Source organism: Sciurus vulgaris (assembly GCF_902686455.1).
Source record: "Sciurus vulgaris genome assembly, chromosome: 1".
In the NCBI taxonomy this organism is placed as follows: Eukaryota; Metazoa; Chordata; class Mammalia; order Rodentia; family Sciuridae; genus Sciurus; species Sciurus vulgaris.
In genome coordinates, this window is record NC_136461.1 from 105,623,226 (window position 1) to 105,695,314 (window position 72,089).

General features: G+C 38.4%; 2 protein-coding genes across 4 annotated transcripts in view; both read left to right on the forward strand.

Moving 5' to 3' along the window:
* The first annotated feature begins 3,530 nt into the window (after window positions 1-3,530).
* Window positions 3,531-41,258, forward strand: LOC306667847 (transcription termination factor 2-like). Of its 3 annotated transcripts, none has more exons than XM_079150632.1 (23): window positions 3,531-3,678; window positions 3,769-4,018; window positions 6,093-6,179; window positions 14,196-14,262; window positions 15,120-16,037; window positions 16,350-16,464; window positions 16,787-16,966; window positions 19,448-19,575; window positions 20,992-21,073; window positions 22,828-22,947; window positions 24,081-24,231; window positions 26,161-26,266; window positions 27,908-28,089; window positions 28,807-28,960; window positions 29,272-29,363; window positions 30,086-30,168; window positions 30,545-30,678; window positions 31,421-31,591; window positions 33,952-34,010; window positions 35,178-35,328; window positions 36,328-36,410; window positions 37,768-37,842; window positions 40,278-41,258. In XM_079150632.1, exons 2-23 carry the CDS (start codon window positions 3,978-3,980, stop codon window positions 40,420-40,422), a joined length of 3,324 nt encoding a protein of 1,107 aa, XP_079006758.1. In that variant the 5' UTR covers window positions 3,531-3,678; window positions 3,769-3,977; the 3' UTR covers window positions 40,423-41,258. The 3 variants fall into 3 exon arrangements, with proteins under 3 accessions (XP_079006758.1, XP_079006756.1, XP_079006757.1); XM_079150630.1 differs by having other exon boundaries at window positions 3,769-3,871; XM_079150631.1 differs by having other exon boundaries at window positions 3,769-3,871; window positions 22,831-22,947.
* Window positions 41,259-48,656: 7,398 nt separating this feature from the next.
* Window positions 48,657-72,089, forward strand: part of LOC306664989 (transcription termination factor 2-like) — a gene marked incomplete at its 5' end in the record, with an annotated part of 38,902 nt that continues 15,469 nt past the window's right edge. The window contains 13 exon segments of the mRNA XM_079146140.1: window positions 48,657-48,753; window positions 49,617-49,705; window positions 52,546-52,631; window positions 60,594-60,622; window positions 60,625-60,659; window positions 61,517-62,434; window positions 62,744-62,858; window positions 63,181-63,324; window positions 63,327-63,359; window positions 65,829-65,956; window positions 67,365-67,446; window positions 69,200-69,319; window positions 70,451-70,601. Coding sequence (XP_079002266.1) covers window positions 48,657-48,753; window positions 49,617-49,705; window positions 52,546-52,631; window positions 60,594-60,622; window positions 60,625-60,659; window positions 61,517-62,434; window positions 62,744-62,858; window positions 63,181-63,324; window positions 63,327-63,359; window positions 65,829-65,956; window positions 67,365-67,446; window positions 69,200-69,319; window positions 70,451-70,601 — 2,027 coding nt within the window.

The following is a 72,089-nucleotide window of genomic DNA, read 5'->3' on the forward strand; positions in this document are numbered from 1 at the left end:
CCTCACCCTACTCCAAAGCAACAATCAAAAATCTCACATGTTCAGAAAACAAGATGTTGGGATGGGGGTGTAGTTCAGTGGTACAGCATTTGCCTAGCAGGTGCAAGGTCCTGGGTTTAATCCCTAGCACCACCAATCCAAATGATTCTTAAAATTGTCTTAAAATTGATTGGGAAAATACATTTAAACCATTCAATTTTCAAAATAATGAACAAAAATTGCATAGCAACTGAAATTTTTATGAATCATTTGAAACATGGAATTGCTGATTATTTTAAAATAGATAGTGACAGGGATGTCAAGAGGGGACTGTTACAGATGATCCTCTCGCCACCATATCTCATGGATGTCTGATAAGTTTAATAGATGTCAGTCAGCATAATGCTTACCTGAGAAAATGCAATTCCCTAAGAATTAAACTGAGAGTTTGCATTAGCCTGACAGTTCATTCCATAGCTCAGAGAACCAGCCTGCTTAACAATCAACACCATCTAAAATTAAAGGCTTTTTACTATTTTATTTCTTCACCCATTAGAATATTTCCTTAGGATGTTAACATATTTAGATTATTAATTTTAGCTTTGAATTTCTATGCACACATTTTGGAATTGCTTACACATGCTTAAAAACTATTTTATTGAGGTATAGATTTTAATAATCAAATTCACCTGTGTGGGTTGGCATGATGGCACATACCTCCAATTCCACCTACTTGGGATGTTGAGGCAGGAGGGTCACAACTTCAAGACTAATCTGGACAACTTAGCAAGACCCTGTCTCAAAATAAAAAATAAAAAGGAGTGGGTGTACAACTTAAGATTCAATCTCCAGTGTCCCAGAAAAACAAAACAAAATCTATTTGAAGTATACAGTTCTATGAGTTTTAGTGTAGCCATTATCATACCAGTTGTAGAACAATTTCAACATATACTTTGTATTTGACCAGACCCAAAATGAAAGAATTTGTTAAATTATTAACCCATGCATTTAAACTAACTAGACCAAGACCTAGCCTAAGCATTTACTTTGAAAAAAATCAAGTTTTCAGGAAAAACAAACTCAAATTCTCAACTCTACTCAAAATAGAGGCCCACAAAGCACATTCTCCAAAGTTTCTCCAGTTTTCTGCAGATTAATTATGAATATAAAAATAAAATATACAAAATGCAATCTGTAAAATAAAAAAATTAATAAAAAAATAAAATAAATTCACAAATTAAAAAGAAGCCTTAATGCAAGTATGCTCATGTATATTTAAACATGTATATTGTATAAATCATGCTTTTTATACCACTAGGTATAAAAATTAACTAAAATCTCCAATTATGATCATCTTTCATTCAATGTCCAAGTTACTTTTATCACTCTTTTAAATATGACTAGGTGAGATAAGCTGTCAGGGACTAAAGATTTTGAACTATCACATCTCCAATTTATGGAAGAAATATTCCCCCTTTCTATAATTTGTTGTGTACTCTTGCGGGCTTGGACCTGAGATATCTGCTTGTAGATGAAGAACTTCTTCATTTTTGTTTTCTTTTGGTATCAGGGATTGAACCACTGAGCTTCATCCCCAGTCCTTTTTATTTTTTTGAGACAGGCCTAAGTTGCCGAGTCTAGCTTTGAACTTGTGAGTCTTCTGCCTCGGACTCCCTAGGCATTAGGATTACAGGTGTGTGCCATAGCAACTTGGTAGGAGTTTCTTTTTAAAAGTGATAGTTGAAGTCTTGATTTTGTCTTAGTTGTTTCAAAATAATATTATTCAAGAAAATTAATTACCATGCTCCTCCTCCTACAAATCCAGTATTTATGGTCTACATGTTCCCATATATCATCTATTAAGCATGTACATAAAAATCTCTCAATTACAAGAATTATAATCTGGGGATAATGATAATGCCTCTACTTGTTTGTTTTTTTTGCATCTGTCTTATCTCAGAGTTGGTGTTTCAGAGAGGAACTAACTCCACTTTGGAAATCCCAGACATTTCTTTCTCTAGTCCTCCAGAGTTTACTGCTAACTCCATTCATCTTGACATTTAAATACTATTTTATATTGCTATTTAAATTTTCAATATGTGCTAGTTCTGTCTCCTTGTCTTTAGAATATTTGTTTTAAACTTTGCGTGAGTATGAATACATGAATTTTGTATTTCCCAAGTACTACTCCACATTGGGCACACTAAAAGATATTTAATAAGTACTGCTTAATTAATAAATGATACCACAGGCTTGTCTTCCTGCTTCTAGACTCCCCATAACATTTCCATTTGTCATATAGCCCAGATTTCCTAGACATTACAGATTTTCCATCCTCCTGTCCCCATAACAGTTGCATGTGCCACTCCATATGTCTGAGACATATGGTCTTCGAATGCTGTAATATGAAGCCATCTCGATTGCAACAATTCTGTCATATCTATTCCTCCATTTTTATTGACTAATAGAATTGATTACAATTTCAAATACAGTCCCTTTTCTTTCCTCCAACTTTGCTTTTTTAAAAATACAAAAGCACACTAACAGAAAAAGTGTGATAATATAAAACATTCCAAGTAAACTCTTCGCTAAATTTAAAAACTGCGCTAGTTCTATTCCACTTTGCCACTTAAACAGTGCTTTCACACTATGAGGGCCTAAGGAACGTCTAGTATACTCAGAAAGCAGCTGTGTGGGTCTTGGGCTGTACTCAGTAGTAGAATGCTTGCCTAGCACGACAAGGCCCTGGATTTAATTTGATTCCCATACCGGGGGAAAAGAAAAAGAAAAAAGAAAAGCCAGCTGCGTGGCTCAAAGGACGCTAGCCCTGTAATTCAGACCTGTGTATCTGTCCATAGATCGCCCACTCAATGACTCTGAACTTGGGTGAACTTTGGGGGATCTTCCATTAGATGCTGCACATCTCACCAGGTTGTTGAGTGAAGAGACCTTTATGTGCAAGCACTTTTTTGATGTCTAAAGCGCTAAGGAAATTTAAAGGATTGTTGTGGGTCCCTGAGAAGTCTTTCCGTTTGAGCTACTACAGACTTCACAATTCACCGCGGCCGCCGTAAAGGACTGTCCCCATCACCCTGCTCCCGCCGCTCTCGGCCGCATATTCAGTGGCTCGGCCTACAGTGACTGCTCCCTACAGTTCAAGCGGTAGAATACAAGGCCAGAGCGCCCACGAGGGCCCGACTCAAAGACGCCTGCGAAGCTCTGGCCTTCAGTAGCTGGACTTGTGCTCCCTCTAGAGCCGCCTCTTGGTCTAAGTGCTACACCAGAGTCGCCTGCGCCTCGGTCTCGCTTTTCTCTTTTCTAGGATCTGCATTTCTCAGTCTCCTTTCCCTGGAAGGCCCTCCAGTCTCAGCCACGCCCCAGTCGGCAAAGGCCGGGTTCTCCACGCCCCCTCGTTCCGTATTTGATTTCGGCGCGCGCCCAGCCTGAGGGCGGCTGTGATTGGCTGGAGGTGAGCGCATTTGTTATATGATTGGTAGGTAACCGCCAGTGTGTGCGCCAAGGCCCCGGCCGTGAATTGTGTGTGAGGGGGTCGCGGCTACAAGAGGTGAAAGATGATTGGTTCCGAACGGCGGGGGGTGGGGGGGGGGCGGAGTAAAAGGCGGAAGCAGTGGTTGGGGACCCGGCTTTGTGGGCGCGGGGGAAGGAGCACTATGGAAGTAGTTAAGTGTCCTGAGCATGGTAAGAGCCCAGAGGCGTAGGTCCACCGCCCCGGGTCCCGGCCCTTGAGCTAGCGTGGCGTAATTGTTGCTGACCTTCTTGTCTCCTCAGGGACCTTCTGCTTTTTGAAAACCGGCGTTCGCGATGGCCCGAATAAAGGAAAGAGCTTCTATGTGTGCCGAGCAGACACGTGCGGCTTCGTGCGGGCCACTGAGTAGGTCTCGAGCTGGGCAGGATTCCCAGTGTCCGCCCGAGCCTCCCGAGGGGAGCTGCCGGTCCCTGGCTGTCCGGCTCTGCGGGCCCCCTCAGAGTAGTTGTTAATGCCAAGTCATGAGGGCGTTTTGGGACGAGGCTCTGCCGGGTGTGCTTGGGTAATCCGAGGCTGGTTACTTTCTTCCTCTGGGTCTTGGGTTTCCCCACTTGTAAAACGAAAGATCCCACTCTATTTGGATCCTTCCAGTCTCTCCAGCCTCGTGCAGTGTTTGGTTTCTGGTCACCTGTCTGGCCATAACCACTCTGTTCTGCGTAGACACTCATACTTCCTTTCAAGAAGTCAGGGCAAACAAAATAATTTGTTCCTGTTATGCCCTAGTTTTAGGCCGTACTGGTTTTTAAATATTTGAAGTTAAAACACTTGTCATGAGATGTACAGTCCTTTTAAAGTAGGACTCTGCATCTGAATAGTGGTAGCGATAATCCAAAGAAATATGTTTCTTTAGGGATTAGTGCTGAAAGAAACATCAGTACTCAGGTTTACAGACTTGAAAAAAACGTTGAGCATCTTCTCGAAAGTGAGAAAAGTTAATACTAATCTTGAGAGTTGTTTTATAACACCAGGTGCGTACGTTTTCTTAAGTGAACTTAAAATTATCACATCATCAAACATTTCTTCCTGCCCTCTATTGAGTTTAACTTGGTAAAGTTATTTTCTTACCATGTAAAGCATATAATGAATAATAGTAGTAGAAAATATTAGTAGTAGAAAATAAGTATCCTTTTAACATGTTTAACTTCTCATGTTTCCCTTCCATGAATTACATGATTTGTATCTTTGTTTTGTTTTGAAACTAAGTCAGACTTTGTATACATTTTCAGATTTTTACAGAAAATATTTTTTTAAGCCCCCTAAAAAAGTTTGTTGTTGTTGTTGTTGTTGTCTTAAAGAAATTACTGGAAGCCAGTTTAATACAAAATGATTTTAGTATTTGAGTAAAGCAGAGTCAAATATTAAGATAGAAGGAATCAATAAAATATACTCAGTCTGTCTTAGATCAACAACATGTCATTATATCAATTTACTGGATTTTTGTTTGTCTGTTTGTTTTGGTGTTTTGGGATTGAACCCAGGGCACTGAGGTACATCCTCACTCCTTTTTATTTTGAGACAGGATCTCACTAAGTTGATGAGGCTGACCTTGGATTTGTGATTGTTCTGCCTCATCCTTCCAAGTTGTGGGATTACAGGCATGCAGTACTACACCTGGCTATTTACTATTTATTTCTAGTTTCTAAATATACTGAGCCTCTTATATTCAGTATCCAGCATGGATTTTGAGAGATAAAAGCATGTTCAGGTTCACAGGATTTAGTGTTGATGATGACATAAGACTCAGTTTTACATTAAGAGAAATATGTTCTTATATAGCATGCCATTTATACAAATGTACTGCTTTACAAATTAGTACGGTACTAGTTCACTTGAGGACAAATATTTGATAAATGTGACATATTTGGAATATGTCCAATAACCACAGTATAGGCCAAAAAATTTCACTAGTCATGGGAGAGAGTACTTTAGACCGTCACACAAACCTGTTTACTCTTTAATTTTATACATATTTAATTTTTTCCCTAGTAAGTTGGAAGGAGTGAGTAGTTTGTTTATGCCAGACAAGAAGTAAATTAGTTGCATATTGTTAGAGGTAGGCATGTAAATAATGCTATATGACAGCTAATAGGTTATTAAAGGATAAAGATTAATGGAAGAACCTAAGGAAAATTCATGTAGGGCCTCACAACTAAGTTTAGACTTCAGTCATTCTTGGTGGGTGTTGCCGTGTAGAGATCATATAACTCAGGGCAATTGTAAACATTTGAGTCTTCAAGAAAAAGATAGGACTGGGATATAGCTCAGTGGCAAAGCATCTGCCTTGCATTCTCACAGTCCTGGGTTCAACCCCCAGTTCCCAAAAAAAGAGAAAAATATTAATTGTCATGCTTTATTTGAGGAAGTGGAAAGAATTGGAAGCTATGGAATTGACCCTTTGCTCAGAAAAAAAGCACATAGATAAGAGCAATGTGTGGATTTACAAACCCATTAGAGGCTCTGTACGGATTCTTGGTTAAACCAATAGTTTTAGTTTTTTAATTTACTTTAGGATGTTGCTGTAGTTCTTGTCTCTTAAAATGTTCTTTTTTTTTTTTTTCCTATCTAGCATTCCTGTTTCTCATTGTTTATTGCACGAGGACTTTGTGGTAGAGCTTCAGGGTTTGTTTGTACCACAGGGCAAGAAAAAATACAGGTAAGTATCCAAAAGGAACAGCTTTTTATTCCCCTTCATCCCAAAGAGTTGCAACTGAGATAGTTTTGGATTGTTCTTTAAAAGTCACTGTTGAAAAATAAACAGCATTTTCATATGTATCGAGTGTCTTCTGGGCTGTTACTCTGTAACAGTTGAGCGACTTGTTAATCTGAGAAGCCTGACTTGTGATTATTTTCTGGATGGACAGCTCTACCTCGAAGGGAGCTAATAGCATCAGCCCACCAAAAGCCACTAAATCATCAACATTTAGTTCTGGTAATAGAATGAGGTAGTATGTAAAAAGGTCTAACAAATATTAACTCAATAATTTCCTTTATATAGGAATTGGGAAAGGCAGGGAAGTCTGTATAGATTTATTTATTGAAGTGATGGGGGATTGAATCCAAGGCCTTGCACATACTAAGCACACACTCTACTTCTGAGTACACCCCCAATCCCAGCTGAGCAGATGTTTAAGGGGGACTTCAGGACATAAGGTTGACCAGGAAAGCAGAGTCTAAGATGTGATGGTCTTTGTATAATATTTGATAATTCAGAATTTGTATTTTTTTAGATTTCTGACTCTCTCACCCCAACGTAGACAATAAAGTACCAACTTCACAAGTTTTACATACAGGAGTACTTCGTGCACTACGGTTTCCTTAATTGATTTACATGTGTAGTAAGATAGGTCTTGAGTTCAACTAGTTGAGTTTTGAGAAATGTGTGCACCCACCCATAAAACTAAGCTCCAACTCAAGATAGCATCCCAGTAACTACCATTTTCTCCATTCTAGTTATTTCTACCCCTTTCCACTCAGCAATCAGTTTTGGTTTTCATCATCTGAAATTTGTTTTGCATGTTTCTGAACTTCACATCAATTAAGTTATACTTTATGTGCCCTTGCACCTGAGCACATGAATAAATTTATTCATATTGTGTGACAGTAGTTCATTTTTTTTTTTTTTTCTTTTTCTTTTCTTGGTACCAGAGATTGAACTCGAGGGTGCTTAGCTACCAAGCCACATCCCCAGCCCCTTTTTATACTTTATTAGAGACATAGTCTCACTGAGTTGCTTAGGGCCTTGCTAAGTTGCTGAGTCTGGGTTTGAATTTGAGATTCTCCTGCCTTAGCCTCCCGAGTCACTGGGATTACAGTTATGTGCCACTGTGCCCAACAATAGTTCATTTTTATTACTAAATTGAATTCCATTTATGAATGTGCCATCTTTGTTTTTTGCACTTACTCACTTTCAGAAAATCTTCAGTGAAATATGTTTAAATATTTGCCTATTTTTAATTAAAATTTTCATTGAGTGATTTTAAATTCACTTGTAGTTTGTAAGAAATAATGCAGAGATCCCCTGTAGCCTTTACCCAGTTTCCACCAGTAGTTAACATTTATAAAACAACCAGGATATTGACACTGATAAAATGTACTGATCTTTTTTGTAAAGATAAGTTTTTACTTACACTACTTTGTAGGTGTTCAGTTTTATATAATTTTGTAGTTTCACATATCCATCACCTCAGTCCCAATGCTGAATAGTTCCTTCACCACAGAATTTCTTCTGTTCTGCTTATGTAACCATACCCTCCTTTTTCTCTCTCCCTAACCCCCAGGAACCATAAATCTGTTCTCCATTTCTAAAATTTTGTCTTTTCAAATTTGCTGTATAAATAGAATCATATAGCATAACTTTTGGGATTTTTGCCTATTTTAAAACTGTTGTTATTTGTCTTTTCATGATTGAGTAGGAGTAGTAATTCTTTATTCTTTATACAAGTTTTTTGACATTATGAATTTTTTCTCTCAGTCTTTGGTTTTTCTTAACTTTTTTTTTTTTTTTGAAGAACACAAGTTTTAATTTTTATGAAGTCTAGTTTATCATCACTTTATGATTTGTGCTTTTTATTTTCTTTCTAAAAATCTTTGCCTATGCCAAAATCACAAATATCTCCAATAGATAGATTTTCAAAGATGGGGATTTTTTTTTTTTTTTTTTAGATCTATAATCTGTCTCAAATTAATTTTGTATACTCTGGGTAGAAATTCATTTACTTTTTTATATGTTATCCAGTTATTTTAGTGCCACATTTTGAAGATTTTCCTTTCTCTATTGAAATCATTAGCATCTTTATAGAAAATCAGTTGACCCACAATTATGGTCTATTTCTGGGGTTGCTAGTTTGTCCTGTTGATCTGTTTACATATTCTTACACAATCAGATAAAAAATAGTGTGAATCTTCCACCTTTATTCTTTTTCAAGATTGTGTGGGCTATTCTAGGATCTATGTATTTCCATATAAAATGTAAGATCACCATTTTAAATTTTCACAGAAAATCCTGTTGGGATTGCATTGAATCTATATAGATCAATTTTTGAAGAAGAGACAGAAATATGAATTTTTCAATTCATGAACATGATACATTTGTTTATAACCTTAAAACTTTCTCTTAGCATTGTTAAATCATTTTCATTATAGTTTTTTATGCCCTTTTGTTAAACTTATTCCTCATTTATTATGTTTTTCAATGCTGTTATACGTGAAATTTTAAAAGATTTTTATCTTTACATCATTATAGTGGGTCTGGTATGCCTTTATTACATGAAATCTGGATGTACTCCTGATATTTAAAATCATTTACATACCACTAGGGATCTACTACAATACAGAAACACCGTTGTAGGTGGCAGAAGGCAACTGAAGGATTTCCAATTTGCATTAAAAGGACCATGGTAATTAATAAGTGAATATATGGAAGCAAAGAGCTGAAATAATAGTTACTATTGAATACCTACTACATGGTGTGTTATCTCTTTATCTTTCATATTCATCTGAGCAATAGGTTTCAATAGTTCTATTTGATAAGCAGATGAGGAAATACCACTAGAGAGGTATAGAAAGCAATTGAGGCCCCATGGTTATGAAGTGACTTTGCTGGGACTCAAACCTTGCTGATTCCGAACATACCTACTTTCTCTAAGTGAAAGAAAGATATGGGCCTGAACTGAGGCAATGGCAGTGAAGTTAGGCAGTGAAATTGAGTGCAGTTAGGCAGGAGAAAATTTGTATAGAGAATTAGAGTTGATAAGATGCACTTTCTGGTAGGACATTTCCATTTGTTTCTTCCTTTGCGTTCTCATCTGGAATAGTCATCAAGGCAGCCCTGACTTCCCTGGGGTTTGAATATTCAGAGAGATAAAGTGTGGTGTGCTCAGTCTGGTGTTTGGCACTTTATTAGTGCTCAGTAAATAGTTGTTAAGATGTGGTTTCTGGGAGATGATTTTATACTAAGTGGGACAAGGAGGGAAAGGTAACATCAGTACAGGATTTGGATGTGTTGCTAATAGGTATAGCTGTGGACTAATTGTGTCTGAAGTGTATGTGAAATCAGCTAGAAAAGTAAATGTGCAGCTCTGAACAGAGCTAGGTTGAAGATAGAATCTTGAGTATTTGCCATTAACACTCCTTGTATCAGGTAGATAAGGCTGAGAGGTAATCGTTGTGTTGCAATAGAAGGAAAAAGAATACACTAAATATTTTCTTTTTGCTCAAGTCCAGAATAAAAGGATTTTAAAAGATTATTTTGGACCAGGTGCTGTGGTGCACACCTATAATCCCAGCAACTCCAGAGGCTGAGACAGGAGGATTATGAGTTCAAAGCCAGCCTCAGCAATTTAGCGAGGTCCTAAGCAACTTAGTGAGAGCCTGTCTCAAAATAAAAAATAAAAAGGGAAAAGGGCTGGAGATGTAGCGCAGTGACAAAGTGCCCAGTACCTCCCATCTCCCCAAAAAAGATTATGTTGGGATAAATAAAATATGGTTCTCAATATACAACAAATTGAAGACAAAACAAAAAAAACACCAAGCACCCTGATAGGTAGTACAGGCTAAGAACACAATGGAATATTACTCAGCCATAAAGAATGACAAAATTATGGCATTTGCAGGCAAATGGATGAAATTGGAGAATATCATGCTAAGTGAGATAAGCCAATCTCAAAAAGACAAGGGACGAATGATATCGCTAATAAGTGGAGGATGACACATAATGGGGGGGAGGGAAGGGTTAGTGTTAGGGTTAGAGTTAGGGTTAGGGAGGGGGGCAAGTATGGAGGAAGAAAGTACTATATAGAGGGTAAAGAGGGGTGGGAGGGGTGGGGGGAAGGGGAAAAAATAACAGAATGAATCAAACAACATTACTATATGTGGATTTATGATTACACAAATGGTATGCCTTTGCGCCATGTACAAACAGAGAGGCAACATGTATCCCATTTGTTTACAATAAAGTAAAAAAAATAAAATAAAAAAAAATAAAAAAAAAAAAGAATTTAAGCAGAAATAAATAAAAACATAAATGATGGTTTCCTTAGCAAACAAAAAGGGCATTAAGCCAGGACTTTTGAGAAGGATCTTGAGAAGAGCTTCCTTTCCTTCTTACAAACTGAGTTTTCTGTTCAAGAACTTGAGTGTTTTATAACCTTGGGTTAATATCATTATGTAGATTATGCTGGGGTTAACAAAGCCAGGAGACAAGTGCAACAAAGGAACGGAGTAGGGGGTAAGCCAAGGCTAAGATGCCTGTTTTCTGTACCCTGTGGCATAGCTGCATTTGTGTGTAGTTCTTTGATTTAAACGCCAGATGGCATCACTCACCACCATTTGACTAGATCTTCAGACATGGCAATCTGTGTAGAGATAATAAGGAAAAATAGAATAGACTCAGAAAACCACAGGGAAGAACTTTTGCCTTGACATATGGCACACCCTGTTGGACCTTGTCATCAAGCTCCCAAGTTCAGGTTCTCTCTCTTTTCTCTATCTACTGTTATTTTCAAAGACATGGGATCAAAAGAGATGGAAATATTCCTTTGTCTACAAACAGGTAAAACACATTTTAATACTTTAAATAGCTGGTTGTAGTGGATATTCAGAATATTTTACTTTTAATAATGCCTGCATGTCTGCAAAACTCCTTGTGTTATTGGTGATTGGGTAAAATTGAGCTGCAGACTATCTAGCCCTGATATAATAGGTAGAGTGATGATAGAAAAGCAATTGTGCATGAGCCAGATCCCTGCAAAGGCCCTCAGCGCCACCAGCCATCAAGAACCCCACCCATAAAGTCAGGACCTACTGGGTGGTGTAGAGTATCATGCACATGTGAAGTAGTCTTGTTTGTATGGAATATCAGCCCTTTGTGATATGTTTATGGCAATTACTTTTTCTCGTTGCCATTACATATTATTTTCCTTATAGTATTTTTGCCATATGGAACTTTAAAACATTTATGTAGTTAAAATTACTAAATTCTTTATCTCTCATCTTTACAGTTTTATGTCATCTTAGAAAAGCCTTTTTCACTTTAGGGGGTTACAAAAACATTCATCTCTGTTTCCTTCTTCAAATACTTAAGAGGTCCGTTTTTTGCATTTTTGTTCTATCTTGAATTTTAGTGTAAAAGAATGAGATAAAAATCCAGCTTTGTGTTTTTCTAGTGATGAAGCATGTAAAGATGTGGACTCTACCCCTAAGGGTCCTTTGACACAGTTGGGATAAGCATTAGACATAGCAAGATGGAAAGCAGTCCACCTGCCTATTAGAGCACTAAATTGAATGTGTTCAGATGTGACTCTAAGACCAATAACCTGTTCAGAAGTTCACTGAGAACATGGAAGAATTGAGATTTGAGCTAGATTGTGAGTCACCTTTAAAATTTTCATAGAGAAAAGGACAAAGAAGTGTTGTAGGCAGAACAACATAAGCAGAAATGTGTATAAGAAATAACCAAAATGATTGGCAAGAGTGAACTTATGATTTACCTTTACATTTATTAATGCTTTTAATCTTCAAACTGACCAGAAGGCATAGGTACTGTTATTTTTTCTACTTCACAGAAGAGGAAACTGCCATAGGGAACAATCCAGTACAGTGTCTGATGGTGCAGAGCTAATTGTGTGGTAGCACTGGAAGAGGTTTGTGGAGCTTGAGAGACTCTGCCTTGCTGAAGTGAATATGTTTGGCAGTGCTGTGCTGGGTTGGACAGTTACCTTTAATCAGAAAGGAGGGTTTATCTTCGGGTGAGGAATACGATTGAAGAGGTCTAGTTTCCTCTAGCTGGTTTTTTCATCATTATTGCTAATAACCTCTGTCCTGAAAAATAATTAATACACTGCAGAAATTAAGCTGTTCCTTAATTAGAATCAATATTTGCTTTCTCTGTGAGAATATATTTCCACTTTTCTACTGTCGTCTTCGTGGATTTACAATTTGCAATACTGGAGATTGAACCCAGGGTGCTCTGTTACTGAGCTACATCCCCAGCCCTTTTTAATCTTTTCTTTTTCTTTGTTTTTGTTTTTGTTTTTTGTTTCTTTTTTTGTTTGTTTGTTTTTTTGAGATAAGGCCTCACTAAATTGCCCAGTCTGGCCTCAAACTTGCAATCCTTCTGCTTCAGCTTTGTGAGTAGCTGAGATAACAGGCATTCCCTGATAATGGCAGTTTTTTTAATCCTAAAAATAGAGAAACCTGTCTAGATTAATTAATCTGGATTAATTAAATTAATTAAAAAGTTTTACTTTGCTAGATTACTTAATTAAGAATGTAAGTAAAGCACTTTAGGAATGTGCCCAGCACATAGGTGCTCAATATGTATTTTCTTCTTTCTCTGAAAGTTTACATTATTGAGCTTTAAAGTAGATCCTATTGATGAAATCCTTTCAGTAAGATTTCATTGTCCATGAGGAGGGGTTCAATTAACAATGATATAATATCACGAAGTGGAAAACTTCAGTTGTAAAAAAAATAGATAGATGAATAGATAGATTCATATAGATAGATGAATGAGGAAACTCTTCATATATACATTCTTACAGAAGAATTTGTAAGGTATATCAAGTAAAAAAACAAAAAGAAAAATATTTAGTACAGATTGATTATACCTTTTTGAAATGATTGGGACCAGAGGTATTTTCAGGCTTCAAATTTTTTCATATGTTTGAATATTTGCATATACATATGAGCTATTTATTTAAATTTAATGATTTTTAATAATTGTAATAATTTGTGTTCAATGAATCAAAATGCAGTCTGTAAAAATAAAAATAAAGGTGAAAAAATAATTTTTACTTCACTATGGATTTGAATATCTCTGGTAAGGTGAATAGAAAGATAAGAATGATTACATATTGGACGGGAGGTGATTGGGGAAGATAAAGTATGGAAGAAGCAAGCTTTTCCCTGCCTTTTATGCTTTTGTTTGAGTATATTACCTATTTAAACAAATATGTACTTTTAAACCTCTTAACTGATTCATAGTTTTTAGGAATCATTTTTGGTAATGAAAAAAAATCAGTTGGTTCTACTTTATTTATCATTATAAATCATTAATAATAATATCATTATTAATCATTATATACAAAGGACAAAGCATAGTTGGGAATAATGAGAAAATACATTGTAATTTGTTGAAGGAATCAGATCCTATAGTTTTTTCCCAGTGTCAAGACTACGCACATTCTATTCCCTGATGATTTAGTTTTACATGTTCTTCTGTTTGTATTTTCTGTGAGTTGGTGATTGGATCTGTAAGTTTGATCTCATTTGGGTTTGTTTTTAGTTTGTTGGGCTTTTTGTTTTATTTTTGTTTTTGTTTTTGTAGCGTATATTTTTAGGTAGTATTGTGGTCTCCCAGCACACACAGTGTCTGGTTATCTTTTTCTGATTTTGGCAGCTATTGTTGATCAGTGTCTCCCTTTCAGTCATTGTTTATAGAGTAAAAAGAATAAAACTGTCTGCTTTCTCTGGTTACCAGGTCATCTTTGCTTTCCTAGCCCTTAAAAATATCCTATGCTTTTTTATGTGTATATAAGAATGATTGGTTTCAATTGATCTCCCAAAACCAGGATCAAATAGTTGCTAGATGTTTTTTTGGATTAAAAATAAACTCATCTCTTATTTTAAGAATTTTTGTAGTTGTAATTACTTATGTTTTATACTTCATTAGATTATTCTTCCGATGCACTAGAAGCAAGGCAGAGGGAAAACACTGGTGTGGAAGTATTCCATGGCAGGTAGGGATTATTTGTATGTTTTCAAAACTCATATGTTAAGACTGTTTAATACATGGTGTTGACTGAAAAGACCCTGAAGTCTTACTAACTGGTTGCTTATCGTCAAACTGTCTCTGAAAGACTTTAAGCAAGGTAGACCCAGAGGGACTCTTAATTCAAAGGACCATTTGTTATACTCAAAATTTAATTATTTGCCTCCTCTTTCACTTAAATATTTTCAAGGGTTTTTAAATACAATTAGTATTCTCCTATTTAGAAAAGAGATTAGAGTTTCTTGGCTAACTTCCCTGTTTTCTTACAAATCGGTACCTACTTGATATTGGGATAGGCTAAGTATAATTTCATAAACTTCTAGAATGTTAAAACTAGGAGAGGTCCTACAGATATCTAGGGGAACTAGGTTTAGAGAGGCAGTGAAACTTGTTTAGCAGAGATATGGCTTGAACATATGATTCTGGATTCTTCCAAGTAAACCTTCAGAAAGCCAAAATCAAAGTTAGCATAGCAGGACAGTGTTTAGGTTGGGGAAAAGTTCATCTTGAGAGAATAGGTTTTACTGAAAAGTATAACTTGTGACTATTGTGATTGTAAAAAACACTTTGCTTTAGTCCCTACTTCCCCTCAGGGCCTGGAAAAGCATGATTATGGACAGAGAAGGAACCATGAGTTGAAAGTTAAGAAACTATTCTTTGTGAGTTTGGCATCTATTATTATTTAGATGCAGAAGTGTTTAGAAATATTGAACTGCTTTTATTGCTTTTACTGTTACTATTTCCATTTCCTCTGACAAAGACATTCTAAATAAGATGGTTATATTAATATTTTATATTATGATTAATTATTTTCATTGTCCTTAGGATCCTAATTCTAAAGAACATCCTATAACCAATAATTCTCGGTATGCATCTGAGCCATTTCCTCATCCTTCCAGCCTGCCAAGAAACCCATTCAAAGTGCTTGACAAGAATCAAAAACCAGCTCTCTGGAAACAGTTTGTCAAAGGGGAAGGGGAGGAAAATATGGCTGGTAAGAAGTCAAGGGAAAAGGGAGATCAGCCCTTGGATCAAAAGCCCGAATCTAACTGCTGGATGGAGAAAGAGCTCTCCTCTGGTCTAGTGATAAAGAAAAAGCAATCTGAAGTTCAAGAGAAGCAGCAAGAGCAGAGAACAGAGGAAACTAAAGGAATTACATCCAGACAGCACCTAGGGAATGAACTGAGAGGACCATCTGCATCTCCTCAGAAGTCAGATGGTGAGAGTAAAGATGTCCAAAACAAATCAGAATCTTCAAGAGAAAAGGAAACCCAACTTTTGCCTCATAAGTTTCATGGTCAGAACCCAGTAAGTCAGCCCCAGAAAGGGGAGGCCCTCAGCAAGGGGCACATCAAGAACTTGGAGGCTAAAGAAGCAAAGGCAAAGGATGGCTCGGGCATGCAGACCTTCCAGAAAAGGCTGCCCAAGGGACACTTCCAGGCGCCCTCTGAGACCCAGGGACCTGCTCCTAAAGGACAAGCAGCACCAGGGCTTTCCCTGGGAGAGGGGCGCCATGCTGCCTTCAGCAGTGGTGAAAGTGAGGAAGATGATGTTTCCTGTACACCAGGAAGCCCCCTACTCTTTGACTTGACTATGAATTCACAGAAAACAGAGAACCTTCAACTCCCTGTTCAAAGTATGCAAAGAAAATTATCTGCTGCTTCAAATGTTTCCAAGAAGGAAGAATCCTCTGACTCAGCTGCTCAGCGAGTGTACCTTACAACACAACTGAAACAAAAGAAGGTAACTCTTGACTTGTGCTTCATTTCTATGGTCAGAACATCGCTTGCTGTGGGTACCTAGGGGACCCTTACAGAAGAGTTCAGTATGTTGGTTGGGAAGGTTTTATAAGTGGATGTTAAGTTTTAGCCTTTTCCTATCCTTATATTTTCAGGGCTAGTAAGCGAGCTGAACTTAAAAAAAAAAAAAAAAAAAAAAATCATGATTTTTACATGCATACTTAAATGACCATCCTTTCAGCATTCTGGCAGGCTAGACTTTTTTACATCTGAAGTTACCCCTCTCACAACTTTATCAATCCATTTGTTTTTTCAGAGCACATTGGCAGTGGTGAATATCCAGGCTCTTCCAGACAAAGGTGAAAAGTTACTCAAGCAAATCCAGGGGTTGGAGGAAGCACTCAGTGCTCTTGCTCTCTCCCCAGAGCAAGGTAAAGCAGGTTATGCCCCAGAACCCAGGGTTTTTGTGAACCTTATGGGAGACTTTTGTTAAAGAATGTATTGATTCATTTACCTTCCCATCTTATTTGCTTCTAGACTTTCTTTTAAATTGTTCCTATCCTTTATAAAAACTTTCCTCTACTTCCTGTGGACTAGCCTCTTATTGCTTCAGCACTGTTAAAATACTGCATTCTCTGGGAAGCCTTCCCTGGCTTATTGGAATGGCAGTGATCCCACCCTCTCCTCCATACATACAGCCCCTTCACTTGCTTTTCTGAACTTTAATTGAGTCTTCCTTTGTATCTTGAGCAGGAACTAATGAGATGAGTAACACTCAAGTACAACAGAGTACCCTCACCAAAAATACTTCTGCCCCTCCTCACTTGGTGTCTTCTGAGCCTTTTCTGGGTCATGATCTCCAGCCTCTGGGTCATGTAAGGCTACAGGCAGACTGCCAAGTCACTGCTGGAGGACTCAGCCAGTGCTCTGGAGGTAAGATCCCAGGACCTGGCCCTGCTGTGAAGTGCTACCCCTATGAGTTAAATGCCACCTAGCAGATGTCTTTGTGTCTGCGAGGAGGGAGAAACCATTCTTTCATTTTTTTTTTTAATTGGTTCTTCTTAGTTATACATGACAATAAAACCCATTTTTATAAAATTATATAAGCCTGGAATATATCTTATTCAAATCAAATTAGGACCCTGTTCTTGTGGGTGGGCACATGGTGGGATTCACGTGGGTATTTTCATATGTGTACATAGGAAAATTATGTTATATTCATTTTACTGTATTTCTTATTCCTATTCCCCCTTCCTTTTGTTCCCCTTTGTCTAATCTACTGAATTTCTCTCCTTCCCCTCCCCCTTTTATTGTGATTTCACTTCCACATAACAGTGAAAACATTTGACCTTCAGGTTTGGGGAAATCACTCTTGAATTGAAAATTACACATATATTAAAGATCATGGTGTTACTTAGATCTTGGTGAGGCCAGGGAGCATCTACCTTGTACCACTGTGTGCTCGTCAGTCAGCCCAGTGGCTGGGAAATAGGAGTCACCTAGGCATTGCTTGTGAATGAATACTCTGGCTAACATCATCATGAGGCAGGAAGAGCAACGGATTGCATTTTTATTCTTTCCTCTGTAGGGGTGCGATTTGGGTTATGTGTGTGAAGGGAGAGCAGAGAAGTGATGTGAGTGAAGACCAGTGACTGACCCACCTGCTTAGCTAAGTGTTTTCCTGAACAACTTTGAATTTAGAAGTAGCAGCAGAATGAAGATCTCAGGTGAAGTCTTAACGATGTCATCTGATGAACTAGCTGGCCAATCAGGAGGCAGGAGCTTAGGTTGGCTGGTTCACAGGAGTGAGGAGATCTAAACTCAGTTTTCTCCCAACCAAGAATTGCCAGAGATGTTAAAAGTTGAAAAGCAGTATAAACAAGGGGGTGAGAAATAGATGTAGGGCATTTGAAGCTAAGTTCACTCTAAAAGGGAGAAGAAAAACATACTTGTTCTAGCATTACAGCCACCTTGACTCATGAGGAGGCCTCTTGAGAGCATTTCATGTTACAGCATCATTCTGTAATATAATGGTGACCAAATCACCTAGGGAAACATTCAATTATGTCAGGTTTGTTTGTTTTCTTTTTTCTTTCTTTCTTTTTTTTTTTTTTTTTTTTTTTTTTTTTTTGCAGTGCTGTTGTTGAACCCAAGACCTTGCTTGTGCTGAGCATGCACTCTAGCACTGAGCTACACTCCTAGTCCAAATTATGTTAGATAAATAAGGTAAAAAGTATGTGAAATGTCCTGGAAAAAATTCCATTAAGGTATTTTTTTAAAGATTTTAACATTTAAGTAATTTTCATTTGTCTAGAAACCTCTTATTTAGAATGCTTCATTCCTAATTGCAAACAGCTGAGACACCTGTAGTTATTAACTAATTTCTATAGCAGTTCTCTGTGCAGAAGGAGTGGGCTAACAGTAATGCAGTACCCTATACAGTCAGCTCATGACCTGCACTTTAGGAGTCGTCTCTCCCTGATTAGTCAAATGCCAATGGCCAACTCCAGCCTGACCTTTTCTGTCACTTTTTCTTCTTTGCATCCAGGGATTTTTTTCTTCCTAAAATATTGGGTGGTGTTACCTTTTTCTCTACCACCTTTTCTAGGGTGAATGTGGAGATATAACTTTTATATCTCAGGAGATCATGACCAAATTTTGTAATATTCTGTGTCAACTTTCAAAACCCTAAAAATAAGTTCTGGATTCTGTATGCCAGTGTTGTATGTTGCAGGATTTTCTTTTTTTTTTTTTTTTTTTTTTTTTTTTTGGGGGGTGCTGGGGATCGAACCCATGGCCTGTACTTCCAAGGCAAGCACTCTACCAACTGAGCTATCTCCTCAGCCCCTGTTGCAGGATTTTCGAGGTCAAGAGTCCTGTCTGTTTTGATCTCTGTTGAGTACTCAGCATATATTGATTTGTAACAAATATTTTATGTAGAAAGAACACCTTCTAATCTATCTTGCCTTAATTAAACATTTTATGCCCCTTGTAATTTGCTAATTCTAATGTAGTTTTATACTTTAATTTTAGTTAATGAAATTATTATCTAGAAAAAAAATCACGTATTGGGCTAGGGGTATAGCTCAGAGGTAGAGCACTTCCCTAGTATGTGTGAGACCCTGGCAAAGATCCCTAGCACCACACACACGTACAAAATAATAATAATAAAAACTATGAGTTACCTTATTTTATTATTACACTTTTTATTATTTTGTACTATTATGGTTATTGTTTATTTGGTTTAACAAAACAAATACAATGGAGATAGAGAAGCCTGAGAGACTGTGTGAATTGAAGGCAAGAATTAAGTCAATACAGATCTATCACCTGCAAATATTTACTTGTGACTTTGTAGCTCTAACCAGAACACAGTACTTGTGACATCTTTAGTTAACACCTTTTTGCATGCAGGCCCTAGGAACCAAGATCGCCTTCATCCAGTATGGAAAATAACAAGTGAAGCCATTGATGAGTTGCATCGATCACTGGAGTCACGTCCTGGTGAAACAGCAGTAGCAGAAGATCCACCTGGCTTGAAGGTGAGCCAGTGAAGACTCATGGTACAGAGTATTTCTTAACAGCCCCCCAGGCCCCCTGAAGAGAGAGACCATTGTGAAACTGCCCAATAAAGTCCTCTCCTCATGTACCTTTTCTACAAATAGAGGCTTTAGTGACTTTCCCTGCAATATTTTCTCCTTTCATGTATGAATAGTGTAAAGAACAGAAACAAAACCCTCTTTTTATTTTTACTTTTTAGTATAGAAATTGAACCCAGGGGTACTCTACCACTAAACTGCACAGAGAACTGTTAAACTACATCCTCAGCCCTTTTTATTTTTTATTTTGAGACAAGGTCTTACTAAATTCCTCAGACTCCTAAGTCTCTGGGTATACAAGTGTGCATCATAGTGCCTGTTGCAAAACCCTCCTTTTTTAAGTCACAAAGTAATAAACTTTTATAGTACCAAAAGATCCACTTTTTGAATTTTGGTAGGTGCCAGAAGGATGCAAAAGAATTGCTATTTGCAGTGAACCAGTAGGGGTTTAAGTGCACGGGCAACATATATAAAACAATTAGAAAGTGACTGTAAGGCAGTGATAGTGTGCCTTTTAATGTACTGTATGTAATATACAAAGTACAAAAGGAATTAAAGGAAATGTCATTCTAGGGCAGTAATTATCTGTTGCCTGCCTATTTGCCTTAAAGAAGCTGTAAGTCTTCAGATAGCAGAGTGAACAAAAACAAAACACTGCAATTAGACAATTAGAGGGAATGGTGGGTAGAGGGTAAATATAGACATTGATATCAATAAATGATCAGAAATCATTAGTTCGTGAGCTGGGAGGAGCAGGTGATGTTCTGAGAAGGGAGACTCCTTGCTGTGGCATTTGGTGATGGAATTTGATTTGAGTAACTCAAAATACATGATGGAATTAATGTAGAATTTTGAGCAGAATTGTTTAAGGAAGATTAATTTTCTCACAACTTAAAAGGTAGACTGGTGCAGGAAGAAGTGTCCAGTTAAAGGGCTGTTTGAATTTATGACTAGCAATGCAAATTGGCATGTTGGTTAAAGAGGAGAGTCAGATTTACGAGATAATCAGAAAAGTCGACAGAATGGTTAGTGAAAATAGGATGAGCACTCAGAGGTCTTGACTGCAAGCAGTAAAAACTGACTTTGACTAATTAAGCAGACACATCAGGACTCTCACTGGGTGCCACAAGGATGCAAAAGAATTGCTATTTGTCATGAACCAGTAAAAGAATAGAAATGCTGAATGTAAGCCACAGCCTAAACTTGGAAGGACTGATGAACAGCTTATAAGATGATAACTAGTATATTAGAGGGATTACTTGTAAAAAATAAAAGTGAGGGTGGAGTCTGTGCAGCCAGGATCTGATACAGCTTTTCATTAAGAATTTGTACTTCATATTTGATTGTTACCTATGTCAGGTCCCTCTGCTACTACACCAGAAGCAGGCGTTAGCCTGGTTACTATGGCGGGAAAGTCAAAAGCCACAGGGTGGAATTCTGGGTAAGTTTGCTTTTATGGTAAGAGCCAACAGTTATTGAATGTTTAGGCATCATACTAAATGTGTTATTTCATTTGATCCCTTCCACAACTCCATGAGGCAGGTGCTGTGATTCCCCTTTTATAGATGAAGAAACTAAAATCTAGAAATATTAAGCAACTTGCTCAGAAGTACACAGCTCTAGGAAGAGGTGATTAGAAGCAGTTGTGGCTAATTCTAATTGATTAGGCAGAGGAGTGTTTTCTGTGGGACTCTCTGGGAGTTGTGGCTTGCCAGGCTGGAGGCCAAATTTCCAGGAGCAGTGGCCACAGCCATGTCACCAACTGATCTTAACTTTTGTTTACCCAGCACTGGAAGAAATTATTGCTGCCTAATGTCATCAGATGCTTCTGACAAGAGCTCAGTGATTTTTTAGTAGGTCTCATAGCATATAGGCATACTCACAGCTCTGCTTTATTATAGTAAAGGATGCACATCAAAATTAACAAAAGGAAGAGGCACGTGGGGCATAATCCAGGGGAGATCAGGCACAAGCTTCTGCAGTCTTCTCCTGGTGAAGTCACATGGGTCACACTTAATTTCTCAACAGTTGTGACAACATATGTAAAATATTTCTAGCCTGAGAAACCTGCTAGGGATTCAGTGCTCAGTGTTTTGGTCACATAGGTAGTTACAGTCTATGGTTTACGAAAATTCCATACTCCCAGAAAGAAAGCAGGTGTTTGGCAAGAGCCATATTGTCTGTACAAATGGTTAAGCAGTTTGCTCCACTCTTACCAGTTCTGAAATGGTGAGAAGCCTTCCTAAATCTGAGTTCCCAGACAGCAGCCAAGGACCCACTTTGCAAGTAGGCCTCTCAGAAGTTAGTAGACAAACTTGTTATGTTGACTCTTCTTCTGCACAGTGGTAGACCCAGAATTCAAATCGTAGCCCATTCTCTGACATTCAATTTCTGCTCTATAAGGATGGTTATTTTAAGTGAATATAATAGCCTGATGACTGAGTCTCAGTGTCTTAATCTAATAAGACAAGGAAATAGTACAGAATAGAATATGATGAGTAAATTAGATAAGCTCAGTGACTAGGGACTGGCACAATGATAGTACCCAAGAAGTGTTAAATTATGAACTTGGATGAATAAATTAAGACCATGGAGAACTGTTTGAAATTAACTTTTCTTTTCTTTTTTTTTTGAAATGAGGTCTCATTTTGTGACCCAGGCTGGTGTTGAACTCTTGGGCTCAAGTGATCATCCTGCCTTGTCTCCTGAGTGTTGTGACTATAGGTGCACACCACTGTGCCCAGCTAAAGTTAACTCTTGAAGTCCAGAAGTATGATAGCACCAGAAAAGTAAATGGTGGGAAATGTCTGCTAGGTTTTTCGTTTTGTTTTCTCGTTTTTTGCTTTTAAGGTGACAGATAAAAAGACTAGACAATGACATCAAGCAGGAATAGTTATCAGTTGATACACTGTTAGGTAACAGTGTACTGTGGAGACTAGAATAAGATCTATATTTTAAGATTTAATTGTTAAAAGAGTTGTACTAAATATCTGGCTTAGTTCTCTAAGTAGCAAGAGGTAGGGTTCATTTTAACAAAGAAGATAAAGAACCCACTGGGGTTTCTAAAGAATAGGGACTAAAATGGCATTGGCCTCAGAGAGAACAGGGGTCAGTGTCTATGGTGGTTTCTACTGAAGTTGTGTCCATTCTTTACCCTAAGTAATTCACTATCTTGATTGTGTTTTTATTTTCCAGCAGACGATATGGGCTTAGGAAAAACCCTGACAATGATCGCACTCATACTAACTCAAAAAAATCAGGAGAAAAGCCAAAAAAGGGATGAAGACATAGCTCTGACATGGCTTTCTAAAGATGGTAGGTAAAAGTGCCTGATGTCACTCCCTATGTCATACGAACCAGCTGGGAGGGGAAACTTTCAAGCTATAGAAGGACACTTTTGGTCATATTGAATTGATCTACTGGGAAGCCAGTATCACATTGCTTTCCTGTGGTATCATTTCTGATGCTGAATATGCTAATTATAACTGATCATTTTTTCCTTTTAATCTAAGCTTCTTTTGATCTGTGATTAGAAAAAAATTACTGAGAAGGTTACCGCTCTAGAAGTCTTAGTTTGAGCCTAGTACTTATTATTTTACTAAACTCCAGGGTAGATCCAAATTAATGTATTAGGGTTTTTAAGGGAGATGTGTCAAAAATCCACATTTTAGCTTCCGTAGTGGAAGCCATTTTCCATGTTTCTGAAACTTCCAGATGATAGACAATTTCTATTTTATCTTAGCCAAGTTTTTAAAATGTAGTAACTTCACTCATATTTTTAGAATCCTTTATGTTATGTATAGATAACCACATGTAAGTTACCATGTACACAAGTATAGTTGTCCTGAGTTGGTTAGATAGACAGAAGTCTGTGGTCCTCTGCCCTCAGGGCCTCTGATGAGCACTACAGCTGGATCCTCGCTCCTAGTGGAGTGACAGCATGTGTAGAGTAACAGACACACAGAGATGAGGGTGAAGGTACACTACTCCATCACTTCATGATTCTAAACTGATGTTCGCTCACCTTGAAAGAGGGCGTTATACTTACGTATGTGTGTTTTAATTGACCAATAGTAATTTGTACTTAGATTTTAACATAGAGGTACATTTTATGCTTTTCAGAAAAAATAATAACACTGCCATGTAACAAATCAACTCAGAAGGAAATGATTCAGTTCTAGTCCTGGCCACTCTGAAAAGGCATTGCTCTTTAAGCCTCTTTTCTGTCTGACACTTTTGTAGGGGAAAATAAATAATTAAGTGTTTTGACTTAAAAGATCATCTCTTCCATTTCCTGTTCTGCTATCGGCTCTGTGTAGAAATAAGATCAACAGTTAAAAATATTGATTAAATGAGAAAAGCGAGTCAAGAGAAAGATAATGCCCTAAAGAAGTTAAAGGCTATTTAATGAATGTAACTAAGTATTGATTTCTTTCCCCCACCTCAAGACTCCTCTGACTTTACTTCCCATGGAACACTAATTGTCTGTCCTGCTTCCCTCATCCATCATTGGAAAAATGAGGTCGAGAAACGTGTGAACAGCAACAAACTAAGAGTCTATCTCTATCATGGGCCACACAGGAGTCTGAACGCAAAAGCGTAAGTGCAGAAGTGCTGCAGGCTTAGGGCCTCCAGCATCTTGGCTAAGGGGCCTGTTGATGTTCTTGCTCGCCCTGATTCTTCACTTAGGACTGACATATGTGTGAAGACCAAAGACAGATTCACTCTCATCACCACACAGTCTTTGTGTCTCAAGAGAAACATCTTGAGATAGTGGTGTTCTCTTGTGTCATGTCACTGTCCCTGTTCCCACAAAAGCTGCTGTGTAAGAGGCCTGAGATGCCTGAGTTGTCAGCCAGGTGGCAACCGCTTTCTCTGGTAAATGAGGATATGTCACAGTATCTCTTGATTGCTAAAGAACTCACGTTCTGTTCATTCTTTTCCTGATGGTGTGAATGGAACCATCCCAGTATTGTAGAGTAACTTGATAAAATTCTAATGTTTAGTTGCTACAGGCTGTGTGTGTGTGTGTGTTTTCTAATGGCTATATTTTTCATATAGAAACCATTTAAGAAGTTTTAGACTTAAGAATGTAGAATGATTTGGTGCAAAGGATGTACATCAATGATTAGCATGTACCTAGCATGTACTAGGCCCTGGGTTCAATCCCCAGCGTGGCAAAACAAAAAAGAATGTTGGTTGATTAAACCTAATTATAAATTCCCGTAAGGGGATTCTTGGGAAGGAGGAAAGAGTACTCCAGATGGTAACCTTGGTCCTAGTATTTCTCTTGTTGTGTGTGTATATATATGGTGCTGGGGATTGAATCCAGGGCTTTATGCATGCTAAGTAAGTTCTCTACTACTGGGCTACATCCCCAACCCTGTCTTTTGACTTTAAAGGAATTTTTTTTCTGTTTCTAATTGTAATGTGAGAATCTGGGGTGAATACTTACTACTCTAATCAAAGATGAGAACCAAGTGTTTTCCTCTTTTAGGTAATCTCCTTAACCTTTCATATTGGATTTATTATCTGCTATACAACAGGGCAGCAGTCTTTGGGGACTATATTGCCAGATTATTGACCTTTGGTGTTAAGTACAATTTTCATGATTGATGGTCACTTCAGCAGGCAGGAGGTATTGTGGCAGCAATGGTAGGCCTGCAGATCTTCTTTGGCATAGAGTACTTAAAATGCCTGTCTTTGTTCTGAATTTTTATTTGGAAGTAAATTTGATCTCACTTGATTTGCACTTTGAGCATAACTGGTTTGTTATTCAGAATGTGAGAGTTGACTGATTGGAATCATTGTCAGTTATACTTCTTATATGATAGTAAGGCAGCTTATAGACTTTACTGCCTCTCTGAATCAGCCATATAATTTTTATCAAAAATATTTATTGCAGTTCTCTCAGGTACACGATATTCATTGGAATAAGATGTATGTCTGTAATAAGAATTTTTACATGTAAAGAGCATAGGGAAGGTAAACTGAAAGTTTATAGCATGCACTTTTATAGCTAAATATCAAAGCTCATTAATGGGTGTTCACAAGTCTGTTATAGCAAGGTGTGGTGGGCAGAAGGCATCATTGATGTGAAGTGAACAGTGCTTTCAGGGTTTCTTTTTTCTCTGGGACTTTATCATAATTCTTCTCAAAAATCACTATTAAATGTCCATTCCCAATCCTGCCCTACATTCTGTTCTGGCCAGCTCATATCAAGCTTAATATGAGATTTTCCTTTTGATTCATTAGGTGGGAAGGGGTAGGCTATTCTAGCTGTAGTGAAACAGACTGTAAAAATGACCAGAGGTTAGAGATAGGAAAATCAACTGGGTAAAGTTTATCTCTTCAAAAATTGTGTGTGTGTGTGTGTGTGTGTGTGTGTGTGTGTTAAGGATATGTGTTAATTGATTCTGCTGTCTAATCTCTTAGATCTAGGCATTTATGCAAAGACATTAACTATGCCTCTTGTCCATAGAGGGATTGTTTACTGTTTGTTTATTGTTTTCTGTTGTATCTATGCAGCCTCTCTATGTATGACATCGTGATTACTACTTACAGCCTTCTGGCCAAGGAGATTCCCACAGTGAAGCATGAGGGAGAGGTCCCAGGTGCAAACCTCAGTGTGAAGGTGAGGCTTGGGTTGCCAGGCAAGTAGAGCTGGAGTCACACATCATTTAATGGGAATCTTTTACAGCCTCTGAGATAGCTAAGGAATCTGCAGCAGTGCTCTTCCCCTGGTGGAAATGAGTAGTTCTTTCCTCTGTTCCATCTCTTATATCCTAGACAACAACTTCAGTGATGAAGGTTGAGACTTGGCACAGTGTTCAGCTGTGTTATAGAGTTAAAGTTAACTACACTGCTTTGTGGCCGTAATAATCACACAAAAAAGGAGAGCCTCTTGTTGCTATTTTTATCTTAGAGTATGTGGAGTATACTCTCATGATTCATTTTATTGTGCAGACTTTTTTTTAGTACCTGTGTTTTGGTATTAAGCCCTCATTCCTTGTCTCCCCTCTACTTTCCAGAAAAGGATGTTGCAAACAACAGAGCTACAGATAGGCCAGAGACTAAATGATAACCATAAAAAAGCCCTAAGTGTCTTCAGGCAGATCCAGGGCATCTGGTACATAATGTGGAGTTTTTATCACATAATCATTGTGGGGACTCCCTCACCCCAAATACAGTATTGTCCCAAGAGCTAAATTCTGGTTTTTAGGACATGATGTTCACTGATTTCTGTATTTAGGAGATCTCTAGAACACTTCTCCAGCTCATAGTGCAACCCTGACTTCTTACAGATAGTGAACTTCTCAGATTCTTTAGTTGTTCTCCATCACTTCGGGGTTAAACTCCAAGCCCCTTTACATGATGTATCAGGCACTTGGCGATCTAGCTCTGCCAGTGCGCCTGTTCCTCTCTACTCTCTCCCTCCCTGTGACACCACATGTGCAGTCATGTAGTCCCTGTCATGCTCTGTCATGCTATTGTGACTTTATTCTCCCTTGTGATGTACTTCTTTGTCACCACTCCTTTTTTCAGGTTGTTTTTTAACCTGCTTCAAGCATCCTTTGTGGACCACGCCTTACCCACCATTTGGTTGAATGTCTCTCCTAGCACCTGGTACTTGCTTTTGTCATAGCACACAATTTTATTCAGCAAATATGGAGTATCTGTTACTTGTCAGGTGCTGTTTTATCTTATCTGGGGTGCCAACAGTGAACAAGAGCAGCTGGAGTCCGCTTGTCTTATTTTGAGTTATGTAGTGTGATTTACTGTATGTATACCATGTCATTACATATCATGTTGTAATTATGTCTGTTTTTCTCCCCTGCTAGATTTTGAGCTCACAAAGGGTAGGAACTGCCCTTTATGTCTGACTTTGTATCTTACGTTAAAACATAGGCTTTAAATAAATTTATATTAAATTATTAGATTATTTTTATGGAGTGAGTAAATTTGCAAACTGAATACCTACTATAGTCCTGGCCCATAATCATTGCCCAAATGTGCCTTGAAAGAATAAATGAAAACTCAAATTAGAAAACATTTTGCTCTTAGGCATCTTACTCTCAAGGACTGATACTCTCCAGTGGCCTATGTATTGGAACCAGTTAAGAGATTCTACTCCTAGTTTCTCAATTTAGTTCATTGTAACAGCTCTCAGCAAATTAGAGGGTCAGAGTTGTTCTTCACTACTTGTTTGTGATTTCCCCTAAATCCTTGAAGACATATTTGAGTTCCCACAGTGTTGCTGGATTTCACTCTCTAGGGCATCTCAACACCTTTGCTTCAAATAATCTGGGCTCGAATCATATTGGATGAAGCTCATAATGTAAAGAATCCCCGTGTGCAGACATCCATTGCTGTGTGTAAGCTGCAAGCCCATGCCCGTTGGGCTGTCACTGGAACCCCTATTCAAAACAACTTGTTGGATCTGTATTCACTGCTGAAGTGAGTAGCCTTGGAATCATGTAACTATGAACCCTGTCTGTAACCTTTCATCATTATTTCATATCTCACGATAAAAACTCTGGTGTGTGTCAGATTATCTCATGTAGCAAATGGCAAGCCTGTCAGCCTTTAAAGAGCAAAAGAATTAATATTTATGAGAAGATACCTGGTGATTGACTGACTGATAGAGGACTTTGATTATAGTCAGTCCTGTATGCAAAAGTACAGGAGTACAGGAAAGATTGAAATAAAGGAAGCAAAATTCATCTTTCTTTAGTCCAGTGAACATTTTGGGCTATTTCTGCTTTAAAACATGTACTGGACTCTGGACTACAACTTACTGGAGGCCAGTAGAAAAGAATGCTTATTTAAAAGTACTTCCTTTCATTCAAGTTTGCCCATAAGAGAATATGGATTTTCTTTGCTAGCTTTTGAAACTTTAGGAATAAACTCTAGCTGTAGGTTATATGTCTTGTGATAAATGTAAATATTATTAATGGAGAAACTCACATTTTTATAATGTGGTTTTCATTATTGATTTGGATCCTTTTGATTTGTGTAGCAGATATTTGCTTTGAAATTCACTCAAAAAATGTTTGGATGACAAATATAACAAAAAAAATCTGATTTGTTTTCACCTTGTATTATACTATGAATCATTACTCCATTCTTCCATACTTCTTCCCTATTCCGTGTCCTTCCTCCTGAACAAAAAAGATTTCTCCGCTGTTCTCCATTTGATGAGTTCAATCTGTGGAAAAGTCAGGTTGACAATGGTTCAAAGAAAGGAGGAGAACGGTTAAGTATTTTAACCAAGAGCCTTTTGCTGAGGAGAACAAAGGACCAACTGGACTCTACTGGCAAACCCTTGGTAACCAAATTTCTGCCTATTCCTGGGTGGGGGCTAAGAAAGGAGGATGACCAGATCCCTGTGGGTTGAACAGCCATCTGCTGTGCTTCAGGAGCCTCTGAGTCTCGCATTTTTCTCTGAGGAGGCCTGGAGTTGCATCCTGCGCCTCATGTTCCAGCAGTACTGTTGTGCACTGTCTTATTTTTCAATGGGTGGGAAATGCTTCCAAGGAGTTGGCTAGATTTCCAGTGTCAATCTGGGGAATTTGTTCTGTAGCATTTAGTTACTTTGTATAGATTCATACCACCTTCCTTTTTCTTTTATTCTTCCAGGTGAGGCTGCCCCAACGTAAATTTCAGTTGCACCGTTTAAAGCTTTCTGAAGATGAAGAGCTGGTTTATAGTGTCTTTTTTGCAAGATCAAGGTGTGTGCAGTAAAGAAACAACTTCTCACATGCATTGCTTTACTCCTGTCTTTGCTTGGGAATCAATAGAGGGTCAACTTTCCTTAAACTGAATTTATGGTATTATTGATGCGTTGAATATCTGTGTTCTTTTTTTGTCCCCTTTTTTTCCTGCTTCTACTCACCCTAGCTTATCTTTGTCTCATACACACAATAAAAGCAAAATTTTCAACCTAGTTTTCATTGGCTTCCTTGCATAGAAGTCATAGGGTATGGTCACTGAAAACTGGAGCTGTCTGTTCTACTTGGGGCTGTATTAGAAAATTATTTCTCATTGACCTTTGCCCTGTAACCCAGCATCTCCCTGGAACTTTAAAAAAAAAAAAAAAAAAATGCTTTGCCATCCTTCTTGTTTTTTCTTTTTACTTTGATTAGAAGTCTTGTCCTTCCCTGAATTCTACATTTCCTCTCTTCTACTTAATAACTCTCATTTCCAATGTAAATATGTTTTTTCTCTCTTTATATTTTTAGCTGACTTTAAAAAGGGATTTTTGTTTTTTCAATAATTATTTCTTTTGCCATACCTTTGGCTAATGCTTGCTATGAGCTTGGCATCATTTATCAAGTCCACTTCTATAATTTGCCAGGGTCCCACTTGCAAGCACAGTTAAGCAGTGACCATTGTAAACCTGCTCAGTGTTAGTGACCATTATTTGTGCATTTTCTTTTTTGATCTGAGGCAGGTGTGCTCTGCAGTCCTATCTAAAAAGATATGAAAGTGGAAACAACCAATCTGGAAGAAGCCCTGATAATCCATTCAGCAGAGGTATGCTGAGGGACACTCATAAATACATATCACTAGTGAAAATGGGGATTCTGATGTAGTTAAATAGCAGATATGAAAGGTTGTGAATCCTAGGTCCAAGAGAGTAGACTAACCTAAGAACCTCAAACCAGAGTAAAATATACTGACCTGCAAACGTAGGACCTGGTGATCTAAACTTCTTTATAATTGCTTTCTTAATCTGCTTTGTTAAAATACATGTATGTCTTTAAAGAAAATGGGTATTTCATTTGGCTTAATAAAAATGAGGTATAATGATATCACTGAATCTCAGATCCAACAAGTTCCTGGTTCTTCCCCAGATTTCTCTGTTTTAAATCCTATACGATTTCCTGGGGTTTGTCTTCTCTCTTGGAAGTGGCACAGGAGTTTGGGTCCAGTGGGCCTGGGCAGACCATGGCAGTAGACTCACAGAGATCCAGCACCGTTCACATACTGTCCCAGTTGCTGAGACTCCGTCAGTGTTGCTGCCATCTTTCTTTACTGAAGTCGGTAAGAAAAGGCCTTAGCATGGTGTCACAATTTCAGTCTTCTGTAGCTGGGATCCATTTGACTGGTTCAAGGGAAATGGTGTTTTGAGTTTTTGTTTTGTTTTATTTTTTTGGTGGAGCAGAGAGGAGGGGCTTGTTTATTTTGCTTTAAATGTTAATATTTATTAGTCTTGATTCCTGTGGCATTGCGAAGACACACCATTATTGTTTGTTTTACTTTAGATAGACTTTGAGAATGGGAAGTCACGTTTTATTTTAAAAGGAAATTCGTGAATGCTGCAGTATTTTGGAATGTCCTAAGGTTAATTCAGTTATTGGTATTTGGGATTAAGGCTTTTAGGTTTAGATATGAAAACTCAAGTAGTTATACAAATTGAAAAACTATCTTGACATTGAATAGAGGCACATCCAAAATTAAGAGGCACATAGCATTCATTCGAGAAGCTGTTGTAATGTATTTTGATCATCAGCTGCTTAATTAACTGTATTATTCTAGCTGAGAGAGAATGATCATCTTATCTGTCCAAGTCTTTAAAAAATTCCATCATTTGGTATTTCTTTAATTGGTTGAAAAAAACTTGTAGAACACACTTTAAGGAGGGTTTCTCTGAGAAATTATTGAAGATAAATTACAAGGCATTTTGTTCTCTGAAGCGTTAAACAATCAGAACCTCATCAGCAAGTAATAATGCATGCTGCTTCCACTGCCCAATTGTTCCTGTCCCTTTCTTTGTTCTGCTTAGGCCCTGGACCCTACAGAACTGAAGAGCGAAGGCCTTGTCTTGTCCCTGGAGGAACAGCTCAGTGCTTTGACCTTGTCCGAACTCCATGACTCAGAACCATCTCCTACTGTTTCCCTTAATGGTACATCCTTCAAGGTGGAACTTTTTGAAGACACACGAGTGAGCACCAAGGTACTTTCGTCACCTCTGTTCTTAGTAGAGATAGCTGGATTCTCATTCATTTCCTGTGTAGGAGTGCCTCGTTTGTCCAAGTGGGTAGAGCCATTTGATGGTAGAGGAAGAACTATTAGATGGTAGCTGACCCATTAACCTCATTTTATGCCACAAAGAACCCTAAAACCTCATGACATAGTGGATGTTCAGAGAGTGGTTTGGAACAGCTCTGCTATCAAGGCAGGTTTTCTGTCATGGATTACTAGGAAAGGAGGCTGTCACGTTATGCTAGCAATGAGACCTAAGCAAGTGAGCAATTTGTTAAGGGAAAACTTGAAGTTTCAAGAGGTTTGAGCCTAGGGATTCTGTAATACACATGAGCACCAGTTGCTTTGACTTGTTGAAAGACTTCCATCTGTGAGTGTCACTTTCTTCATGGCCTTCTATCTACATTAGTCATTCTGTTCTATTTTTGTCAAAGCTTTCTAAGGCCAAAGAGTCCTATTAGAGGAAGACTGAGCTGTGCTGTAACTTGAGTCCTCTCTTGCTGTGGGTTTGGAATGTGCTCCGTTATCCTGCACACCCTGAAAGCATGCCTTGTTTCTCTCTCCATCATGATCTTAAGTTGCCACTCTGAACCTCAGCCTGTCTTTTGAAAGGCTTAAAAAAGTGTAGATTAGAAAGGAGTTTATTGCCAAGGGGATGGAATTTTTTTTTTTTTTTTTTTTTTTTTTTTAAAGAAAAGCTGCCTCTTAATTAAAATTTTAAAACATCTACCCAGGTCTTTGCCACAAATAGCTGAGAGAGATATAAGAAGAGCTCCATATGTGGCTAGAGTTCATGTTCCAGAACTCAGAGTTAGCTAAAACTTATATTCTTAATTATTTGTTTTCCTTACCATTGATAATCAGATATATTTATTCACAAGGCTTCTAACATCAGCCCCTTAATAGAGGTTCAAACCAAGTAAAGTTGTTTCATGAGGGAGGGAATCATCTTCCTGGAATTTAACCCCAGCTCCTGGACCATGAATCCAGCCCTCCTACTTCAGTTTTCTTAAAATACCTCCTGCCATCTTTTTCATCTGGGAATCATGGCTTCTTATATAACCTCCTGATGCTGAGAGACACCAGGCAACTAAGTGTCTCTGTTTTATTGTTAACTAGAAACAAGCCTAATCTGCTTTTCTTCCTGCTCATTCAAATGTAGAGTGCTTGTTTCATTTCCTGCCCAACCATCAGAATGTTCATTAAGTTTGGAAAGCAGCCTCAGGTAATCATAGTAACAATAGCCTAGAAGGTGGGAGCTTAGCACACCTCAAGCCCCATTTTACTGATGAGGAATATGGGTTCCCATGTGGAACAGCCATGGCAGTGTAAAAACTGTATTTGTTTCCTGATAGCTGTCTGGTCCAGTTTTCTACCACTCAGGAGATGAACTTTAGGGTCCTTAGAGACTTTTGAAATGTCTTTTGCTTTAGCAGTCAAAAGAGTGAACCCAGCTGCTCTCCACAGTCATGTTGCTATGTTCTTACTGACCACTTCCATGTGGACTTAAAAGCATCCTAAAGATTTTAGGTGAATACCCAGAGAGCTTGTTTGGAAGCTTTAACAGTTGTTCCTCAGTCTGAACAGGTTCACTTCTTCATTGACATTTGGAGCAACCCTTAAAGTAGATAAAACTATTTCACTTTCTTCTTTTGCAAGTATGAAGATAGTAACTTCTCTGTTCCACCAGGGTACTAGGGGCTAGGAGTACAGAAATGAGTCAGACATGTGCTGCCTTTGACCCCTTGAAGCATATCAAGTCCTGGAAGAAAGAGATGATTAATAAGCAATTAAATGTAGTGTAATTAGGACTATAATAGTAGGATCAAAAATTGTAGGAACAAAATAGTAGCACATAGGTAGTGAGCATAACCCATACTTTGGAGCCTAAAGAGGGCCTCCAAAAGTGACATGAAGCTGATATGGAAGTGTGTTCCAAGGGAGAGGGAACAGAATAGACAAAGGTGGGACTATGCATGGCTTATTGAAGGACAACTTTTGATATGATTGAAATTCCATTGGAGGAGATCATTAACAAAAGATGAGCCTAGAAAAGTAAGCAGAGGCAAAAGCAGTGAAGATTGAGCCTGTCATTTTAAGGAGCTTGAACTTTGTCTTTAGTGGGAAGATATGGAAGGGGCTTCAGCCAGGGCAGAAAAATGACAAGCTTACATTTTAGGAATAGCTCCTGACTACAGGGGTGAACAGAGTAGAGAGAAGTCAGCCCAGAAGCTTAGAGGCCTTCCAGGAGAGTGCTTCAGTAATTTCAGTGAGAGAAAATGGAGAAAGGTGAATGCTTAAACCTGCAATGTTAATGTCACCTTTTCCCAGATATCATCTCTGTTGGCAGAGTTGGAGGCAATCCGAAGAAATTCAGAGTCCCAAAAGAGGTAAATGTGTTTTCTCATTTTCCATGCATTGGTTATAATTAAGCAAGAAAATTTGATATTGCTGATAGTTGTAAATCTTAGCTTTTTGTATCAAGGCCTCAAGTCATGCTCAGCAGAAAGCACTGAGGTTATATCACAAATTCTCTAGGATTTCTAAATAAAATATTTGTGATACAGATTGAAAAGAACATCCCTAGAGGATCGGGGCAGCCAGGCATCTGAAACGGTGATTAAATGTACAGAAGCACATGAAGGAAGCCAGGGAGTGACACAGGAAAGCCGGGTGCTGTAGTAGCACTGCTGATGTGCTTCTTAAGCTGCGTGCGTGGAGATGGGGATTATTTCCTCATTTTTTTTACACCTTACACATACATTGCACAGCAGCGTTTGTATATATGAAATACTTGAATCTAAACATTTAAAGCTTTATTTAAAATGTGGCTTTGGAGGTAGGAACCCTAGCACTGTATCGTTCTATGTCACAGGGTGGCATCCTTTACTGTAGGACCACAGATCTCTGGATAAGCACTAGGCCCCCAAATAAAAGGAAGCCAGAGTAATTTTATTCTGGCCACCACTTTTTTCTGACTTTGTGTAGCATGAGATAAGAATGAAGTTTCAAAATAACTGGAAGCATTTTAAGCTTATCGAGCAACCTAAGTGTGTGCCCATAATGCTTCATGTCACCACATGAAATACTAACACAGGCTACTTAGGAAATAGAGGCTTGAAGTGGCTCACGGTTCTGAAACTTGAAGTCCAAGATTGGGCAGCACCATTACTTGGAACTCTGAAAACAGCAGATGGCAATGGCAGGGGCATATATCAGAACAAATGGTTAATCTGAAGCCAGGAAGCAGAGAGAGAGACTTAAGAGGAAGAGATAGGGTCCCACAATCCCTTTAGTGGACCCACCTCAGTAACCTATGCAATTTCATTAGGCCCCACCTCTGAAGGGTTCACATCATTTTCTAACCCTCCTCCCTGGGACCAGTTCTTACATGTGGGTCTTTGGAGGACACTCATCTAAACTGTAGCAGAATCTTTTCCCCAAAGGTAACTTTTCCCCGTTCTTTGTCTCTTAAGATCAACAGGGGCATTAAAACTCTACAAATGTGTTTGTTTAATCTGTTAAGGGGGTTGGTATTTATTTTCTCCTTCTTTCAGTGTCATTGTCTCTCAGTGGACCAGCATGCTGAAAGTTGTAGCACTGCATCTTAAGAAGCACGGATTGACTTATGCCACTATTGATGGCTCCGTCAACCCCAAACAGAGAATGGACTTGGTGGAGGCATTTAACCACTCCAGAGGCCCTCAGGTACAAGCTGGTCATAGCAGAGCTCTATAATTAAGGAGCAAATCGTTCCCAGTTATACAAAGAGCATTATAATACAGCAATTCAACTTAAAAATATTCACAGCTTTGATCTCTTCAAGTGTTTAAAATTTATTAGACATTTATTGGGGTACTTATCAAAGTGCACAAGTACTCTAAAGAGAATAAGATATGAGGACTAAAAGGAGATTCAGAGCAGAGCTGGTTAAGATCAGGAGAATCTTTGTGGAGAAGTCAAGCCTTGAAGGATAAATAGGATTTTGATATGAGGAAACATGGAAAGATATGGAAGAACAAAGTCAGATACAATTATAAATAAGTACAGTTGAATGATAGGCAGGAGAATTAATATAGCAATCAAGGGGGAAGGGGACTGATGGGAGACATATAATCTGGTTAATGGGAAGTTTAGAGATGTGGGAATTTTTTCAAAGGTGAGGCATGGGATATGTCAATGCATATTTTAAAACAACAGCCAGAGGAAGTTTGATAGGAACACATTATTTTCCTATTTTGATCTTGGGCTTAAACCTGATAGGAAAGGAAAATGTATTCCTTTTTTGTCACTCTTAACAATTTTCTGGGATCATCAACTTACAAAGAGAAAAGGCTTGTTGTGTCTTAGAGGTTTGGAGGTTTTAGTCCATGGTAAATTGGCCCTGTTGCTTTTGGGCCTGTGGTGAGGCAGCTTATCAAGGCAGGAAAATGTGGCAGCGCAGAATCACTCACCTCACAGCCAGGAAGTGGGACAAGACAGGAAGAGCAAAGGGCACACTTAATACTTTCAAGGGCACAGTCTCAGTAACCTAAAGACCTCACACTCGACCCTTCCTCCTAAAGGTTCCACCATCTCCCAATAGCACCATGCTGGGGATTGAGCCTGTACAACATGGACCTTTGAGGGATACTTAGGATCCAAACTATTGCAGATGTATTATGAGACCAAGACTGTGTAGAGTTAATGATATGTTTCCCTTTGAAGGTTATGCTAATCTCTCTCTTGGCTGGAGGTGTTGGTCTAAACCTGACTGGAGGAAATCATCTTTTTCTTCTGGATATGCACTGGTAATGATTCTGGATTTATCTTGAGTTGTCACAGCATAGTAGGGAGACCAGTGGTTAGAGGGACACAGTGTATTCTGCTTCTTTGATGGAGATGCCTCTGTGCATACATGTCTATAGATGCAGGTTCTAAATAGGATATAGGGCTAGTTAATGTCCCTGAATTCCTGAGTAAGCTTCAAATGATTTCTTAAAATAGTTCATTTACTTTATCATTAATCTAATTTCTGTTTCCAAGGAAAGTGGGGCACAGCTTTTCCTCGTGGCTAAGAGCTTTACTTCTTCTCCACCAAACCATATTGCAGACATATAATCCAAGGGAATCTCAACCTTAGAAGTATTACTCCAGTACTGGGGATGCAGCACCATGAAAAGGAAAAGAAATTTTCTAATTCTGTTAGAAGGACACTTAATATGCAGCCTTTGGATTTGTTGTATGTTGTGTCCATGCCAGGAACTCAACGATATTGGTCCTGGACATAAGATGAGTAAGTTAGTGTGTGACTAGGAAATAATTAATAATTAGTACCGCTGTCTGGTTTTATAGTACATCAATCAAGGATTGCTGCACCAGGTACCATTGCTGGGATCGTGTGTCTAATTAATTCTCCAGGCAGCAGATTGGTACAGACCAACCTGTTGTCATCTTCCAGGAGATTGTGTTTTAAATTTTACCTGGGACTCCCATATGCATAAGAATGAAGAAAGCATACTAAGAGTTACACTGTTTTCTGCTATGGAGAATTGTTATCCAAGATTTTAAAGAAGTGAGATGAGAAACTAATTGCAAGTTCATAATGAGAATCTATAAAGAAGATAACAAATATTTTTAGTTAAATCATAGAATACTAGAATACTAATGTTGAAAGTTAAATTTCAGAACATTAGCTATACCTCATGTTTACATGTAGTCATCTGAAGCCTGGAGGGCTGAGGCTAGGTAACTTGCCCAGAGTCATCCAGCTAGCTAAAGATCGTATTTGACTATTGGTTTGACCTTGTTACTTACAGTTATCAACTGATGATAGTGCTAAGAGTGTTTATTAGAAGTCTGACCCTTGTTTCTCCTTAGAGGGCAGAATGATATCTGGCACTAGTCTTTCCTAGTCCAATATAGCTTAGGATAGGAGTTGACAACATTTTTCTGTAAATATTTTAGACTTTTTAGGCCACATAGTTCTCTGTCACATATCTTCCTCTGGGTTTTATTTCCTTAAACCCCTTTAAAAATGCAACAACCATTTTTAGCTATAAATGTACACAAAAACAGAATGTGGGCTAGCTTGGGCCAATGAACCATAGTTTATTGTCTCTGGTGTAGGATGTCAGAACCTCTGAACATTACCTCTTCTCTAACCAGGAATCCATCACTTGAAGATCAGGCTTGTGACCGAATTTACCGAGTAGGACAGCAGAAAGATGTTGTCATACACAGGTGAGTTAAGGCCCTGAGGACAATTCCTAGTGTCTGTTTTTCTGAAAGCCTTCTTTAGGTAGTATTTTAGTAGAATGTAAAGTATTTGGTGATCACATTACTCATGATGCTTCTGAGGCATACTCTTTTCCTGATCGTAGTCAGGAAAGAAACAAATAATCTGTAACCTTGTAGTTTGGTCACTGCCAGAGAAGAACAGGCTTGTGTGCGGCAGTCCAGGTATCCCAAGAAAGGGCTTGCCTTTTTGGTTTTTTTGTTTGTTTGTTTGTTTGTTTGCTTTTAACTTTCATTATGACATAATCTCAGACATATAGAAAAATTTGTAAGAAGAGGAGGAGAGTACCAAAGGTTCCCGTATAATTGTGTACATGTGCATATACTTCACTTTTTTTCTGAATCATTAAAGAGTAAGTTGCAGAGATGATGCTACTTTATTCCTGAGTACTTTAGTGTGCATTTCCTGAAACTGATACTGTTTACTGATTTAATGCTATTGACATAACACTATTATCTTATCAGCAGACCTTATTTAGTTTTACCACATGTACCAGTGGTACAACAGAAGAAGATCCTAGATCCTGTAGAGCATGCAGTTGTCACAACTTTGTCTCCTTAATCTGGCATAGTGCCTCAGTCATTTTTTGTTTTATGACATTGACTTTTTAAAGAGCACAAGCTCACTATTTTGTCAAATGTTCCTCTATTTGAGACCTTCCTGTCTTTAAAAACAACAAAACTTGCCTAATACTACAATGTAGCACTCTCACTGTGACCCTTTTTCTCCTTCTTTTACATGACTCAGTTTCCTGAAGAATTTAGAAATTGCTGTCTGTTTTACTTGCTTACCTCCCATTCATTCCTCAGTCTTTGCAAACTGGCTTTCACATTTCTTGCTTCACTTAAGCTGCTCTTGCTAAGGGGCAACATAACTTACTATCTTTTCCAAATGCAGTGATTCTTTAGATTTTTTTTTTTTTTTCTCTGCTCACGATGTATGTCCTTGCCTTAAAATTTCAAGCCACTCCAGTAAGTCCAAATTCTGTATCTTTTTAATTCTTCTGCCTACTAAACTTCAGGCCTCAGACATCCAAATTTCTGCTAGATATCTGAATCTGATGCCCACACATCCATCTGTATACATTCTTCCATTTGTTATTCAGCTCCTAAAATGAATACCTATTATGTACCTACATAGCAAGTATAATTACATGCTCCAAAATCAAAAAGTCACAAACTGAAATTGCTTCTTTCCACCACTTCAAATCTACTTTTTATTCTATATTCATTGTCTTTGTGAGTAGTGCCACTGTTTACCTAATCAAAAGGCCAGAAATTCAACTCATCCCTCTTTCTCACTTTCCATATGCCAAGTCCTTTATTTGTGTATTCTGAATGTTTCTAATACCATTCCTTCTTCCCCCACTGCCACCTCCCTCTTTCCAGCTCTACTGATTTCTGTCCTCTCTATCATCACCAGAGAGCTCTTCCTAACTCCTCTGATTCTGAGGTTCCACTCCTCAAATTCATCAGTGGCTCTCTCTCCCTGTAGATGACATCTAAACGTCTTAGCATGACATGCAGAGCCACTTGTTATCTGGCCCCCACCAGCTTCCTGAGATTTTGCTGCTGGATGATGTGATTTTCCTCCAGCATAACCTTATTCTGAAATTCAGTGCTGAGACACACACGTTCCCATTCTCTGGGATTCCCCTCCACCCCCTACCACCCCATTATCCCATCTGGCAAACCCTTGCTAATCCTACAGGTCACATATTAAGAATTAACCCTTAATGACACCTTCCTTGATTACCCTAGACAGTTTTTCTTGATTTCCTAGACATACGTCAATAACTAGGTTTTATTATTCTTGGATTTTCTTGTCTGCCTTGGATTCTTCAGAGCAAAACTCTATTCATCTCTTCGTCCCCACCCCTAGCATAGTACATGGTATATATAGCAGGTGCTTAATTCATACTTGTTGAATGAATGAGTGAATGACAATAGGAATACTTCCTTAGTTTGAAAAACCTGGTTTTTTGGTATGAATTAGCCAAAAAATTAGACAGTTTGTACTTAAACACGCACACATATACCTGGCAGACATTTGATAAGCCTTTCGACCTTATCAAATGGAGCTTTTTGTTTGAAAGCCAAGTTGGTATATTTTTTTGGAATAGGGATATCTTTTGCTTATTTGGGGCTTTCTTGATTACCCTAGGCTTCAGAATGAAATCACAAGTCAATTTGAGAGAAATATTTTAAATAGACATATATTTAGTCGAGTGTGTTTTGATCCTTTAAACACAGGATTCTTATTCAATTCTAAGGAAACCTAACATAAATCTCATTAAAAGCTGAACATAATAGAAGTTTGAATGTGTTGTTGGATACACTGCCTTGAGTTTCTCAGAGTGCTTATTTGTTTGCTTTTTTAGGTTTGTTTGTGAAGGAACAGTGGAAGAGAAGATCTTACAGCTCCAGGAAAAAAAGAAAGATCTGGCCAAACAGGTTCTGTCTGGATCTGGAGAATCTGTCACCAAGCTCACCTTGGCTGACCTCAAAATCCTTTTTGGCATCTAAGCTCCTGTCTATAGGGTGCAGAACAGTGCCATTGCTGGTGTGGTAGGGTCCAGGACTAAAACCCTAGCATGATCCCTGAGCCCTGTTCTTGCATTCCTTTTCACCTTCAAGCCTTAACTTTCTCCTCTCAAAATGAGGAATAATCTTGTCCCTAGAATTGAGGATGGGTTATCATATTCAACAATTAGCAATCATGTTAATCAATCAGCTTATTTAAGGAAAGACACAGAAATGAATCGTTTTTTCAAATGAAAGAAAATGCCTTGGAGTTAGATGGTTTTGGAAGGCATCTCTGGCAGAATTGGATTTAAGCTTCATTAAAGCTCAAAAAACTCTGTGTTGCTTTTCTGTCCCAACCTTTTGGAGAAAGCAGTATTACCATCCCTGACACAGACTCCACCCATCTTTCCATTTCTTCATGCTGGTGAGGCCGCTCCTGTGAGCATCCCTCTGGGGTGAGCAGTCGATCCCATGGCCAGCCATTCTCTGCAGCTATTGCAGTCCAGGCAGATCTTCCTCTCAGGACTAATGTCAGGGAGGTGCTTTGCACATAAATAGATGTTAAGTATCTGTATTATTTAGCATCAGCATGTCATTTGGTATTTACATTATTGTTTCATCTAGTAATGTATCAATATCAAATGTCTGTCATTTAGGTTTTGTTGTTGTTTTTGGTGCTAGGGATTGAACCCAGGGTGCTCTACCACTGAACTACACCCCTAGTCCTTTTTGTTTTTAATTTTGAGATAGGGTCTGAGGCTAAGGCTGGCCTTGAACTTGGGGTCCTTCTGCCTCAGCTTCCCTTGTTACTGAAATTAAAGGCACATGCCACCATGCCTATCTTGTCGTTTAGTTTTGGTTATCACCATATCATTTAGTATTTGTATCATTTGGTATCACTGATTATTTCTATCATGTACTGTCTTGTATAATTCAATGTTTGTATCATTTTTGCAGTTTGTGTTTTTTCAAATTTACATTATAGCAATTTACATTGTAGCATTTTAGTATAGTCATTTAGTATTTGTACCATTATATCATTCCATATTTGAGTTATTATTGATGTAGTCTAACAAATATGTGATAGTGTAGCAGAGGTATTGCTGTTTGTTCGCCAAACCTCATTTCCTTTTCCTCTGAGCACCCAGAGAGACTATACTTGACAGTCTTGACTGAAGTTAGGGCCCATATTACTGAGTTCTGGTCAGCAGACTGTGGAGAGAAGAGCTGTAATAAGGCATTTCTCAACTGGCTCTACAACTTTCCACATGGCTCTTCATGCTGTTTCTTCTCTCCTTGGCCTACTAATGGAAGACTTCAAGGCCATAGGAAATGACAAAGCCATGAGTTCAGTGGCTGCTAACCTAGTTTAGGCCACAGACCCTTTTGTCAGACTTGATCCTTGATTGACTCCGTGAAACAAAACCTTCCCCGTGTGTATCTCCTTCCTTAACTTGCTTACCTACATTAGACTATGGTTTGATCAAGATGTAATTCTTTGAAGCCACTGAGATTTGGGATTGTTTATATAGCAGTACCCTGACTATAAAAACGCTTAAAACTTATTCTTCAGAAAAGTGTTCAGATTTCCTTCTTTCCATTAGTAATCATTCCTAAAATCTTACTCTGCTAATTTCTACCAGAAAGAATCATGTGTAGTTCTTCTAGACAGAAATATTTCCTCAAAGTTGGATAAGGAAACAAAACCTGATATTAACCAGACATAGTATAGACTGACACTGGAGTATTTTTAAGTAAAGTTTCCCTCTAAGGACCAGATATTAAAGGCTTATAAATATAATGTGGCCCTGGTAGGAAGAATTCTGGTCTGGACCTTTGACTTAATTCTAATTCTAGTTTCACTTTAGCTGGGTTACCCGGCCAGTGTTGGAGACTCAGGGTACGCCTCCTGGAGCACACTCCATCTTCCACCCTCATGTTCACACCTTTCTCAGAGGCCACAACGTGGGTACTTTCCTGAGCTTTGAGGGGAACTGGGACTGACAAGCCTTCTGTGCCCCATGTCATTTTGTGCCTGGCTTTTGGTATCCTGGTTATTTCTGCTTCATGTCCTAGTGACTTGAGCACTCATCATCCAGGACAAAGTGAGACATCCAGGACAGGGATGAGGACCCTGGATCCTGGCCGGGGGAGTAGGGTGCCAACATTGACTGGGCACAGAGCAGGCCCTGAGGGGTATCCCTGGCCTGACTTCATCTTGGTGTCAGTGGAAGCCCCAGGCATATCCCTGCATAGAATAGCCACCTTACTGTGTATTTCCTGAATGCAGGACTCCTCAGTATTTTTAGGCCATAAGTGTCAAGAAAAAGAGAACCCTAACAAAAAATAGCAGAGGGATTGTATTAGATAAGTCTGTGACAACATTTCTAGATGTGATGCATCTAAGAAGGTAATGATGGACTCTGAGAGCTGATGGTCTTTGTGCACTGTGAAGGTGACCAATCCTAAGTGACCTTCTCCCTAGGTGACTCTTCTCCCTGCTTGGTGAGGTTATATTTCTTGAGACTCAAATGGTGCCACCCTCTGGTGAACTTTCTTAGCATCAATGGCAGGGAACTGTTTTTTTTCCAGACGCCTATTTTTTAATCCATGCATGTTTCTTTTATTTGAGGTGACACATTTGCAAGATCAGATGTATTCATTTTCCCTAATGATAATGACTCACTCTGGACCATTATGCAAATGAAGGACTTTGCTTCTTATTCTCTAAGATGGTGCATCTGCTCTTGTCTCCATTCAGATGGTGGCTCTGGAAGCTCCCATATTTGAATCATCTAATGATGTATTTATGGGGGTTCCTGGGAAGAGAAAAGTTTTTTAGAATTTTATTCTGAAAAGAATACAGAGGGCTGGGGATGTTGCTCAGTGCTTGCCTACCATGCACAAGGTCCTAGGTTGGATCCCCAGCACCACAAAAAAAAAAGAAACGAGACAAAAACAGAAGTGTGTGGAGGTTGGGAGAGAGAACATTGCAACTGTTTTTGTTTTTTGTTTTTTTCTTTTAATGTATAAGCAAGTTTACTATCCCCAGTTATCAAAATGTGTATTATCCACACCAGCTCTGTTTGGAGTAGAAATGGGCTGGCCAGGTTGTACAAATGTATAACCTAATTCATAGCAATAGAGATGGCATTTAGAGATCAGTCACCAGGAAAGGAAAGGATGGCAAATTCCCAGCTGCCATTTCCAGCACTGCATGTAAGTTCTTGGTATAAGTGTTTTTCTATGGAAATTATTTTTTCTTCTTTAAAATTTTTAAAAAATGATTGTTGGCACATCTACTTACACAGAACAAATACTGCTTGAAGAAGTCTCAGATAGACCCCGATACGATAATACTGGGTGATTTCATCACACCTCTCTCACTAATAGATCATTCAGACATGCACTAAGTAAATATTCTTCAGACCAAAAGATACTGTCAATCAAATGGGCCTAACAGATATCTATAGAATATTTCATCCATCAGCAACTGAACTTTCTTCTCTAAGCCACACATGAATCTTTTAAATAGGACACAAAGCAAATCTTAGCATATGCAAAAAAAAATTTGAAACAATTCCTTCCATCTTATCAGATCATAATGGAATAAAATTAGAAATCAACAAAATAAAACATTAACACATGGATTGAATAATACATTTTTGAATGAGACATGGTTCAGAAGAAAAGGGAAAATTTTTTAAAAATTTAGAAACAAGACATCAAGATATATTAAAATCTTTGGGACACTATGAAGTCATCTAAGAAGAAAGTTGTGGCATTGAGTGCCTACATGAAAGAAAAAAGGAAGGGAAAGAAAAGGAAGAAGGAAGGAAACCATGAAGATCCCAAATAAACATCCAATGTTACCTCTTTTAGACCCTAATAAAGTAAGACAAACTAATTCCAAACCAGTAGAAGATAGGAAGTAATTAAGTTTAGAGCCAAATTGATGAAATTAAGGGGGAAAAAAAATTACAAAGGATTAGTGCAACGAAGAGTTGGGTTCCTTGAAAAGATAAACAAGATTGATAAACCCTTAGGCAAATTAACCAAAAGAGAAGATCCAAATCGGAATTAAAGATGAAAAAGGAGATATTGCCACAGACTTTACTCAAATCCAGGGGATCATTAGGAACTATTCTGAAAACATTACAATAAAATGGAAAATAGACGAAACTGACAAATTTCTACACATTTATGACTTACCCAAATTGAACCAAGAAGATAGAAAAACCTAAACAGACCAATGTCAAGGAATGAGATTGAAGCAGTAATAAAAAGTCTCCCAACAAAGGAAAACTGGGACTAGATGAACGCTCAGCTATGCCAGACCTTTAAAGAAGAGATAGTAACTAAATGCAAATATTTTTCCCTGACTCCCCCTCAGGCCCTTGAAATGAGCTGAGTCATGTTTAATAATAGGAATAAATACCATTTAATAAGTGTTGTCTCTGAGTGGGGCCCCACTTCTAAGCAGTGAACCCACCCCTTCAAGAGAATGATTATTGCTCCATCTATTTAACTCTGGGAAGTTGAGGCTGAGAAATACTGAACCATTTGCCTAAGATAATGCAGCTTTGTCATGCAGTGCTGGGATGTTACACAGGAAAGACTGCGAGGCACAATGGCCTTTGATGCTTGCTGAAAATGCAGATTCCTGGCCCCCATGCTTTTCAAAACTGACTACTTCCTAGATGGGACCCAGGAATCTACTTAAACAAATTCCTGGGTGATTCTAACAGGTAGCCTAAGCATACAGTCTCATGAAAGCAGTACCTTTCTTAGCAGGCCAGTTTCCAAAATCAGACATGCCTGCTTCCTAAGTGTCAGCTGTCACACATCTGATATGTGGAAGTTTGACTTGTGACACTTAGGAAAATATTGAAGGAGGTGGTTTTGCACAACTCATTCTCCCAGTCAAGACTGATCTGTGACTAGCATTTTCAAAGGAAGAATTAAGCTACTGGGGGCTGCGGAGTAGGGTTTGGGGCATGAGGGCTGCTGCTGTGTGTGTGTGTGTGGCGGGAGCACTACTCCCAAAGAAGGGGGTTTTGGATACCAGTCTAGTCATAGTCAGAATTCAGACATGTAAGGGGCAGCAGTTGAACACAACAGACCTATTTTTCTGTGGAGTATGTCCTCCCTCCACAATGGAACAAGACAGCCTTTCTAATAACTCGGACTTTTTGCTACCAAACCCTAGTGAAAATGCACCATTTGGTTTTTGCAAGGAGGTACAAAAACTACTGAGTGTATCAGATAATCAGGAGTATTTTTCATACCTAGTAAACAGAGCTGGGCTCAGCGTCTAGGATGGATTGAAAGGGCCCAGAATCACAGGGAACCTTTTGCAGTCCTGTCCTGATGCCCAAGTGAGGGCTGAGATAGTGGCCTTGGGAAGTGTGATAGCTTTCCGTTACTGTGATGAAATGCCTGAAAAAAACCAACTTAATAGGAGGAAAAGTTTAATTTGGCTTATAGTTTCAGAAGTTTTAGATTGTAGTCACTTGTTCCTCTCTCTTTGGTCCTCAAGAGAACATTGGGAGAACAATGTAGCAGGAAGAACCTTGGTGGAGCAAAGCTTCTCATCTCAAGGTGGCCAGGAAGCAGAGAGAATTGAAGAGGCAAGAAGGGGGGTCAGGGACCCTTCAAGGGCATGTCCCCAAGGACATACTTCCTCCAACTCAACCCTGCCTCCTAAGGTTTCTACTACTTCCCAAAGTCTGTTGAGGTTGTGAGTCAACTCAACATGGTCATAAATGAATCATGAGGTCAGAGCACCTATAGTCCAACACCCACCAAATCCACACCTCTGGACATTGCTGCATTGGGGACCAAGCCTTTAACACATGAACTTTTGGGGTGTTTAAGATCAAAACCATAATATACCCCCACCATAGCCCTCAAAGGCTGCTGTACACCTGATTATGCAAAATGCATTCAATCCATCTCCAAGAGTTCTAGTCAATAGTTCCATCATTGCTTAAACCTCCAAGTTCAAAGTTTCCTCTGAAATCCAAGGCACGTTCTTCATTGTGAGCCCCTATAAAAATGAAAAACTCCCAAGATATGACCACCGGATAATTCCCATTCCCAAAGGAAGGGATAGGAAAATAGCAGTGAGGAATTTATCCAAAGAAAGACCAGAACCCAGCAGGTCAAACATTAATTATTGTAGCTCTATGTCAGCTTCCGGCCCATACCATGGCATATGAGCTCCACAGTGATGTCACTCTAGGACTGACTGCCTGTTTGCCTGATGCTTTCCTTTGCAGATGTTCCACATCCTTAGCATCTCCGTTGCAGTTTCACTTTACTATCACAGCTTCATGCATTGCCCAATTAAAGGATTCTGATCCTGAAACATACTGCCTGGTTTCCCAGACTTTCTTTTGAAATCACAATGAAAACCTCCATCATCCTGACATTCTTACAGTCTGTTTGCTGCAAAACGAGTATCATGTGAAAGATGCCAGGGTCTCGCGCTGGCAGGAGCAATAGTCAGTTCCACTACAGCAACAATCTGAGTGCTTGGGTCATTGAACCGTGGAAAGATATTCTAGGGAAATAATTCCATAGGCAACCCTGGTTGAGGAAGTTGCCCCAGGGCTCTTCTCTAAAAACAAAGTCTTTCAAATGAATTATTTTTACATCCTGGAGCCTGCCATGGGTGGGTCTGGCTAATTCCTGAGATACTTGCAAGGCATTTTTCCTATTGTCCTGGTGCAAAGTATTTGGCTCCCTTTTCATGGTCTTAATCTCTTTAGCAACCACACCTTCCTTGGCCTCAAGGTTAAATATGGTCCTTTTATGGACAAACTGCAAGTTTTTTAAAGCTTTCTCTCTGCTTTTCTCTCCCGTTTCTCACTGTAAACTTGAGAACTGGGAGAGAAAATCAGAGCAGAAAGATGTATAAAGCAGCCAGCAATACCCACTCCCAGAAACCAGAACACTGTGTTGACTTGAAATTTACTCTACCAGATTAATTATTCTGTCCTCTTTAACTTGGCCTCACTCAGAGTCTTATGGCCATGGACAAATTATTGCCAGAATATAACACCAATGACTTCTAGTTTAATACCCAACATATTGAGTCCTAGTTCTCATCGGAAGCCTTATTAGCACAGTCTTACTCTGGCATTCTGTCAGCATTCTGATCTTCTGAGCTATCCCCAGAAGCACCAAGTAGGCTCATCTTATGGCATTCCAACTTTTTCTAGCCTGCTTCTCTTACCTTTTCCAAATTCTTCCCTGGAAATCACATCCAACTGCATCTGATCCACATGATCAGATACAGTCACAGCAATGACCCTATTTTTCAGTACCAATTCTCTATGTTACTCAGTTTCTGCCACTGTGACAAAATATCTAAGAAAAAAAAACTAAAAGGAAGTAAGATATATTTTGAATTCAAAGGTTGCAGTCCCATGAACACTTGATCCATGAATTTGGGCCTCTGGCAAGACAGAACATCATGGTGGGGAACACATAATAGAGCAAGACTGCTCACTCATGATGGAAAGAATATAAAGCAGAAGGTGCTAGAGGGAAATGCATCTTTCAAGGGAATGCCCTCCAAGTAGGCCCAACCACCTGAAGTTTCTGCCACCTCCCAATAAGCTATGCATCTATCTATGAATTTATGAGGTTATAGCCTGTATGATCCAATCACCTGTCAAAGGTCCTACCTCTGAACTCTGATGCATTGTGTGACAGCCTTCAACACATGAGTTTTGGGGGACATTTAGGATCCAAACTATAAGAGGAGGTATGCAGACATTGTTTAGCACTTTGGAATCCCTGCAGCTGGATTTTTGTCCACAATACAGGGAACTCTTAGTGATAACCTGTCGGACTCACAGTAGTTAGCATTTGGTAGTTTTGGTTTTGGTCTTTGGATTTTAGTTCTTTGAGTTTTTGTTTTTGTATTTTAGCTTTTTGTTTTAGGGTGTGTGTGTGTGTTGTTTGAAAGCTAGCATCCTTTGTTGATGTTGTTGCTTAGGATGTATAGTCAGTAGTCAGTAGTGAGGTTGTGAGAATGTGACAGAGCCTCTCATCCAGCTCCTCCCTTAAGGATCCCCTCATGTGCCTTTATCAGGTTCTGAGGGGCATTGGACAGGGCATATTTACCCACATTAAATGGGCCCACTATATCCTTACAGGAACAGAGGTGGCTATAAATACCCTAAGAAAGGTAGAGCAAAACTGGCCCTTCATTGTAACCTGAGATGGATATAATGAAAGCTGTGGAAGACCCAAATGTGATCCAGCTGTTCCATGTTATTGATATCACTGAAAATGTCTACCTTGTGATTGAGTATGCAGGTGGGGGGCAGCTATTGCACCACATGCCACATGTCATTCATTGACCAGCAGAAGTGGGAGACCAGGAGGGTATTCATTCAGATCATGCGTGTCCTATGCTACTGCCACAAAGACATCATTGTGCAGATACCTGAAGCCAGATAACATCCTGCCAGACTACCAGAGGGGACAACCAACTCTGTGACTTTGCCTTGGCTGCAGGTTCACAACTGGGCAGAAGCTAGACACAATCTGCAGCACTCTCTCATACCTGGTCCCAGAACTCTACCCACAGCAAGAATATGATTGGCCTGCAGTGGATTTCTGGAACCTAGATGTTGTCCTGTACTTTATGGTCATAGGCAGCTTCCTATTTAATGAGGTCATGTTTTAGTCAGCTTTACTGCTGCTGTGACTAAAAACCTGACAAGAACAATTTTAGAGGAGGAAAAGTTTATTTGGGAGCTCACAGTTTCAGTTTCAGTCCATAGATAGCTGACTTCATTCCTCTGGGCTTGAGGTAAGGCAGAACATCATGGCAGAAGAGTGTGATGGTGGGAAGCAGCTCACATGATGATCAGAAAGCAGAGACTAACCTCAGCTCACCGAATATATACCCTAAAGGCACAGCCCCAATGATCCACCTCCTACAGCCACACCCTACCAACCTGCAGTTACCATTCAATTAATCCATGTCAGGAAATTAATTCACTGATTGTGTTAAGGCTCTCATAACCCATTCATTTCACCTCTAAGCCTTTCTGCATTGTCTTACATGAGTTTTGGGGAGATAATATCTAAACCATAACAGAACATCATTGCACAGCTAAAGGAGCAGTGCCAGCATACAAGGCATGACTTTCATTCTCATGTGTCTGCCAAAGTGCAAAGCCTCATCACTCAAATGCTGATTGTGAACCCCACACAGAGGCTTATGGTTGACAAATCTTGGGGCATCTGTGACTGGTCCTGGGTGAGAAATACTCATTGAACCTCTCCTCAACCTTCTGGGCCTCACAGTAACGAGGCTCATGTTTGAGATGGGTTTCAACCCATTCAACACCTGGATATCCTTAGTAACCAGAACATTTAATGGGGCAATGGCTACATATCAAATGCTCCAGCACCAGACAACCTATGGGCAGGCTACACAGTGCAAGTGAAGCCTGCACATCCTGGAGATTGAACCTTGCCCATCCCTCTTAGATCCTCCCAGCTTCACTCCCCACCTAAAGAGAAATGCAGTGAGCCTGTTCTCTGCTTCTCTGTCTTTCCCTGTGAGTACCAATTGCCTGGGGAATACCAGCAATCAGGGCAGAAGGATAGTAGGAGAGCCGGCCTGCCCACCATTGCTCTCTGCAACCTGCAAGCAAGGAGCTTCTCTACCAGCCTAGTCCCCCACATGTTCTTGTATCCTTCTGGCTCAGCTCCTCTTTGAGCAGTGATGGCTGGGAGCCAGAGAGTAAGCTCTCTCAGGGTATATCATCAGAAGAAAGCTCTCTCGTGAGGGTGGACAACCCATTGGTGGGACTACAGCCAGTCTCCCTGACAACAGCAAGGGCTAGAAGGGGTGACTGGGAGGATTGCCACCTGCATTCAACAATTATGTTCCTGTGTGCAATATTGCTGCCTGTGGCCCAAAAGACATGCCCTGGACACAGTCATAAAGTGGTTCCATGAAAGAGGGCCACTGAGACACACATAAAACCAAGTAGGTGGAGACGCTCCAGCATTTTATTTTATTTTACATATGCTTTCATTCAGGTCAGTTTCAACTGACAAATCATAATTATACATTTATGGGGTACAATCTGATTCTTATAAATCTATTGACCATGGGATGATTAACCCATGCTAATTAACATTACCTATCTACTCAGAAATATGGATCACCTGGGATCTCATATAGTGTGGAACAGCTGCCTGAGGGAGGTGTGCAAAGCCTCAGACTTTTCCTCAGGGACATCTGAAGTCACCTGGAGTTGCTGGCACTCCACCCCCACCTGGAAGAGACAACAGAGACTTTTTCCTGGGACAGTTTCCCCTGCCCTGCTCTTTTCTGTCCTTTCTCTCATGTTTCTGTGATAATAGAGATGGTTCGTAATATATTTCTGTTTCTTACAAATCTTATTTTAAAATTGATATTCCTAAAAGATGATCATGGATTTTCAGGGTTTGTATCTTCCTTGCAGATTTGGGGCTGGGCATGCTTAAGTCTGAGTAATGGGTAATACTGGGAGTTAATCCAAAAAGCTAAAGGGAAGAGTGACTTCAATTTCTTCCTGCCCTCTATTGAGTTTAACTTGGTAAAGTTATTTTCTTACCATGTAAAGCATATAATGAATAATAGTAGTAGAAAATATTAGTAGTAGAAAATAAGTATCCTTTTAACATGTTTAACTTCTCATGTTTCCCTTCCATGAATTACATGATTTGTATCTTTGTTTTGTTTTGAAACTAAGTCAGACTTTGTCTACATTTTCAGATTTTTACAGAAAATATTTTTTTAAGCCCCCTAAAAAGTTTGTTGTTGTTGTTGTTGTTGTCTTAAAGAAATTACTGGAAGCCAGTTTAATACAAAATGATTTTAGTATTTGAGTAAAGCAAGTCAAATATTAAGATAGAAGGAATCAATAAAATATACTCAGTCTGTCTTAGATCAACAACATGTCATTATATCAATTTACTGGATTTTGTTTGTCTGTTTGTTTTGGTGTTTTGGGATTGAACCCAGGGCACTGAGGTACATCCTCACTCCTTTTTATTTTGAGACAGGATCTCACTAAGTTGATGAGGCTGACCTTGGATTTGTGATTGTTCTGCCTCATCCTTCCAAGTTGTGGGATTACAGGCATGCAGTACTACACCTGGCTATTTACTATTTATTTCTAGTTTCTAAATATACTGGGCCTCTTATATTCAGTATCCAGCATGGATTTTGAGAGATAAAAGCATGTTCAGGTTCACAGGATTTAGTGTTGATGATGACATAAGACTCAGTTTTACATTAAGAGAAATATGTTCTTATATAGCATGCCATTTATACAAATGTACTGCTTTACAAATTAGTACGGTACTAGTTCACTTGAGGACAAATATTTGATAAATGTGACATATTTGGAATATGTCCAATAACCACAGTATAGGCCAAAAAATTTCACTAGTCATGGGAGAGTACTTTAGACCGTCACACAAACCTGTTTACTCTTTAATTTTATACATATTTAATTTTTTCCCTAGTAAGTTGGAAGGAGTGAGTAGTTTGTTTATGCCAGACAAGAAGTAAATTAGTTGCATATTGTTAGAGGTAGGCATGTAAATAATGCTATATGACAGCTAATAGGTTATTAAAGGATAAAGATTAATGGAAGAACCTAAGGAAAATTCATGTAGGGCCTCACAACTAAGTTTAGACTTCAGTCATTCTTGGTGGGTGTTGCCGTGTAGAGATCATATAACTCAGGGCAATTGTAAACATTTGAGTCTTCAAGAAAAAGATAGGACTGGGATATAGCTCAGTGGCAAAGCATCTGCCTTGCATTCTCACAGTCCTGGGTTCCCCCAGTTCCCAAAAAAAGAGAAAAATATTAATTGTCATGCTTTATTTGAGGAAGTGGAAAGAATTGGAAGCTATGGAATGACCCTTTGCTCAGAAAAAAAGCACATAGATAAGAGCAATGTGTGGATTTACAAACCCATTAGAGGCTCTGTACGGATTCTTGGTTAAACCAATAGTTTTTTTTTTAATTTACTTTAGGATGTTGCTGTAGTTCTTGTCTCTTAAAATGTTCTTTTTTTTTTTTTCCTATCTAGCATTCCTGTTCTCATTGTTTATTGCACGAGGACTTTGTGGTAGAGCTTCAGGGTTTGTTTGTACCACAGGGCAAGAAAAAATACAGGTAGTATCCAAAAGGAAGCTTTTTTCCCCTTCATCCCAAAGAGTTGCAACTGAGATAGTTTTGGATTGTTCTTTAAAAGTCACTGTTGAAAATAAACAGCATTTTCATATGTATCGAGTGTCTTCTGGGCTGTTACTCTGTAACAGTTGAGCGACTTGTTAATCTGAGAAGCCTGACTTGTGATTATTTCTGGATGGACAGCTCTACCTCGAAGGGAGCTAATAGCATCAGCCCACCAAAAGCCACTAAATCATCAACATTTAGTTCTGGTAATAGAATGAGGTAGTATGTAAAAAGGTCTAACAAATATTAACTCAATAATTTCCTTTATATAGGAATTGGGAAAGGCAGGGAAGTCTGTATAGATTTATTTTTGAAGTGATGGGGGATTGAATCCAAGGCCTTGCACATACTAAGCACACACTCTACTTCTGAGTACACCCCCAATCCCAGCTGAGCAGATGTTTAAGGGGGACTTCAGGACATAAGGTTGACCAGGAAAGCAGAGTCTAAGATGTGATGGTCTTTGTATAATATTTGATAATTCAGAATTTGTATTTTTTTAGATTTCTGACTCTCTCACCCCAACGTAGACAATAAAGTACCAACTTCACAAGTTTTACATACAGGAGTACTTCGTGCACTACGGTTTCCTTAATGATTTACATGTGTAGTAATAGGTCTTGAGTTCAACTAGTTGAGTTTTGAGAAATGTGTGCACCCACCCATAAAACTAAGCTCCAACTCAAGATAGCATCCCAGTAACTACCATTTTCTCCATTCTAGTTATTTCTACCCCTTTTCCACTCAGCAATCAGTTTTGGTTTTCATCATCTGAAATTTGTTTTGCATGTTTCTGAACTTCACATCAATTAAGTATACTTTATGTGCCCTTGCACCTGAGCACATGAATAAATTTATTCATATTGTGTGACAGTAGTTCATTTTTTTTTTTTTTTTTCTTTTTCTTTTCTTGGTACCAGAGATTGAACTCGAGGGTGCTTAGCCACCAAGCCACATCCCCAGCCCCTTTTTATACTTTATTAGAGACATAGTCTCACTGAGTTGCTTAGGGCCTTGCTAAGTTGCTGAGTCTGGGTTTGAATTTGAGATTCTCCTGCCTTAGCCTCCCGAGTCACTGGGATTACAGTTATGTGCCACTGTGCCCAACAATAGTTCATTTTTATTACTAAATTGAATTCCATTTATGAATGTGCCATCTTTGTTTTTTGCACTTACTCACTTTCAGAAACTCAGTGAAATATGTTTAAATATTTGCCTATTTTTAATTAAAATTTTCATTGAGTGATTTTAAATTCACTTGTAGTTTGTAAGAAATAATGCAGAGATCCCCTGTAGCCTTTACCCAGTTTCCACCAGTAGTTAACATTTATAAAACAACCAGGATATTGACACTGATAAAATGTACTGATCTTTTTTGTAAAGATAAGTTTTTACTTACACTACTTTGTAGGTGTTCAGTTTTTATAATTTTGTAGTTTCACATATCCATCACCTCAGTCCCAATGCTGAATAGTTCCTTCACCACAGAATTTCTTCTGTTCTGCTTATGTAACCATACCCTCCTTTTTCTCTCTCCCTAACCCCCAGGAACCATAAATCTGTTCTCCATTTCTAAAATTTTGTCTTTTCAAATTTGCTGTATAAATAGAATCATATAGCATAACTTTTGGGATTTTTGCCTATTTTAAAACTGTTGTTATTTGTCTTTTCATGATTGAGTAGGAGTAGTAATTCTTTATTCTTTATACAAGTTTTTTGACATTATGAATTTTTCTCTCAGTCTTTGGTTTTTCTTAACTTTTTTTTTTTTTTGAAGAACACAAGTTTTAATTTTTATGAAGTCTAGTTTATCATCACTTTATGATTTGTGCTTTTTATTTTCTTTCTAAAAATCTTTGCCTATGCCAAAATCACAAATATCTCCAATAGATAGATTTTCAAAGATGGGGATTTTTTTTTTTTTTTTTAGATCTATAATCTGTCTCAAATTAATTTTGTATACTCTGGGTAGAAATTCATTTACTTTTTTATATGTTATCCAGTTATTTTAGTGCCACATTTTGAAGATTTTCCTTTCTCCATTGAAATCATTAGCATCTTTATAGAAAATCAGTTGACCCACAATTATGGTCTATTTCTGGGGTTGCTAGTTTGTCCTGTTGATCTGTTTACATATTCTTACACAATCAGATAAAAAATAGTGTGAATCTTCCACCTTTATTCTTTTTCAAGATTGTGTGGGCTATTCTAGGATCTATGTATTTCCATATAAAATGTAAGATCACCATTTTAAATTTTCACAGAAAATCCTGTTGGGATTGCATTGAATCTATATAGATCAATTTTTGAAGAAGAGACAGAAATATGAATTTTTCAATTCATGAACATGATACATTTGTTTATAACCTTAAAACTTTCTCTTAGCATTGTTAAATCATTTTCATTATAGTTTTTTATGCCCTTTTGTTAAACTTATTCCTCATTTATTATGTTTTTCAATGCTGTTATACGTGAAATTTTAAAAGATTTTTATCTTTACATCATTATAGTGGGTCTGGTATGCTTTATTACATGAAATCTGGATGTACTCCTGATATTTAAAATCATTTACATACCACTAGGGATCTACTACAATACAGAAACACCGTTGTAGGTGGCAGAAGGCAACTGAAGGATTTCCAATTTGCATTAAAAGGACCATGGTAATTAATAAGTGAATATATGGAAGCAAAGAGCTGAAATAATAGTTACTATTGAATACCTACTACATGGTGTGTTATCTCTTTATCTTTCATATTCATCTGAGCAATAGGTTTCAATAGTTCTATTTGATAAGCAGATGAGGAAATACCACTAGAGAGGTATAGAAAGCAATTGAGGCCCCATGGTTATGAAGTGACTTTGCTGGGACTCAAACCTTGCTGATTCCGAACATACCTACTTTCTCTAAGTGAAAGAAAGATATGGGCCTGAACTGAGGCAATGGCAGTGAAGTTAGGCAGTGAATTGAGTGCAGTTAGGCAGGAGAAAATTTGTATAGAGAATTACAGTTGATAAGATGCACTTTCTGGTAGGACATTTCCATTTGTTTCTTCCTTTGCGTTCTCATCTGGAATAGTCATCAAGGCAGCCCTGACTTCCCTGGGTTTTGAATATTCAGAGATAAAGTGTGGTGTGCTCAGTCTGGTGTTTGGCACTTTATTAGTGCTCAGTAAATAGTTTTAGATGTGGTTTCTGGGAGATGATTTTATACTAAGTGGGACAAGGAGGGAAAGGTAACATCAGTACAGGATTTGGATGTGTTGCTAATAGGTATAGCTGTGGACTAATTGTGTCTGAAGTGTATGTGAAATCAGCTAGAAAAGTAAATGTGCAGCTCTGAACAGAGCTAGGTTGAAGATAGAATCTTGAGTATTTGCCATTAACACTCCTTGTATCAGGTAGATAAGGCTGAGAGGTAATCGTTGTGTTGCAATAGAAGGAAAAAGAATACACTAAATATTTTCTTTTTGCTCAAGTCCAGAATAAAAGGATTTTAAAAGATTATTTTGGACCAGGTGCTGTGGTGCACACCTATAATCCCAGCAACTCCAGAGGCTGAGACAGGAGGATTACGAGTTCAAAGCCAGCCTCAGCAATTTAGCGAGGTCCTAAGCAACTTAGTGAGAGCCTGTCTCAAATAAAAATAAAAAAAGGGCTGGAGATGTAGCGCAGTGACAAAGTGCCCAGTACCTCCCATCTCCCCAAAAAAGATTGTGTTGGGATAAATAAATATGGTTCTCAATATACAACAAATTGAAGACAAAACAAAAAAACACCAAGCACCCTGATAGGTAGTACAGGCTAAGAACACAATGGAATATTACTCAGCCATAAAGAATGACAAAATTATGGCATTTGCAGGCAAATGGATGAAATTGGAGAATATCATGCTAAGTGAGATAAGCCAATCTCAAAAAGACAAGGGACGAATGATATCGCTAATAAGGGGAGGATGACACATAATGGGGGGGAGGGAAGGGTTAGTGTTAGGGTTAGAGTTAGGGTTAGGGAGGGGGGCAAGTATGGAGGAAGAAAGTACTTATAGAGGGTAAAGAGGGGTGGGAGGGGGGGGGAAAAAAATAACAGAATGAATCAAACAACATTACTATGTGGATTTATGATTACACAAATGGTATGCCTTTGCGCCATGTACAAACAGAGAGGCAACATGTATCCCATTTGTTTACAATAAAGTAAAAAATAAAATAAAAAAAATAAAAAAAAAAAGAATTTAAGCAGAAATAAATAAAACATAAATGATGGTTTCCTTAGCAAACAAAAAGGGCATTAAGCCAGGACTTTTGAGAAGGATCTTGAGAAGAGCTTCCTTTCCTTCTTACAAACTGAGTTTTCTGTTCAAGAACTTGAGTGTTTTATAACCTTGGTTAATATCATTATGTAGATTATGCTGGGGTTAACAAAGCCAGGAGACAAGTGCAACAAAGGAACGGAGTAGGGGGTAAGCCAAGGCTAAGATGCCTGTTTTCTGTACCCTGTGGCATAGCTGCATTTGTGTGTAGTTCTTTGATTTAAACGCCAGATGGCATCACTCACCACCATTTGACTAGATCTTCAGACATGGCATTCTGTGTAGAGATAATAAGGAAAAATAGAATAGACTCAGAAAACCACAGGGAAGAACTTTTGCCTTGACATATGGCACACCCTGTTGGACCTTGTCATCAAGCTCCCAAGTTCAGGTTCTCTCTCTTTTCTCTATCTACTGTTATTTTCAAAGACATGGGATCAAAAGAGATGGAAATATTCCTTTGTCTACAAACAGGTAAAACACATTTTAATACTTTAAATAGCTGGTTGTAGTGGATATTCAATATTTTACTTTTAATAATGCCTGCATGTCTGCAAAACTCCTTGTGTTATTGGTGATTGGGTAAAATTGAGCTGCAGACTATCTAGCCCTGATATAATAGGTAGAGTGATGATAGAAAAGCAATTGTGCATGAGCCAGATCCCTGCAAAGGCCCTCAGCGCCACCAGCCATCAAGAACCCCACCCATAAAGTCAGGACCTACTGGGTGGTGTAGAGTATCATGCACATGTGAAGTAGTCTTGTTTGTATGGAATATCAGCCCTTTGTGATATGTTTATGGCAATTACTTTTTCTCGTTGCCATTACATATTATTTTCCTTATAGTATTTTTGCCATATGGAACTTTAAAACATTTATGTAGTTAAAATTACTAAATTCTTTATCTCTCATCTTTACAGTTTTATGTCATCTTAGAAAAGCCTTTTTCACTTTAGGGGGTTACAAAAACATTCATCTCTGTTTCCTTCTTCAAATACTTAAGAGGTCCGTTTTTTGCATTTTTGTTCTATCTTGAATTTTAGTGTAAAAGAATGAGATAAAAATCCAGCTTTGTGTTTTTCTAGTGATGAAGCATGTAAAGATGTGGACTCTACCCCTAAGGGTCCTTTGACACAGTTGGGATAAGCATTAGACATAGCAAGATGGAAAGCAGTCCACCTGCCTATTAGAGCACTAAATTGAATGTGTTCAGATGTGACTCTAAGACCAATAACCTGTTCAGAAGTTCACTGAGGACATGGAAGAATTGAGATTTGAGCTAGATTGTGAGTCACCTTTAAAATTTTCATAGAGAAAAGGACAAAGAAGTGTTGTAGGCAGAACAACATAAGCAGAAATGTGTATAAGAAATAACCAAAATGATTGGCAAGAGTGAACTTATGATTTACCTTTACATTTATTAATGCTTTTAATCTTCAAACTGACCAGAAGGCATAGGTACTGTTATTTTTTCTACTTCACAAAGAGGAAACTGCCATAGGGAACAGTCCAGTACAGTGTCTGATGGTGCAGAGCTAATTGTGTGGTAGCACTGGAAGAGGTTTGTGGAGCTTGAGAGACTCTGCCTTGCTGAAGTGAATATGTTTGGCAGTGCTGTGCTGGGTTGGACAGTTACCTTTAATCAGAAGGAGGGTTTATCTTCGGGTGAGGAATACGATTGAAGAGGTCTAGTTTCCTCTAGCTGGTTTTTTCATCATTATTGCTAATAACCTCTGTCCTGAAAAATAATTAATACACTGCAGAAATTAAGCTGTTCCTTAATTAGAATCAATATTTGCTTTCTCTGTGAGAATATATTTCCACTTTTCTACTGTCATCTTCGTGGATTTACAATTTGCAATACTGGAGATTGAACCCAGGGTGCTCTGTTACTGAGCTACATCCCCAGCCCTTTTTAATCTTTTCTTTTCTTTGTTTTTGTTTTTGTTTTTTGTTTCTTTTTTTTTTTGTTGTTGTTTTTTTGAGATAAGGCCTCACTAAATTGCCCAGTCTGGCCTCAAACTTGCAATCCTTCTGCTTCAGCTTTGTGAGTAGCTGAGATAACAGGCATTCCCTGATAATGGCAGTTTTTTTAATCCTAAAATAGAGAAACCAGTCTAGATTAATTAATCTGGATTAATTAAATTAATTAAAAAGTTTTACTTTGCTAGATTACTTAATTAAGAATGTAAGTAAAGCACTTTAGGAATGTGCCCAGCACATAGGTGCTCAATATGTATTTTCTTCTTTCTCTGAAAGTTTACATTATTGAGCTTTAAAGTAGATCCTATTGATGAAATCCTTTCAGTAAGATTTCATTGTCCATGAGGAGGGGTTCAATTAACAATGATATAATATCACGAAGTGGAAAACTTCAGTTGTAAAAAAAATAGATAGATGAATAGATAGATTCATATAGATAGATGAATGAGGAAACTCTTCATATATACATTCTTACAGAAGAATTTGTAAGGTATATCAAGTAAAAAAACAAAAAAAAATATTTAGTACAGATTGATTATACCTTTTTGAAATGATTGGGACCAGAGGTATTTTCAGGCTTCAAATTTTTTCATATGTTTGAATATTTGCATATACATATGAGCTATTTATTTAAATTTAATGATTTTTAATAATTGTAATAATTGTGTTCAATGAATCAAAATGCAGTCTGTAAAAATAAAAATAAAGGTGAAAAAATAATTTTTACTTCACTATGGATTTGAATATCTCTGGTAAGGTGAATAGAAAGATAAGAATGATTACATATTGGACAGGAGGTGATTGGGGAAGATAAAGTATGGAAGAAGCAAGCTTTTCCCTGCCTTTTATGCTTTTGTTTGAGTATATTACCTATTTAAACAAATATGTACTTTTAAACCTCTTAACTGATTCATAGTTTTTAGGAATCATTTTTGGTAATGAAAAAAAATCAGTTGGTTCTACTTTATTTATCATTATAAATCATTAATAATATATCATTATTAATCATTATATACAAAGGACAAAGCATAGTTGGGAATAATGAGAAAATACATTGTAATTTGTTGAAGGAATCAGATCCTATAGTTTTTTCCCAGTGTCAAGACTACGCACATTCTATTCCCTGATGATTTAGTTTTACATGTTCTTCTGTTTGTATTTTCTGTGAGTTGGTGATTGGATCTGTAAGTTTGATCTCATTTGGGTTTGTTTTTAGTTTGTTGGGCTTTTTGTTTTATTTTTGTTTTTGTTTTTGTAGCGTATATTTTTAGGTAGTATTGTGGTCTCCCAGCACACACAGTGTCTGGTTATCTTTTTCTGATTTTGGCAGCTATTGTTGATCATGTCTCCCTTTCAGTCATTGTTTATAGAGTAAAAAGAATAAAACTGTCTGCTTTCTCTGGTTACCAGGTCATCTTTGCTTCCTTCCTAGCCCTTAAAAATATCCTATGCTTTTTTATGTGTATATAAGAATGATTGGTTTCAATTGATCTCCCAAAACCAGGATCAAATAGTTGCTAGATGTTTTTTTGGATTAAAATAAACTCATCTCTTATTTTAAGAATTTTTGTAGTTGTAATTACTTATGTTTTATACTTCATTAGATTATTCTTCCGATGCACTAGAAGCAAGGCAGAGGGAAACACTGGTGTGGAAGTATTCCATGGCAGGTAGGGATTATTTGTATGTTTTCAAAACTCATATGTTAAGACTGTTTAATACATGGTGTTGACTGAAAAGACCCTGAAGTCTTACTAACTGGTTGCTTATCGTCAAACTGTCTCTGAAAGACTTTAAGCAAGGTAGACCCAGAGGGACTCTTAATTCAAAGGACCATTTGTTATACTCAAAATTTAATTATTTGCCTCCTCTTTCACTTAAATATTTTCAAGGGTTTTTAAATACAATTAGTATTCTCCTATTTAGAAAAGAGATTAGAGTTTCTTGGCTAACTTCCCTGTTTTCTTACAAATCGGTACCTACTTGATATTGGGATAGGCTAAGTATAATTTCATAAACTTCTAGAATGTTAAAACTAGGAGAGGTCCTACAGATATCTAGGGGAACTAGGTTTAGAGAGGCAGTGAAACTTGTTTTAGCAGAGATATGGCTTGAACATATGATTCTGGATTCTTCCAAGTAAACCTTCAGAAAGCCAAAATCAAAGTTAGCATAGCAGGACAGTGTTTAGGTTGGGGAAAAGTTCATCTTGAGAGAATAGGTTTTACTGAAAAGTATAACTTGTGACTATTGTGATTGTAAAAACACTTTGCTTTAGTCCCTACTTCCCCTCAGGGCCTGGAAAAGCATGATTATGGACAGAGAAGGAACCATGAGTTGAAAGTTAAGAAACTATTCTTTGTGAGTTTGGCATCTATTATTATTTAGATGCAGAAGTGTTTAGAAATATTGAACTGCTTTTATTGCTTTTACTGTTACTATTTCCATTTCCTCTGACAAAGACATTCTAAATAAGATGGTTATATTAATATTTTATATTATGATTAATTATTTTCATTGTCCTTAGGATCCTAATTCTAAAGAACATCCTATAACCAATAATTCTCGGTATGCATCTGAGCCATTTCCTCATCCTTCCAGCCTGCCAAGAAACCCATTCAAAGTGCTTGACAAGAATCAAAAACCAGCTCTCTGGAAACAGTTTGTCAAAGGGGAAGGGGAGGAAAATATGGCTGGTAAGAAGTCAAGGGAAAAGGGAGATCAGCCCTTGGATCAAAAGCCCGAATCTAACTGCTGGATGGAGAAAGAGCTCTCCTCTGGTCTAGTGATAAAGAAAAAGCAATCTGAAGTTCAAGAGAAGCAGCAAGAGCAGAGAACAGAGGAAACTAAAGGAATTACATCCAGACAGCACCTAGGGAATGAACTGAGAGGACCATCTGCATCTCCTCAGAAGTCAGATGGTGAGAGTAAAGATGTCCAAAACAAATCAGAATCTTCAAGAGAAAAGGAAACCCAACTTTTGCCTCATAAGTTTCATGGTCAGAACCCAGTAAGTCAGCCCCAGAAAGGGGAGGCCCTCAGCAAGGGGCACATCAAGAACTTGGAGGCTAAAGAAGCAAAGGCAAAGGATGGCTCGGGCATGCAGACCTTCCAGAAAAGGCTGCCCAAGGGACACTTCCAGGCGCCCTCTGAGACCCAGGGACCTGCTCCTAAAGGACAAGCAGCACCAGGGCTTTCCCTGGGAGAGGGGCGCCATGCTGCCTTCAGCAGTGGTGAAAGTGAGGAAGATGATGTTTCCTGTACACCAGGAAGCCCCCTACTCTTTGACTTGACTATGAATTCACAGAAAACAGAGAACCTTCAACTCCCTGTTCAAAGTATGCAAAGAAAAATATCTGCTGCTTCAAATGTTTCCAAGAAGGAAGAATCCTCTGACTCAGCTGCTCAGCGAGTGTACCTTACAACACAACTGAAACAAAAGAAGGTAACTCTTGACTTGTGCTTCATTTCTATGGTCAGAACATCGCTTGCTGTGGGTACCTAGGGGACCCTTACAGAAGAGTTCAGTATGTTGGTTGGGAAGGTTTTATAAGTGGATGTTAAGTTTTAGCCTTTTCCTATCCTTATATTTTCAGGGCTAGTAAGCGAGCTGAACTTAAAAAAAAAAAAAAAAAAAATCATGATTTTTACATGCATACTTAAATGACCATCCTTTCAGCATTCTGGCAGGCTAGACTTTTTTACATCTGAAGTTACCCCTCTCACAACTTTATCAATCCATTTGTTTTTTCAGAGCACATTGGCAGTGGTGAATATCCAGGCTCTTCCAGACAAAGGTGAAAAGTTACTCAAGCAAATCCAGGGGTTGGAGGAAGCACTCAGTGCTCTTGCTCTCTCCCCAGAGCAAGGTAAAGCAGGTTATGCCCCAGAACCCAGGGTTTTTGTGAACCTTATGGGAGACTTTTGTTAAAGAATGTATTGATTCATTTACCTTCCCATCTTATTTGCTTCTAGACTTTCTTTTAAATTGTTCCTATCCTTTATAAAAACTTTCCTCTACTTCCTGTGGACTAGCCTCTTATTGCTTCAGCACTGTTAAAATACTGCATTCTCTGGGAAGCCTTCCCTGGCTTATTGGAATGGCAGTGATCCCACCCTCTCCTCCATACATACAGCCCCTTCACTTGCTTTTCTGAACTTTAATTGAGTCTTCCTTTGTATCTTGAGCAGGAACTAATGAGATGAGTAACACTCAAGTACAACAGAGTACCCTCACCAAAAATACTTCTGCCCCTCCTCACTTGGTGTCTTCTGAGCCTTTTCTGGGTCATGATCTCCAGCCTCTGGGTCATGTAAGGCTACAGGCAGACTGCCAGTCACTGCTGGAGGACTCAGCCAGTGCTCTGGAGGTAAGATCCCAGGACCTGGCCCTGCTGTGAAGTGCTACCCCTATGAGTTAAATGCCACCTAGCAGATGTCTTTGTGTCTGCGAGGAGGGAGAAACCATTCTTTCATTTTTTTTTTAATTGGTTCTTCTTAGTTATACATGACAATAAAACCCATTTTTATAAAATTATATAAGCCTGGAATATATCTTATTCAAATCAAATTAGGACCCTGTTCTTGTGGGTGGGCACATGGTGGGATTCACGTGGTATTTTCATATGTGTACATAGGAAAATTATGTTATATTCATTTTACTGTATTTCTTATTCCTATTCCCCCTTCCTTTTGTTCCCCTTTGTCTAATCTACTGAATTTCTCTCCTTCCCCTCCCCCTTTTATTGTGATTTCACTTCCACATAACAGTGAAAACATTTGACCTTCAGGTTTGGGGAAATCACTCTTGAATTGAAAATTACACATATATTAAAGATCATGGTGTTACTTAGATCTTGGTGAGGCCAGGGAGCATCTACCTTGTACCACTGTGTGCTCGTCAGTCAGCCCAGTGGCTGGGAAATAGGAGTCACCTAGGCATTGCTTGTGAATGAATACTCTGGCTAACATCATCATGAGGCAGGAAGAGCAACGGATTGCATTTTTATTCTTTCCTCTGTAGGGGTGCGATTTGGGTTATGTGTGTGAAGGGAGAGCAGAGAAGTGATGTGAGTGAAGACCAGTGACTGACCCACCTGCTTAGCTAAGTGTTTTCCTGAACAACTTTGAATTTAGAAGTAGCAGCAGAATGAAGATCTCAGGTGAAGTCTTAACGATGTCATCTGATGAACTAGCTGGCCAATCAGGAGGCAGGAGCTTAGGTTGGCTGGTTCACAGGAGTGAGGAGATCTAAACTCAGTTTTCTCCCAACCAAGAATTGCCAGAGATGTTAAAAGTTGAAAAGCAGTATAAACAAGGGGGTGAGAAATAGATGTAGGGCATTTGAAGCTAAGTTCACTCTAAAAGGGAGAAGAAAAACATACTTGTTCTAGCATTACAGCCACCTTGACTCATGAGGAGGCCTCTTGAGAGCATTTCATGTTACAGCATCATTCTGTAATATAATGGTGACCAAATCACCTAGGGAAACATTCAATTATGTCAGGTTTGTTTGTTTTCTTTTTTCTTTCTTTCTTTTTTTTTTTTTTTTTTTTTTTTTTTGCAGTGCTGTTGTTGAACCCAAGACCTTGCTTGTGCTGAGCATGCACTCTAGCACTGAGCTACACTCCTAGTCCAAATTATGTTAGATAAATAAGGTAAAAAGTATGTGAAATGTCCTGGAAAAAATTCCATTAAGGTATTTTTTAAAGATTTTAACATTTAAGTAATTTTCATTTGTCTAGAAACCTCTTATTTAGAATGCTTCATTCCTAATTGCAAACAGCTGAGACACCTGTAGTTATTACTAATTTCTATAGCAGTTCTCTGTGCAGAAGGAGTGGGCTAACAGTAATGCAGTACCCTATACAGTCAGCTCATGACCTGCACTTTAGGAGTCGTCTCTCCCTGATTAGTCAAATGCCAATGGCCAACTCCAGCCTGACCTTTTCTGTCACTTTTTCTTCTTTGCATCCAGGGATTTTTTTCTTCCTAAAATATTGGGTGGTGTTACCTTTTTCTCTACCACCTTTTCTAGGGTGAATGTGGAGATATAACTTTTATATCTCAGGAGATCATGACCAAATTTTGTAATATTCTGTGTCAACTTTCAAAACCCTAAAAATAAGTTCTGGATTCTGTATGCCAGTGTTGTATTTTGCAGGATTTTCTTTTTTTTTTTTTTTTTTTTTTTTTGGGGGGTGCTGGGGGTGGAACCCATGGCCTGTACTTCCAAGGCAAGCACTCTACCAACTGAGCTATCTCCTCAGCCCCTGTTGCAGGATTTTCGAGGTCAAGAGTCCTGTCTGTTTTGATCTCTGTTGAGTACTCAGCATATATTGATTTGTAACAAATATTTTATGTAGAAAGAACACCTTCTAATCTATCTTGCCTTAATTAAACATTTTATGCCCCTTGTAATTTGCTAATTCTAATGTAGTTTTATACTTTAATTTTAGTTAATGAAATTATTATCTAGAAAAAAAATCACGTATTGGGCTAGGGGTATAGCTCAGAGGTAGAGCACTTCCCTAGTATGTGTGAGACCCTGGCAAAGATCCCTAGCACCACACACACGTACAAAATAATAATAATAAAAACTATGAGTTACCTTATTTTATTATTACACTTTTTATTATTTTGTACTATTATGGTTATTGTTTATTTGGTTTAACAAAACAAATACAATGGAGATAGAGAAGCCTGAGAGACTGTGTGAATTGAAGGCAAGAATTAAGTCAATACAGATCTATCACCTGCAAATATTTACTTGTGACTTTGTAGCTCTAACCAGAACACAGTACTTGTGACATCTTTAGTTAACACCTTTTTGCATGCAGGCCCTAGGAACCAAGATCGCCTTCATCCAGTATGGAAAATAACAAGTGAAGCCATTGATGAGTTGCATCGATCACTGGAGTCACGTCCTGGTGAAACAGCAGTAGCAGAAGATCCACCTGGCTTGAAGGTGAGCCAGTGAAGACTCATGGTACAGAGTATTTCTTAACAGCCCCCCAGGCCCCCTGAAGAGAGACCATTGTGAAACTGCCCAATAAAGTCCTCTCCTCATGTACCTTTTCTACAAATAGAGGCTTTAGTGACTTTCCCTGCAATATTTTCTCCTTTCATGTATGAATAGTGTAAAGAACAGAAACAAAACCCTCTTTTTTTTTTACTTTTTATAGAAATTGAACCCAGGGGTACTCTACCACTAAACTGCACAGAGAACTGTTAAACTACATCCTCAGCCCTTTTTATTTTTTATTTTGAGACAGGTCTTACTAAATTCCTCAGACTCCTAAGTCTCTGGGTATACAAGTGTGCATCATAGTGCCTGTTGCAAACCCTCCTTTTTTAAGTCACAAAGTAATAAACTTTTATATAGTACCAAAAGATCCACTTTTTGAATTTTGGTAGGTGCCAGAAGGATGCAAAAGAATTGCTATTTGCAGTGAACCAGTAGGGTTTAAGTGCACGGGCAACATATATAAAACAATTAGAAAGTGACTGTAAGGCAGTGATAGTGTGCCTTTTAATGTACTGTATGTAATATACAAAGTACAAAAGGAATTAAAGGAAATGTCATTCTAGGGCAGTAATTATCTGTTGCCTGCCTATTTGCCTTAAAGAAGCTGTAAGTCTTCAGATAGCAGAGTGAACAAAAACAAAACACTGCAATTAGACAATTAGAGGGAATGGTGGGTAGAGGGTAAATATAGACATTGATATCAATAAATGATCAGAAATCATTAGTTCGTGAGCTGGGAGGAGCAGGTGATGTTCTGAGAAGGGAGACTCCTTGCTGTGGCATTTGGTGATGGAATTTGATTTGAGTAACTCAAAATACATGATGGAATTAATGTAGAATTTTGAGCAGAATTGTTTAAGGAAGATTAATTTTCTCACAACTTAAAAGGTAGACTGGTGCAGGAAGAAGTGTCCAGTTAAAGGGCTGTTTGAATTTATGACTAGCAATGCAAATTGGCATGTTGGTTAAAGAGGAGAGTCAGATTTACGAGATAATCAGAAAAGTCACAGAATGGTTAGTGAAAATAGGATGAGCACTCAGAGGTCTTGACTGCAAGCAGTAAAAACTGACTTTGACTAATTAAGCAGACACATCAGGACTCTCACTGGGTGCCACAAGGATGCAAAAGAATTGCTATTTGTCATGAACCAGTAAAAGAATAGAAATGCTGAATGTAAGCCACAGCCTAAACTTGGAAGGACTGATGAACAGCTTATAAGATGATAACTAGTATATTAGAGGGATTACTTGTAAAAAATAAAAGTGAGGGTGGAGTCTGTGCAGCCAGGATCTGATACAGCTTTTCATTAAGAATTTGTACTTCATATTTGATTGTTACCTATGTCAGGTCCCTCTGCTACTACACCAGAAGCAGGCGTTAGCCTGGTTACTATGGCGGGAAAGTCAAAAGCCACAGGGTGGAATTCTGGGTAAGTTTGCTTTTATGGTAAGAGCCAACAGTTATTGAATGTTTAGGCATCATACTAAATGTGTTATTTCATTTGATCCCTTCCACAACTCCATGAGGCAGGTGCTGTGATTCCCCTTTTATAGATGAAGAAACTAAAATCTAGAAATATTAAGCAACTTGCTCAGAAGTACACAGCTCTAGGAAGAGGTGATTAGAAGCAGTTGTGGCTAATTCTAGTTGATTAGGCAGAGGAGTGTTTTCTGTGGGACTCTCTGGGAGTTGTGGCTTGCCAGGCTGGAGGCCAAATTTCCAGGAGCAGTGGCCACAGCCATGTCACCAACTGATCTTAACTTTTGTTTACCCAGCACTGGAAGAAATTATTGCTGCCTAATGTCATCAGATGCTTCTGACAAGAGCTCAGTGATTTTTTAGTAGGTCTCATAGCATATAGGCATACTCACAGCTCTGCTTTATTATAGTAAAGGATGCACATCAAAATTAACAAAAGGAAGAGGCACGTGGGGCACAATCCAGGGGAGATCAGGCACAAGCTTCTGCAGTCTTCTCCTGGTGAAGTCACATGGGTCACACTTAATTTCTCAACAGTTGTGACAACATATGTAAAATATTTCTAGCCTGAGAAACCTGCTAGGGATTCAGTGCTCAGTGTTTTGGTCACATAGGTAGTTACAGTCTATGGTTTACGAAAATTCCATACTCCCAGAAAGAAAGCAGGTGTTTGGCAAGAGCCATATTGTCTGTACAAATGGTTAGCAGTTTGCTCCACTCTTACCAGTTCTGAAATGGTGAGAAGCCTTCCTAAATCTGAGTTCCCAGACAGCAGCCAAGGACCCACTTTGCAAGTAGGCCTCTCAGAAGTTAGTAGACAAACTTGTTATGTTGACTCTTCTTCTGCACAGTGGTAGACCCAGAATTCAAATCGTAGCCCATTCTCTGACATTCAATTTCTGCTCTATAAGGATGGTTATTTTAAGTGAATATAATAGCCTGATGACTGAGTCTCAGTGTCTTAATCTAATAAGACAAGGAAATAGTACAGAATAGAATATGATGAGTAAATTAGATAAGCTCAGTGACTAGGGACTGGCACAATGATAGTACCCAAGAAGTGTTAAATTATGAACTTGGATGAATAAATTAAGACCATGGAGAACTGTTTGAAATTAACTTTTCTTTTCTTTTTTTTTTGAAATGAGGTCTCATTTTGTGACCCAGGCTGGTGTTGAACTCTTGGGCTCAAGTGATCATCCTGCCTTGTCTCCTGAGTGTTGTGACTATAGGTGCACACCACTGTGCCCAGCTAAAGTTAACTCTTGAAGTCCAGAAGTATGATAGCACCAGAAAAGTAAATGGTGGGAAATGTCTGCTAGGTTTTTCGTTTTGTTTTCTCGTTTTTTGCTTTTAAGGTGACAGATAAAAAGACTAGACAATGACATCAAGCAGGAATAGTTATCAGTTGATACACTGTTAGGTAACAGTGTACTGTGGAGACTAGAATAAGATCTATATTTTAAGATTTAATTGTTAAAAGAGTTGTACTAAATATCTGGCTTAGTTCTCTAAGTAGCAAGAGGTAGGGTTCATTTTAACAAAGAAGATAAAGAACCCACTGGGGTTTCTAAAGAATAGGGACTAAAATGGCATTGGCCTCAGAGAGAACAGGGGTCAGTGTCTATGGTGGTTTCTACTGAAGTTGTGTCCATTCTTTACCCTAAGTAATTCACTATCTTGATTGTGTTTTTATTTTCCAGCAGACGATATGGGCTTAGGAAAAACCCTGACAATGATCGCACTCATACTAACTCAAAAAAATCAGGAGAAAAGCCAAAAAAGGGATGAAGACATAGCTCTGACATGGCTTTCTAAAGATGGTAGGTAAAAGTGCCTGATGTCACTCCCTATGTCATATGAACCAGCTGGGAGGGGAAACTTTCAAGCTAGAAGGACACTTTTGGTCATATTGAATTGATCTACTGGGAAGCCAGTATCACATTGCTTTCCTGTGGTATCATTTCTGATGCTGAATATGCTAATTATAACTGATCATTTTTTCCTTTTAATCTAAGCTTCTTTTGATCTGTGATTAGAAAAAAATTACTGAGAAGGTTACCGCTCTAGAAGTCTTAGTTTGAGCCTAGTACTTATTATTTTACTAAACTCCAGGGTAGATCCAAATTAATGTATTAGGGTTTTTAAGGGAGATGTGTCAAAAATCCACATTTTAGCTTCCGTAGTGGAAGCCATTTTCCATGTTTCTGAAACTTCCAGATGATAGACAATTTCTATTTTATCTTAGCCAAGTTTTTAAAATGTAGTAACTTCACTCATATTTTTAGAATCCTTTATGTTATGTATAGATAACCACATGTAAGTTACCATGTACACAAGTATAGTTGTCCTGAGTTGGTTAGATAGACAGAAGTCTGTGGTCCTCTGCCCTCAGGGCCTCTGATGAGCACTACAGCTGGATCCTCGCTCCTAGTGGAGTGACAGCATGTGTAGAGTAACAGACACACAGAGATGAGGGTGAAGGTACACTACTCCATCACTTCATGATTCTAAACTGATGTTCGCTCACCTTGAAAGAGGGCGTTATACTTACGTATGTGTGTTTTAATTGACCAATAGTAATTTGTACTTAGATTTTAACATAGAGGTACATTTTATGCTTTTCAGAAAAAATAATAACACTGCCATGTAACAAATCAACTCAGAAGGAAATGATTCAGTTCTAGTCCTGGCCACTCTGAAAAGGCATTGCTCTTTAAGCCTCTTTTCTGTCTGACACTTTTGTAGGGGAAAATAAATAATTAAGTGTTTTGACTTAAAAGATCATCTCTTCCATTTCCTGTTCTGCTATCGGCTCTGTGTAGAAATAAGATCAACAGTTAAAAATATTGATTAAATGAGAAAAGCGAGTCAAGAGAAAGATAATGCCCTAAAGAAGTTAAAGGCTATTTAATGAATGTAACTAAGTATTGATTTCTTTCCCCCACCTCAAGACTCCTCTGACTTTACTTCCCATGGAACACTAATTGTCTGTCCTGCTTCCCTCATCCATCATTGGAAAAATGAGGTCGAGAAACGTGTGAACAGCAACAAACTAAGAGTCTATCTCTATCATGGGCCACACAGGAGTCTGAACGCAAAAGCGTAAGTGCAGAAGTGCTGCAGGCTTAGGGCCTCCAGCACTTGGCTAAGGGGCCTGTTGATGTTCTTGCTCGCCCTGATTCTTCACTTAGGACTGACATATGTGTGAAGACCAAAGACAGATTCACTCTCATCACCACACAGTCTTTGTGTCTCAAGAGAAACATCTTGAGATAGTGGTGTTCTCTTGTGTCATGTCACTGTCCCTGTTCCCACAAAAGCTGCTGTGTAAGAGGCCTGAGATGCCTGAGTTGTCAGCCAGGTGGCAACCGCTTTCTCTGGTAAATGAGGATATGTCACAGTATCTCTTGATTGCTAAAGAACTCACGTTCTGTTCATTCTTTTCCTGATGGTGTGAATGGACCATCCCAGTATTGTAGAGTAACTTGATAAAATTCTAATGTTTAGTTGCTACAGGCTGTGTGTGTGTGTGTGTTTTCTAATGGCTATATTTTTCATATAGAAACCATTTAAGAAGTTTTAGACTTAAGAATGTAGAATGATTTGGTGCAAAGGATGTACATCAATGATTAGCATGTACCTAGCATGTACTAGGCCCTGGGTTCAATCCCCAGCGTGGCAAAACAAAAAAGAATGTTGGTTGATTAAACCTAATTATAAATTCCGTAAGGGGATTCTTGGGAAGGAGGAAAGAGTACTCCAGATGGTAACCTTGGTCCTAGTATTTCTCTTGTTGTGTGTGTATATATATGGTGCTGGGGATTGAATCCAGGGCTTTATGCATGCTAAGTAAGTTCTCTACTACTGGGCTACATCCCCAACCCTGTCTTTTGACTTTAAAGGAATTTTTTTTCTGTTTCTAATTGTAATGTGAGAATCTGGGGTGAATACTTAGTACTCTAATCAAAGATGAGAACCAAGTGTTTTCCTCTTTTAGGTAATCTCCTTAACCTTTCATATTGGATTTTTATCTGCTATACAACAGGGCAGCAGTCTTTGGGGACTATATTGCCAGATTATTGACCTTTGGTGTTAAGTACAATTTTCATGATGATGGTCACTTCAGCAGGCAGGAGGTATTGTGGCAGCAATGGTGGGCCTGCAGATCTTCTTTGGCACAGAGTACTTAAAATGCCTGTCTTTGTTCTGAATTTTTATTTGGAAATAAATTTGATCTCACTTGATTTGCACTTTGAGCATAACTGGTTTGTTATTCAGAATGTGAGAGTTGACTGATTGGAATCATTGTCAGTTATACTTCTTATATGATAGTAAGGCAGCTTATAGACTTTACTGCCTCTCTGAATCAGCCATATAATTTTTATCAAAAATATTTATTGCAGTTCTCTCAGGTACACGATATTCATTGGAATAAGATGTATGTCTGTAATAAGAATTTTTACATGTAAAGAGCATAGGGAAGGTAAACTGAAAGTTTATAGCATGCACTTTTATAGCTAAATATCAAAGCTCATTAATGGGTGTTCACAAGTCTGTTATAGCAAGGTGTGGTGGGCAGAAGGCAACATT

Bases quoted from the DNA above. Each gene is read 5' to 3' on its own strand.
- LOC306667847 (XM_079150630.1), top strand. From the start codon at position 3,552: ATGATTGGTTCCGAACGGCGGGGGGTGGGGGGGGGGCGGAGTAAAAGG. The intron at 6,180-14,195 runs GTAAGTATCCAA...ATACTTCATTAG, and splicing joins CAGGGCAAGAAAAAATACAG to ATTATTCTTCCGATGCACTA. The intron at 34,011-35,177 runs GTAAATGTGTTT...TCCTTCTTTCAG, and splicing joins AATTCAGAGTCCCAAAAGAG to TGTCATTGTCTCTCAGTGGA.